Source organism: Carassius gibelio, chromosome B25 (assembly GCF_023724105.1).
Source record: "Carassius gibelio isolate Cgi1373 ecotype wild population from Czech Republic chromosome B25, carGib1.2-hapl.c, whole genome shotgun sequence".
NCBI classification, from domain to species: Eukaryota; Metazoa; Chordata; class Actinopteri; order Cypriniformes; family Cyprinidae; genus Carassius; species Carassius gibelio.
In genome coordinates this window covers 11,920,204-11,992,292 of record NC_068420.1, presented here as the reverse complement: position 1 = coordinate 11,992,292, position 72,089 = coordinate 11,920,204, and the positions used below count along the sequence as shown (strand labels likewise).

At 36.9% G+C, this 72,089-nt stretch overlaps 2 protein-coding genes and 1 long non-coding RNA gene across 5 annotated transcripts in view; 2 read left to right on the top strand and 1 right to left on the bottom strand.

Moving 5' to 3' along the window:
• The first annotated feature begins 27,207 nt into the window (after positions 1 to 27,207).
• Positions 27,208 to 41,807, top strand: LOC128014701 (kit ligand). Its single transcript, XM_052598406.1, has 10 exons — positions 27,208 to 27,551; positions 34,668 to 34,775; positions 35,354 to 35,410; positions 35,503 to 35,658; positions 36,299 to 36,509; positions 37,073 to 37,108; positions 38,016 to 38,107; positions 38,203 to 38,315; positions 39,005 to 39,061; positions 39,170 to 41,807. Exons 1-9 carry the CDS (start codon positions 27,537 to 27,539, stop codon positions 39,033 to 39,035), a joined length of 819 nt encoding a protein of 272 aa, XP_052454366.1. The 5' UTR covers positions 27,208 to 27,536; the 3' UTR covers positions 39,036 to 39,061; positions 39,170 to 41,807.
• Positions 41,808 to 49,418: 7,611 nt separating this feature from the next.
• On the top strand, positions 49,419 to 55,714 carry LOC128014086 (uncharacterized). The gene is made up of 3 exons (XR_008183480.1): positions 49,419 to 49,454; positions 53,381 to 53,451; positions 55,080 to 55,714. It is a non-coding gene; the product is annotated as an uncharacterized LOC128014086 (long non-coding RNA).
• Positions 55,715 to 67,919: 12,205 nt separating this feature from the next.
• The window catches only part of LOC128014164 (protein O-mannosyl-transferase TMTC3), a 47,936-nt gene continuing 43,766 nt past the window's right edge, over positions 67,920 to 72,089 (bottom strand). For all 3 annotated transcript variants that reach the window (XM_052597507.1, XM_052597508.1, XM_052597509.1), the window contains one exon: positions 67,920 to 71,039. In XM_052597507.1, coding sequence (XP_052453467.1) covers positions 70,174 to 71,039 — 866 coding nt within the window. In that variant the 3' untranslated portion in view covers positions 67,920 to 70,173. The remainder of the gene's footprint in view (positions 71,040 to 72,089) is intronic.

Sequence of the window (72,089 nt, the reverse complement as noted above, 5' to 3'; positions counted from 1 at the left end):
TGAGGTTAGGGCGACTTATCTGCCAATCCTCTTTACAAGTCTCCGTTTGACTCTGCTGTAATCTCCTCCTTTTACTCCACTGCGACCCTCTCACGTAAAAACCAATAGACCTCCTTTGACCTCCAGGCTAGCGCAACCTTTGGATGAACTTTGTCCTAATCTTTTCCCAAGTTTTCTGTTAACACTGTTTAAAACGAGGGGGCTTTTCCATGCTTTATCAGGGGCTCTTTTAAGCAGTTAATTGACAGGCTTTCAGGAATTTCTGTTTTAAGCTGACACATTGAACTCCTGACCAACGCTTGCTGTGTGGGGTTCCTCAGATTGATGTTAATTGGCCCTAGAACATTCACCCTCTTAAGACATAATCATAAAATATCTTATACCAAGAGTTTTTACGCCCACCCGTTGCCGTATATCTGTATGCATGCATTGGACATCTGTCACTGTCTGCCCAGTTCTTTGTGATCTGAATGGTTTTGTATCTGTCAACAGGCATAAAGAGCTGGATCAGCTCATAATGATTCTCTTCACCACCCACATGTTCATTGGGGGATTCTTTCAGTTTGTTTTAGACAACAAAATACCAGGTAAATCAAAAATGCATGACTGTTTGGCATGTTAATCTGCAGGGTTAATCCGTCATGAAAAGTGCTCCACACAGATCTATGCTTTTTGTACTGTAAGAAAAATATCCATATTTAAAACTTTATAAACCGTAATTTTTAGCTTCTGCTAACTTTCATAATTGAGAGAGTGGTGTTACTGTTTATTTAAAAGTGCATATTATTGACTGAAATGTTTTTCAGTGAATCCATTTGATGGTCGCAAGATTTAAATATCTGCTTTGTCTTCTAGTTATGTATAGTTAATAAAAATCATGTTTTTACCGGGGAAACAGTTATATTTCTACTAAACGCTCCACCTGCTGGCAGAGAATGAATGAGCATTTTCGATACAACTGTTGTTTTGTTCTGAGTTCAGAACAATGCGAAAATTGACCCATGTTTTTACCCTGCAAACACACAGAGCTTTAAATGTGAACTGGTGGATCGATAAAAAAGGCAATGCATTAGAAACATCTAAACATAGGGGTGTGCAATACTGCATGTATGGTCTGCGATAATATTGTAATTGTATTTTTAAGGATGTGCGATTTGATATTATGACTTTATCGCGAAAAGCAAACACAAAACACTCCTACTAGAGTGCACGCATACATTAAGTGATGAAGTCTAGTAGGTTAGACTAGTGCGTGTTCGTGCATTTCATTCACTGCATGCATTAATCAGTCTATTGAAATGCATTTAGAATGATCACATAATTTAAGATGAGTGAAAATTTATATTTATGTAATTTCATATGGTTAATATCACATGAAGTGTACCGTTTTTTTCCCCCCAAAAGCAAGCATGATTACAAATGTGACATTTATTTTATACAACTGTTAAATAAACAAGTTAATATTAAGAGACTTACGTTTTAGACACCATATTTCTTGTTTTTGCTCGATTTCTCCAACAAAAAAATTCAGCTGTTTTGCATCTCTGAGCAACAGGATGCTGTTTTGTTCCCGAATGAACTAACCGTTTAAATGATTTGGTTCAATCGTAATGACTCACTAAACAGTGACTTACTGCCACCTTCTTAAGGTATCTTTTCATTTTTTTTTATAATTTCAAACATCAGTTTTCAGTATTTTATGATTAAAATATCAAAAGATTATTTATGCATTTGTAACTGCAGGTGAAGGCATTCCATGTCCCATGTCCCTAGCTGCATTAAACCGTGTGTAAATGCATTTAAATGACACTTCTAATGCAGCTTCTGTGTTTCCTCTGCACTGCATTAATTTTCTTGGTAACAACCCGAATGCAAGAATCTGACTTAAAAGATGGTGCACACTTTTAGAAAAAAATTACTTAAAGGTAAAAATGCCCATAAAACTTGATGGAAATTATTAATTTTTATTACTGCTGTGAACTGACCACACAGAATATGAAGAATATAAAAAAAAATTCAGGAGTCAGCGGTCCACGGTAGTGCTTAAGATATCAGCAAAATATAATCTAATTATCGTTATTGAATATTTTTTAGATCTTTATTTTCTTTATCAATATCTCACAACCCTAATTTGTGTTATTTAATTCATATAATAATTTATTAATAATAATTGTTTAATTATTCATATATTAATGAATACTTCTGTCTTTAAAGGCTGAAATGGAAAGTTTATCATTTTATAAAGCTTAGCTTTTATGAAAACTTGTATCTGAACTGTAAATTATGCTTTTTATAGTAATTGTATGGTATTTTATGGTATTTTACATGGTGCGACAGACATTGCCCTACCCCGCTCATATGGTATTAATTTTATGTGTTCAGGTCTTAAAAAGTCTTCAAAGTCTTTGATCTTAAAAATCCTGCAAAAACTCTGTACATGACCTCAGCCAAGAAATATGGGTCTTATCTAGCAAAATTTATCTTATCTAGGTTTTTTACACTTGTTCCTCAAATAGGATTGTGTAGAGCTCTTTAAAGCTGCATTGAAACTGCAATTTGGACCTTCAACCCACTAGCCACCATTGAAGTCTACTATATGGAGAAAAATCATGGAATATTTTCCTCAAAAATGTTAATTTCTTTTTGAGTGAAGAAAGAAAAACATGAAAATCTTGGATGACATGGGGTTGAGATAATAACCAGGAATTTTTTATTCTTGAAGTTAACTAATCCTTTAATTTATCGACAAATACAATTGAAAACCCTTTGGTTTCCATTTTGGCAAATCTTGGCAGTTTGTGTAATTTGAGTTCTTGAGCATATAATCATGATGCCTGTACATCACTTTTCAGTGACATACAGAGTCCCACGCTAAGATTTAGATTTCAAAACGTTTATAATACTGATAATAAATCAAAATGAACCCTTTTGCGTGAGCGAAATCCAGTTGCGCTCATTATTTGTAGCAGGTAAAATAACATGTCACTTAGGGCATGCACACGTTTTATCCTGATTAATATTTACACGATTATAGCCATGTGAATCAATTTAGATGCATTTTATATTAGAGTTGTGATTTTGTGCACAATACTGAAGTAATATAAATAATTAAAAACATTTAAAAGTAGTTTAGTTTTTTATGATTAATGTAATATATTTTTACATGTCTGTGCATATAAACAGATCAATCACATTTCAGCAGGATTCATTTTATGCTACCTCTACAAAAATTGTAAAATTTAATTTAAACCCTTTCTAAAGAGAGGACTACGATGCTGTCCTCAAATGCAAATGTGTCTATTATTTTGCACACAGAACTGACAAAAACAGATTTCCTTTGAATCGTAATTTATTGATCAAAGACAAAAAAGCCTAAAAAACATCAATGTGTGTTCATTGTCCTTGAAACAGAGGATGTATTTTTACATGGGTACCCAAATAAATGACTTGTCTTCCAGTTAATTTTGTTTTATTAGTTATTTGTTCAAATGTTATTATGTTATTTGGATTTTTATTAATGTTTTTATTTGGCAAACTAATATTACTTCTTTGGAAAAATGCCTAAATTCAAATGCCTAAGTCCAATTAATATTGGTTTAGTTTTTGATATTATAATCTTTTGTGTTCTACACAGGTTTAGAATGACATAGGTGTGTGAATTAATAATAATGATTAATAATGTCATTTCAGTTGTGCCAAATGAAATCTTGCCACTGCCAGTTTTCATTCCATTTTCAAAATAATTTTTTCAACAACATTTGTGTAAAATGCCTATGGGAATCCATCCGGAGCTGTCTGAGGCCAATCTTGACTAAACAACTGAAACAACCGACAATTTAATTTTCAAAGTCACCCTCAGTTAATCACAAATATCTTATTTGCCATCTCTAAAATTGGATGTAATGAGTTTAGTTTTATGTAAGTTTGAGGGTTCTTGTTTTATTTTTTGTATAGCACAAGTTAGTTAAGCGTCATTTATAAGGCAAAAAAAAAAAACTTTGTCGTCTCTGAAACAACTATACCTTAAAGGCAGACGACATCCGGAGCCAATGTCTAATCAACATGTGTGTGCATGAATACAAATTTTGTTATAGTCAAATATTTAAATATTGCGTGCCATTCAGCTTACTGTTTCACGCACGTAAACACATTCTGCTGAAATTCTTATGAATAGCCTCCAGTCAAAAAATAAATAATTAATACATAAACGTAATAAAAAAAGTTTATATGGGACTTGGCTATAAAACTGACTTCTGCTCTTTCAGCCCGCTCACTCACTCATTCACGTGGTCTCTCAGCTGATTTCAGTTGGCCCGACTGTGGACGTCATCGGTTTACTGACTTGATCAAGATATGGGTCTTCTTGGAATAGATGTAGAGAAAAAGTTCAAATGAAAATCATATTAGCAATGGAATGCTTTCTCTTCATGAATCCAGCCGTTTCGTAGAGAATCCACCCTGTCACCCCGCCCACTCACAAAGAAATGAAGGGTCTGTCATTTTTAAGGTAGGTTTATGTTAATGGATAGAGACAGAATATCAACCACAATTTACAGTTGCTGTTTCTTTTAAATTGTTTGTCAAATTTGGCAAGTTCTGGGTGAAATTAGTTTCGTTTTGTTTGTTTTTCTGATCAGTTTAATATATTTTTAATAGTTTAACAATCCACCAACCACACCGACTCTATCCAACATTTAGGTCAACTAAAAACCACAGCTGTCTCAAGATGCATTTTCTGAAGTTTAAATATTTGATAAGTTAATCTACATCTGTAGTTCATGACACCTCTATTTGGAATGCAACAAGACTAAAGCGTGGAAAGCAGCATGACTAACCAGGTTACAACTGCTGTTCACACTTAAAGGGAAGCCAGTGCGGTAATATGACTCTCAGAAGTACTGGCATAAATCTAACAGCATTACAACTCATTTTCCTAATCTGAGTTGGATTGCTAGGATTGGATTACATTAACAGATGTATAGGCTGACTAAGCAACAAATCGCCTGCTAGGCCTTGAACATTGTGTATTAGTGAAAGTCTTTCCTGCACCTGCTGAAAGGTCTACAGGTCCAACAGAGGACTGGCACCGTTTCTTTGAATGTTTCACTTGAATAACTTGTTTAGGGATGGAGCAGCCAAAAATGAAATTTGTAATTTATTACTCACTCTAATTCCAAACCTACTGTACATGCCTTTTTAAGTTCTCTCAAACGTGAAAGGAGAAATTTTCCCCAGGCAAATAACAAACAGCTACATTGATGCGACTCTTGCCTTGTGCCTGTTCCAATAAGTCCCTTGATCCAGCTTTAGCCAAAGGTACATCATATTGAATTATCACCAGAGGACCAAACGGCCACCAGCTGGTGCTTGTGTCCTGAAATGGGGCAGTGCGTTTGGCACTCATTCAGCCAGTGAGGTGACACTACAGTTGCCCCATTCCAGCAGCTTTAAAAGACTCCTAGTGCATTGATTTTCAGCAGGGCTATCTAAGCAGCTTCCAGGGTGTACATGGAAAGATATTATGACTTAATTTCACTTATAATTATTGTCGTTGTTTGTTTTTTGCCAGGGTGTTAATACATACAGTGTCTGGATCAAGGTGCACACCTGTTGAACGGTATTTGTTTTACCGTGTTCTATTGGCTCAACCGAGGCCACTGTTTTATTTGGTGAGGGAAGAGCGTGTGTGTTCAGAATCTCTCAATTCAGTGTCATTTTGATTTAGTTAATCTTTCGTTTTGTGGCTTTGGGTGCTGGCAGAGTAGTACAGCGTAATAAAATCGTAAAAAAAATAATAATAAATCCATCACTTTTTATGAGATGTAATGTTTGTACATGACTCTAAGTCTAGAGTTGCATGATTTGAATTAAAACTACATTTTCTTTTCATTCTCTGAAGAAAATGCGAGCAGTGCTTGCATGCAAAGCTTGTTAGTGTGATTTGGGGTGTTGCTAGGGCATGGCTATATGGTTACTAAGGTGTTCTGAGTGATTTGTGTGATGATAAATGCTATTTTTTAATTTGTATGGCCTTTGTGTCATCGAATACTCATTTAAAGTCATTTAAAAAACAATTCTTGATATGATTATTTATACTAATAATACATTTAATAGCACTGTTAAATGTAAATCTTTAGACAATCAAAATATGCATTTTCCCTACTGTACATTTTCAGTGTTTATTGAAGTAATAACATAAAGCATAATATAATATAAAATAACTAATTACACATTCTTCTGTAGTTAATTGTGATTAATTGCATAATAATATATTTATATTTTCATAATTCTACATTGAATCCCCATATTAATGTATAGAAGCTGCATAAAGATGGTATATTTTAAATATGTGTTTAAGGACATATACGCTTTCCATTATATATGTAATTTAGTTTAACTTGATAATTAAAAGTAAAACTGAAATAAAATTAATAAAAATAAAAATGACAAAATTACTAACACTTCGACCAAAATATAAATAAAATGGAAAAATTTAAACAATTTAAAATATTTATAAAAACTGTAACACTATCAAGATAATATATATACAGTGGGGATCGAAAGTTTGGGCACCCCTTGCAGAATCTGTGAAAATATGAGTAATTTTAAAAAAATAAGAGAGAACATACTAAATGCATGTTATTTTTTATTTAGTACTGTCCTGAGTAAGATATTGTGCATAAAAGATATTAACATTTAGTCCACAAGACAAAAAAAATGCAAGTTTGGGAACCCTTGGTTCTTAATACTGTGTGCTGTTACCTGAAGATCCTCGACTTTCTTCTGTTTTGTGATGGTTGTGCATGAGTCCCTTGTTTGTTCTGAACAGTTAAACTGAGCAGCGTTCTTCAGAAAAATCTTTAAAGTCCTGCAGATTCTTCAGTTTTCCAGCAACTTTGCATATTTGAACCCTTTCCAGCAGTGACTTTATGATTTTGAGATACATCTTATCACACTGAGGACATTTGAGGGACTCAAACACAACTATTTAAAAAGATTCAAACATTCACTGATGCTCCAGAAGGAAACAAGATGCATTAAGAGCTGGGGGGTGAAAACTTTTGAACACGATGAAGATGGCCAAATTTGTCTTATTTTGTTGAAATATAATTTTTTTCCATTTAGTTCTGCCCTTCGTAAGCAACAGAAGATACTTGTATGTTTCCCGGTACACAAATTAAGTACAATTTACCTTGATCTTCAAATTCCAAAAGTTCCCTCAAATGTCCTCAGTGTGATAAGATGTATCTCAAAATCATACAGTCACTGCTGGAAAGGGTTCAAATATGCAAAGATGCTGGAAAACTGAAGAATCTGCAGGACTTTAAAGATTTTTCTGAAGAACGCTGCTCAGTTTAACTGTTCAGAACAAACAAGGGACTCATGCACAACCATCACAAAACAGAAAGACAGTCGAGGATCATCAGGTGACAGAGCACAGTACTAAGAACCAAGGGTTCCCAAACTTTTGAGTGGGGTTATTTTAATAATTTCAGCATTTTTTTGTCTTGTGGAATAAATGTTAAAATATTTTATGAACAATATCTTACTCAGGACAGTACTAAATAAAAAATAACATGCATTTAGTATGATCTCTCTTATTTTTTGAAAATTACTCATATTTTCACAGATTCTGCAAGGGGTGCCAAAACTTTCGATCCCCACTGTATATATATATATATATATATATATATATATATATATATATATATACACAAGTATGTATTTTTTGTTTTATATATTTTAGTTAAATAATAAATTAAATGTCGAAATTAATAAAAAAAAATAATATAACAAATAGTCAAAAAATTTTCATCTGTCAACATAAAAATAATTACCGTATTGGGGATATTGTATTAACGATATATCCCTGGTTTTATCTTACAATAAACAAAGTCCTATTGGTAAGAGTTAATTTATTATCTAAAACTTTTGAACACGATGAAGATGGCCAAATTTGTCTTATTTTGTTGAAATATAATTTTTTTCCATTTAGTTCTGCCCTTCGTAAGCAACAGAAGATACTTGTATGTTTCCCGGTACACAAATTAAGTACAATTTACCTTGATCTTCAAATTCCAAAAGTTCCCTCAAATGTCCTCAGTGTGATAAGATGTATCTCAAAATCATACAGTCACTGCTGGAAAGGGTTCAAATATGCAAAGATGCTGGAAAACTGAAGAATCTGCAGGACTTTAAAGATTTTTCTGAAGAACGCTGCTCAGTTTAACTGTTCAGAACAAACAAGGGACTCATGCACAACCATCACAAAACAGAAAGACAGTCGAGGATCATCAGGTGACAGAGCACAGTACTAAGAACCAAGGGTTCCCAAACTTTTGAGTGGGGTTATTTTAATAATTTCAGCATTTTTTTGTCTTGTGGAATAAATGTTAAAATATTTTATGAACAATATCTTACTCAGGACAGTACTAAATAAAAAATAACATGCATTTAGTATGATCTCTCTTATTTTTTGAAAATTACTCATATTTTCACAGATTCTGCAAGGGGTGCCAAAACTTTCGATCCCCACTGTATATATATATATATATATATATATATATATATATATATATATACACAAGTATGTATTTTTTGTTTTATATATTTTAGTTAAATAATAAATTAAATGTCGAAATTAATAAAAAAAAATAATATAACAAATAGTCAAAAAATTTTCATCTGTCAACATAAAAATAATTACCGTATTGGGGATATTGTATTAACGATATATCCCTGGTTTTATCTTACAATAAACAAAGTCCTATTGGTAAGAGTTAATTTATTATCAATTTTACCTTTCATTATTGTAAGTGTTACTGATGTAGTTCAGCATTAATGATGGTTTTTAACAGTGCACAAACTTTATAGGTTGTAATGAATTTTTGATGGCACTTACTACAAAAAAAAAACATGTAGGTAAATTCTGATGCTCGCTTAACTAAACAATATCTCTAAGCCTGTAACAATACCCAATATATTAGCTGTACTAGAGTGTTTCATGTATTGCCGTCAAGCGTTACTTGTGTCTACACCATCCCAAATGTACTATCTGCTATAAGCCTATTCCTCTAGAGACAGAGTCATTAAAGTAGTTTATGATCAGTGGTTTATGCTGGTGCCATGCATTATGTGGATAAGGGAGGTCTTCACATAAATCAATTCGAGCGCTTGTGATTGCTTTTTTTCGATCATGCAAACCAAATTATACCAGCCGCACAACCAGTGTGTATGAAAATGTAAACAATGTAATAAACAATTTGACAAATTAAGGTACGACAATAAGCCGACAAGAACCAAGAAAAACTGTTGTTGTTTTTTTGGATTTGTATATTCAGTTTTATTGCAAAAAAAAAAAAAATGTTTGACTCGTTGTGACCTCATTTTCGAGGAAAGACGATGGGAATTATTCTTGGAGGTGACAGTGTTGCTGTTGTCTGTCTCTTATTTTGTATTTCTTGTCATGAATGAGGAGTGTTGTTCTGACGGTTTCTATATTTTATGCCTCAAATCGAAGAATTTCTGTTCTTGACCCAATATTTGAAGCAGAAACAGTGCACCTATTGACATGGCAAAGCCCCTGAGAGCAGACGGTCGGATATGGATTTTTATTTGGGTAAATTCCAGTCATGAACTTCTCATGAAATGTCTCATAGAAGGACAGGGAGCATATTATACCTTCTTGTGTTCTGTATCTGTCAGGTTTGGTTGTTCTGCTAGCCAGGATCAGTCTTAGCGGGTGGCTGGGGAGGCAGTACCCCCTGTCAACAAGTTTGGCCCCCGAACCCTTAAATTTGGAATAATATCATACCAAACAATTTGGGTGAAATGCGCAGTTTGTCCGGTAAACTTTATATTTAAAAAAAGAAAAACACCAGCTGCTAAATTCAAATCCACTTTCCCTGGCTGACACAGAACCAGAGACAAATGCATCCTTAAAGGTCCCATATTGTACTCTTTTTACTCTAAAGTTTTAATTTAGGTTTTGATGTCCTTATGAATATATATTTGCGGTATAATTACCAAAAATCATCTCATTATATTTTTACAGCTCCTTTCTCAAATTTTAGCCTGACTAATTAATATTCATATGCCTCTCTTCTGATTGGCCTGTTGTTTTCTGAGTGGCGCACGGCCAGGCCAACCACAAATAACTTAGCTGTAGGCAGCAAAAAAAGGGGAAACTGGAGGCGTCCCACTCAAACCAGCACAGATTCGGCTACGTAAGGATCTTAATATATCATCTTGTTTTGATGTTGGGTGCAACAATAGACATAATACGCCCTCAAATTAGAAATTTGATTGCATATCTGCTGTCACTGCCAAACAAACTGATTACAGTTATAAAATGAGCGGACTGGACAGAAAGGTTAATCAAAAATGCTCGTGTTTGCAGCGCACACTTATTGAAAAGTTTCAATAAAGTATTGTCTTTTGTTGTTATGGACGAGTCTACAGATTTCTTGCCATATGTTACGTGCATCTCACGATGTCGTGTATGAAAAAATGTCTGTGCATGTGTGTAAAACTACAAACATTTATATCATTTGTGATTGTATATACATTGTTGTGATTTATTGTGGCTAGAACAATAATGTAGCTGTAAAAATAGTACATCTTCAACATGACGCGAGTTTGTCTTTACTATACACGTTCCACCTCATAGTAACAATCCAGTCAGATCGTCCGTCCTTTGAGTGAGAGTTTAATGTTACAGGTCGGTCGATCTGGTTTTGTTGTTAAAGTTTACTTTTTCTAAATGTTCCAGTGCTGTTGTTGCTCAGTGATCAGCAATGGCATGGGTGCAATGTTGTCTGGGGGTTTGACAGAAGGAGAGTGGGACGGTGGGTGGTGCTCGGGGTGGTGACTGAAAGAGGTGACTGTGTGGTTCTGACGTCAACTTTTTACGGAAGTCATAACAGTTCATGAAAAATCACAACTACTTTAAGCTGGCTGTGTGCATTTTACTGTGGACTGACTGTTTTGAAATGTATATAGTAGTTAAATAGGCCCTAGACCTCAGTTAACGAGAAAAAAAAATAGGAAATTTCAACTTTGACAATATGGGATCTTTAAAGCACTTCGCATTGTAACCAATCACATACGATTCTATTGAGCTTATGAATGCAAGGACCAATCAGAGGCGTTCAGATGAGTCACAGCTGAAAACACTGTGTCGCCACCATGTGCACTGGCTGACTGAATACTCTGGCTAATTCTCTCATCGGAAACAACAAAGTGAAGATATGTGAATGTTAGTAAGATAGTAATTTCACAGTGTAAACAGATTGAGACATTATTATGGGAGTTTTTGAGAATGTTTGAACTCACTGGAATGAAGTGAAAATGCTCTTTGATAATGTAAAGGTTATTTCCTCTCTTTTTGTACAATGAAAGTGTTACAGGGTAATTAGTAACTTACAATGTTTTTATTATCACATTAAAAAATATTTTATGGTATGACACCCATATCTACTGAGATCACCGCGGACAAGCGGATCACTCGTACCGACCGGAAGTTCTCGGCGTCGGCGTCGGCGTCGAGACCGTAAACAAAGACGGGGAAAGCGTGGAGGGCTGCGTGCTAAGCTAAGGCTAAATCCACATCGACCAGCTCTGCCCAGCATCTTCCTTGCCAATGTACGGTCTCTGATGAACAAGATGGATGAACTAAAGATCTGGACCCTCACACAGAAATGGCTTATGGACTGTAATGTTATGTTTTTCACTGAAACATGGTTCTGCAACAATGTCCCAAGCAGCGTGGTACATATGGATGGACGCTCTTTCTTCAGGGCTGACAGAGTAGCAGCAACCTCTGGTAAAAACAAAGGTGGTGGAGTATGCATTTATGTTAACAAATCATGGTGTAAAGACTCTGTCATTGTTGATACCTACTGCTCTGCTGATCTGGAGTTCCTGATTATCAAGTGCAGGCCATTCTATCTACCACGTGAGTTTACTTGCATTGTTGCAGCTGCAGTTTATGTACCTCCGGACGCTAATGCTAACGTGGCTATGAAAGAACTTTGTGCTGCTATTAGCAAATTACAAACCCTGCACCCGGATGGAGCCTTTATTGTTGCTGGGGACTTCAGTCACTGCACGTTAAGATGTGTTCTCCCTAAATTTCATCAAAATGTCTCCTGCACTACAAGGGGACATAAAACACTGGACCACGTTTATACTAATGTGACTGATGCCTACAAAGTCACACCCCTCCCCCATCTGGGTCAGTCAGACCACCTCTCTTTGTTCCTGCTCCCCAAGTATACCCCGGTCATCAAATGTGAGAAACCTACAATAAGGACTGTTAAAATCTGGCTGGAAGGTGCAGACTCCACTCTTCAACATCAGTTCCAGCACACAGACTGGAGTGAGTTTGCTGCCCAGGCCACCACAAACTCTCAGATTAACATTGACACTTACACAAACTCTGTCCTGGAGCACATCAACAGATGTGTAAGCAGAGTGACAACACTCAAAAAAATAGGTTTTTTGAGGAAGGGTATCTGCCAGGCCAAACTCACACATAAACAGAGGATTGAAGAACACTTCAATTCTTCAGACCCCCGGCGTATGTGGCAAGGTATACAATCTATCATAGACTACAAACCACCTAACTCTGTGCCCCCCTCCAGCTCTGCCTCCCTCCCAGACGAGCTCAATCACTTTTATGCTCGCTTTGATAAAAATAATAAGGAGATCTCACTCAAAGCTGAGCATCAACCCAGTGAACTGCCTCTCTCACTCTCCACATCAGATGTTTACTCCACTCTGCGTAAAGTGAATGGACGGAAAGCAGCTGGCCCTGACGGAATACCTGGTCGTGTGCTTAAAGCCTGTGCGGAGCAGCTGGCTGAGGTCTTCACAGACATTTTCAATCTGTCCCTGGCCCAAACAACTGTCCCCACTTGCTTCAAAACCTCCACCATCGTGCCTGTACCGAAGCACTCCACTGCCTCGGTCCCTAACGACTTCCGTCCTGTTGCACTCACCCCCCTCATTGCAAAGTGCTTTGAGAAACTGGTCGCATCCCACTTAAATTCCTGTCTCCCTGCTACATTAGACCCATTCCAATTTGCCTATCGCAACAATAGGTCAACTGAGGACGCCATCTCAACGGCACTTCACTCTGCCCTCACCCACCTGGACAGTCAGAACACACATGTGAGATTGCTGTTCATAGATTTCAGTTCTGCATTTAATACGGTAATCCCCTCCAAGCTGATCTCCAAACTCGGCCATCTTGGAATCAGCACACCCATCTGCAACTGGATTCTAGATTTTCTGACTAACAGACCTCAGTCTGTTAAGTTAGATAACCTTTCCTCCTCCATCATAACCCTGAAAACTGGAGTGCCACAAGGCTGCGTACTGCGTACTGCGTACTGCGTACTCTGACCGCAAAGCACTCCAGCGGGTGGTGAAAACTGCTCAACGGATCACCGGCACCCAGTTAACATCCATCGAGAACATTTATCAGAAGCGCTGTCTGGGCAGGGCAAGAAACATCATCAAGGATGCCTCTCACCCTAACCATGGACTTTTCACCCTCCTTCCATCCGGCAGGCATTACAGGAGCCTACGCTCTCGAACTAGTAGGCTCAGGAAGAGCTTCTTTCCTGAGGCTGTGACACTCCTGAACGCCACACCACCAATCTAACCTGCACCTGCTCTTTTACTGCACTGGTCACAGTACTTTACATACATGTATTGCACTACTCATATTTTGCACAGACTGCACATGGTTAAATCCATTACACTATAAACTGTCTAAAGCTGTTACTGTACAAAAAATATAATTGCACTACTGTTATTTTGCATATAATTGTTAAACAATACTTTTGCACACTCATTCAACTGTATTTATTATTACTGTTCTCAAGTTCCTGCTATTCATAATGTATATATAATCCTTCTTTGCTCTGTTCATAATGTACATACAATCCCTACATTACATTCATATTTATATTCTGTATATACTCTGATCAATATTGTATATAGCAACTCCACTGTACATTCTGTATATCATAAGCTTTACTTACTCTGCACTTTTATGTATATATAACACTATATTCTTGCACTTCTGGTTACATGCTAACTGCATTTCATTAGCTCTGTACTTGTACTCTGCATAATGACAATAAAGTTGAATCTAATCTAATCTAATCTGATACTTAAGTAAAGGTGCCATAGAATGCATTGAATATATTTTTTTTTAATTCTGGTTTTATCTCAAAATACCCTAAAGATAATTTTTCATAGCTTTTTGAAATTGCCACTTTTTGGGTATGAGCCAAAACACCCTGTTTTTATGTTTGTCCCCTTTAAATGAAAATGAACTGGTGCTCCCGCCTCCCTTTCCGGAAGAGTGCAGAGCTTCAAGAGCTCATGCTCGCAGCAGACCGGTGTTACAGTTTAACTGGTGACCATGTTACTGATCTCACATTGCTTCCAAACGCAATTTTTAACTACCACATTCCTATTCACGATTATTCTGGTAGAACATGAAGGCAGCATTAGTGAAAACAGGCAGAGACAATGGTAGCTTTAGTAACATTAGCCTTACAGAGAGCCAAGAAGCAAGAAGAATACTGGGACTTTTAATAGAAACTGTAATGGACCATGTTGGTCTCCTCTGGTAATTGCTTGCCTTCTATTGGTGGCTTGTTAAAACCAATAAATCCTAATGGAATATATCCCAAAACACAGAAAAACATTTTAAATGGTTCTAATGAAGATTTTCTGTGGATTTTTTTTCTTTTATTTTCAGTAGGGACATAAGCCAGTAGTTATACAGGGGTATTGGGGCTGCTGTGTCATGACAAGAATGAATGAGAGCACCCCCCCCCCCCCCTTCACTTGTACCCCCTCAAAAATAATGAATGCATGCCCCTGAAACTACAATTCTAATTTATTTGTCAAATAAATGAAACCCAATGAAACATTAATTTTAGTTGAAAATGTTAGATTAAGTCTAGAGATTGCAGTGATACATGACATGGTGAAAAATGACTGATTGAATAATACTTAAAGTAGGTTAAGATTAATTTTAAAATTGTGCCCTCTAAAAGCACAAGTGGCCGCTGTCTTGCCCTCTCTCCTCTTCGGGATCACCCTGCTCCAGCCCTCCCGACATGTGGTATTGCTTATAGCGGTAAATTCTGATGTATTACTGGGAACATGCAGTAGCTTAAGAGAGGCTTTAGTCGCATAAAATAGGGCCAGCATCTTCAAAAGTACTTTCTTCTTCTTTTTTTTCCAAGTAAAAAAAAAAGAAAGAAAATCAATTCTCTGGCAGAAAGAACAGTTCATTCAATAAGTATAGTCTGTAATCACTTATTGGCAAGTGTAAAACGGTCGGACGAGGACGGCAATCAGTTTTTGGCAGATGATAAATTTTCTGCACGACACCTGTCCTGCCAAGCGAGTGCGAGGTCTCTTTCCCAGCGCGCGCACACACAGTATATATAAGTATACAGACTATACTTATCTGCATCTGCATTGTTCAGCGAGCGGTAGAGAGCAGCAGCGCTTTTAGTTAAAACAGATATTATGTTACTTCTCTAATTTTAAATCCAAGTATAGCCGATATCACAGCACAGCTATTGTCTTTATCTTATGTGTTGCCTATTTGATTTCATCAGACAACTGCAGATTAACATCTTGGAAGGGAGAGTTAGGGAAGGGATAGTTAAATCTTAATGGGTCGCGTTTCAGTCACTATTTCATATTAATTCCATTGTCTGACAACAGAAACAGTATTATATATAAATTATATAAACATATAAATGAAAACTGTTTTATTGAGAATTTAGCTGCATCAAATACAGTATGTGGGCACAGAGAGTCAAACAAATGTCATGATAAATAATAAATGCTCATTTTGCATGTTCAGAAGTGAGCTGCCCTGTCCTGCGCAAATGTAAACAGGCTTGTGTAAGTACATTGCTCAGTGCAAAGAAAGAGAAGTAATTGGAACCTGGTGTTTGTACTTTTTTCCCATGTTCATAGACATGAAAAAGTTCTTTGAAAAACATCTGACCTCTGAAACACTCTTCATGCTGTATGTTGAGTTTGGTTTCACTAATAATAAACATACATTTGCATTAGCCATCCATATGTGTCCATGCCTTTGTTGATTAAAGTATAAAAAATTTGAAATGTATGAAATTTATTTTACATTATAACACAAAAAAATTTGCAATTAAGTTAACAAAAATGCCAAACAAACAACAAAATAACTAAATTTAAAAAAGAATGTAAAAACTTAACAGTGCTTAATTAAACAGGCACTTTAAAATCGATGCCATTCTCATTTGTTATCATTTTCTGCATCTTTTTTGTGACCCTACAACAAACGAACATGTCCTCCTAATCACTGAAAAATTTCCTACACATGTTCTAGAGGCTCAGCGAGTGCTAGTGGGAACCATAAATTACTAGACAGACAGTCATCAGGGCCTAGAGGTCTAAAAGATGTCTCTCAAGAGTCTGGAAGGCCCTGTGTTTTCTCAGAAATGCGCTTCCTCGAGAGGGACAAATTATAAAGTGATGCATTTAGAGTGTTGTGGGAAGTGAAAGTGCAAGATTTCAGCAGCTTTATTAAATTAGTGTTTGTCATGGACCTTCTGTCTGATCCTCTCACGTTACACCAATATCAAGAAAATAAAAGCAGGTTAAGTTATCCCTCCTACACATACAGATACTAGTGCGCGTGAGGAGAGAGAAACCTGTGACAGACTGGTGAGAGCAGGAGAAAGAGGAAAAAGCTGTAATAATAGATGAAATCATTATCAGAGAGGTATGACAGTGCATTAGTTCACAGAGCAAAGATCACATTTAAACAACAATCCCTTAGGAGAAAGAGTGCAAGGGTTTGGTCTAAAGTCGACACTGAACACTGTTCTGTAAAAAATAAAACATAAACAAAACCAGGGAGACTTTCATTCTGCAGTAGAGAAGAGTGGAGTAAGATGTGCCAGTTTCTGAGAGAAAATCAAGAACTTTGGATACTAAAAGAAAAGAGGAAGTCAATTAGAACTATAACAAAAACAAAGGCCATGGAGAAATCAAGAGTTTGGAAACCACCGACGACATCAGCAACCAACAATGACTTGATCAGCTGAGAAAAACTACAGTATTGATGAAAGACAAATCATAAAAACTGAAAAAGAAACCTAACATAAATGTCTGTAAAAATCACTGACAACTTCCAGAAAGCTGGGGTGATGCTCTGTCTATCTACTGTCTGCAGGAGACTTTGACACAGAATTACAGAAGTTACACCGGAAGATGCAAACAAACCTCTGATCAGCACCAGAAAGAGAAAGGCAAGATCAGAGCATGCAAAAAAAAGCACATAGGTGAGCCAGTAGAGTTTTGGACAAGAACTCATGGACAGATGAGACAAAGATTAACCTTTATCTAAGTGATGATGGGGTGGCAAAAGTGTGGAGAAAAAGGTGAACTGCAAATGATCCTGTAAGCATACAAACTCATCTGTAAAACAGATACAACCTCATCTGTGAAACAGGAGCTCTCAATTTGAATAATTACTTAATGTGTGATGGCAGTAGCAGAATGAATTTGGAAGAGTACAAAACCATCTTGGTTATAATATTTAAGAACATGACACCAGGCTTACCAGGAAGTGCTTCATAATGCATCGGGACAATGACCCAAAACACCCTGCCAGTTCAGTCAAGGACTTTATTAGGGCAAAGAAATGTAAAGTCTTAGATTACCCAAATGAATCTCCAGATTTAAATCCAATTGAACATTAATTTCACCAGTTGAAGAGGATACTAAAGACAGAAACTCCCCCAAACAATTAAGCAATGGCTGGAATTGGCTGCATTAAAGGCTGGGAAAAGCATTTCAAAGGATAAGACCAAGAGTCTGGTGATGTCCATTGGTCGCAGACCCACTGCTGTGATTGCATGCAAGGGATCTGCAAAGAAATAATAGTTTCTTACGCTTTCCTCCCCTTTTAAGTAGTGCTAAATGTTTCATTTATTCATTCACGCTGAATTTTTTTTTGTCTTATTTCAAGAACAAATATCTAAAAATTTGTATGCTAAGATGCAATTTCTATAAATGAAAAACAATTCCATTTAAGTGCATTTTATGTAAAACATGTAAAATTGTCCGCCATATTATTTACCCCTCTGGCAGATAAATAGCTAAAAAAGAAACCAGACTATATGTAGAAAGATAACTATAAAGATGTAGCATTTTTTCTCCTCATCTCAATAAATAGTGTCCACACGAAACCCGTAATCAACAAAAAACAATGTAGTACGCCAGACCAGTAATTCTGCCACAGAGATAGACAAAAAATATCGGTTTCAATCTCCTAAAATGCCTGATCCGTGTTGACGAACCGCTTATACGATACAAAATGTATGCCCATACAGCTAAGTGCGTCTCCGTGTGGACGGGGCCTAATGTATTTTTTATGTAAAAAATGCATCTTGATTTAATAATATTTTTATATTTTGACTGGAAATAAGTAGACTAAAATTAGAAGTAGAATTTTTTTTTTTTGCAGTGCAGTTATTCATTCAATGCGCATATTTTCATAATGCAGTCAAAGTGACATATTTTGGTAGAATTTTAAATGGAAGTTTTTTAAAAAAAAAACATTGAAGATGCATAGCACATTAGTAAGGCCACTGTATAGCCAAATCTAGACTGATAAGGAAAGTGTTTGCGCTCTCAAGTTCTTTCAGATAATTTGTTATTCGTGGGCACAAATCCATCAAAGATGAGTTTTACTGGAATGTAGGTCAGTATGGTAGAAATCTTTTAAATTAGGCTAATATGATAAATGATATTCACTTGATAACATCTTGCTGCAACCTCTGGAAGTAACCCAATAATTCGAATTTCCTTCGGGATTTCCAATGTGGTTGGATGAATTGATGACACGCATATTAATACGCATACAATCCAACGCTTTCCATTGACATTCTATTGTAATTTCTTAAAGACTTAAAGGGGTCATATGATGCTTTTTTTAAAGATCATTTTTTGTTCATATGCTTTAATGTTCAAAAAACACATTATTTTTCAAATACTCTACATTATTGTAGAGTATTTATCTCTCAAACACAGACAAGTGTAGTCTGCTCTGATTGGCCAGCTGACCCAGTGCATTGTGATTGGCCGAACACCTCAAGCATTTGTGGGAAATATAACGACTTTCCAGAAACGCGAGCTTCATCTTTCAAAATAAATGTAAAGACAGTTAATAATGTCCTTAGTTTTACCCTCAGTTCAAGCCTAAAAGGTGAACACAGTCGCATGACAGACACAGTGATGAAGCTCGTATGTGTTTCAGTCGAGCGTCAACCTCCCACTCCCTCTGGTGAAGCAATCAAGGAAATGACTAAAACTGCAATTCATTGACTGGCTGCTTGAGGCTGGCTGCAAAAGGGAGTCAATCCTATAGACTCCCCATGTTAAAATGCCCAAGTTTATAGTGGAAAAAAATTTTTTTTTACAGCATAGTTCAAAAAATGATTTTGGTCTATATAGCTAATTTTGCCCTTCATGACAACTGTGTGGGGGGTGAATTTTTTAACTCATCCGTTTAAATTATATTAAGGGCGTGGCCACTTGAGTGACAAGTGGATTGCCGCTGCTGACACTGCCGTCGAACTAGATGGCCGTGGCTTCAACAACCAGCTCCCACCTTTTTGCCCATTTTCGATTGTCCGGCATAGTCGCATGGTGACACGCTGCCAAGATAGCGACGGCCAGCTCTGCACACTTTAAGCTTCAAAGACACTCTTCAGGAGTCTACAGGTGACGTTACGGACACTATCTATATCTATTTATACAGTCTATGGTTTCAGTACACAAAACACTGACGGTTAAGACTGCGCAAAACTCTGCATTTTAACAGTGAATAGCAAATACTTAAACTAATAACAAAACATACTTACAGTAGTAAATACAGAAGAACCAGATTGTCGCAGCAAATTCTCCTAGGTTCACGAAACTGTCGTCCATAAAATGCATTCCTGTTCTGTTGTAAGTAATCTTAAAGATTCCAAAATGCATCTACTTTCGGATTTACAAATAAAGTGCTTTTGCTTTCGCTTAAAAAACACACAGCATCTCCCTGACATGAGTGCTTCAACAATAACTGCGGTTACTGAAACCACGCCTTCTTTCTTTGTGTGAACATTAGAGAGGCATTATGCAAATATTCCCACATCATGACATAGACATGTTTTAATTAGCCATTTTAGGGGGCGTGGCAGTGTATTAACTTTGATAAAGAATATCTCTTTGGGAATAACTCTAAGGTGTTTTTATAAATGCTTTTTAAAATATCCTAATTTAACTAAGGCCTTGTCCTGGCTTAAGCTGAGCCGTGTCTGTGAAGCTCTGTCTCCATGTTCAAAGTCATACATGGAAGTTATACAAGAACGGGACAATGCCCTTTTTCACATCAGGCATGTTCAAGCATGTAAATCACTTTATGCACAAAAATTTACATTAATGCCACCTTCACAGCAAAACTCCATGTCAGTTGTATGTAATGTGAGTTAACTGAGACATGTTCTGAGGATGATCACTTTATTGACTGGCACACTGCACAATTAAAAGTAAACCCTTATAGCCCCTTTCACACTGCCATTCCTGCAAATACACAGGTAAAGTGTTCCTGCAATTGTTCCCAGGTCACTAGATTTTGCACTTTCACACTGCCAGTGATGACCCGGTATATGTGCGTGCTTTCACACACAACCCTTGAAGATCCCGTAACGACACGTGACATCAGCGCGTGACATGTAATGTACGAGTCGAAAATGCTAGGCACGTTATACTTTCACTGAAGCAAGCAAACGGTCTCGGCATCAGCACGGAAAGTGAGGAACTAACTGATCTCTGCTTCATTACAGTTTGCACATATATTTTCGTCGGGAACGTTGATCTTCCTTCAAAACAGCCGGTAAAAGAGTCGCGCGATAACGCGCGTCATCTCTTCGACACGGAATTAGATCTGGCTTTTGTTCACACAGCGCTCGTCCCTGGTCAAACCCCGCAATGTTACTAGGTCCCCGACCTGGGTTCAATGCGGTAATCAATCCCGGGACGTGGTTGCTTTCACACAGAAGGCGACCCGGCAATGTTCTGGCAATATTGCGGGTCCGACGTGCAGTGTGAAAGGGGCTTATGTCAGATGCCCTTATAAAGACTGTGATGTTTGCTCTTTACATAAAAGTTGTCAATGACAAGCCTGACATCACTCCCAATGGTATTTTTTCAGTTAACCATGTACATACAGTATAAGTGCATTCATACTTGACTGCTGCAGATTAATTTAGGTGTTGATAGTTTGGCAATCGAAACACACAGTTCCTGGTCCAAAGACATGAAAAGCTCCAAGTAGAACATGGTGTGAACACAGCATATGATCTTGAATATTTGACAGCAACACTATCTAACTGACTTGATGATGTCTTTGTCACTCCATTTCTTCCTCTTCCACACCTCAACCCATCTAGATTGGGAATCATTTTGGAAGAACATTTTGTAATGTATAAACTGACCGTTCTTCTGTATGTCTATATTTCCTGGACTAAGTGTTTAAAAAGCACTTTATATTTTATTCAGCAGGTAATGCTCAACCTCGGAAAAGTTAAGTTAGCACCTAAAATTCAGTACTGCCAAAACTGTGAACTCAAGAGTGGAATAAAGCCATATAGTTTTGATGCCATCTGAGATAAAAATGTGTTAGTTTGTTAAACTAATTTTTTCATGTTTTATGGGGAAATATTTTAAGATTAAAATTAATGGTTTGGTATGTTTTTAAATTAACGTTGGAATTTAATTAAAGAGGTCATATGACGTTGCTAAAAAATAACCTTATATGTTGTGTATTTGGTGTAATGCAATGTGTTTATGCAGTTTAAGTTTCAAAAAACATTTTATTTTCCACATACTGGACATTGCTCCTGTATGCCCCACCTTTCTGAAACATGTATTTTTTTTTACAAAGCTCATCAGCCTGAAAAGCAAGGTTTATGCTGATTCGCCAACTATTCAGTGCATTGTGATTGACCTAATACCTTGAGTGTGTGACGGAAATGTTACGACTCTTAACATACTGTAATGCGGTGTGTCCCGGCATGACCAGACAAAACAAATAAAACCCATTACAAACAAGGCATTTGTTGCATCCAGTGGGAGCATAATTACTGATTAAAATGACTTGTACTGTTTTTTTTTATTAGGCATTGCACATCGCACCACTTAAACATAAAATCATGTCTGCATTTGTGATCGTAGAATCGAAATACAACAAGCTGTACTTAAGCTGTGCTTTAAACTTGCGTTTGAATCATCAGTGTCAAATTCTTTAAATATGAAAACATACAGGTTGTGAGTCAGAAGCTAGGACTGTCCTTGCAAAATTGGAACTGCCCCACTTTATAGAAACAACCTTTGTGTGTAGAGGGCATTGTAGGCTACTGGTTCAGGAAACAGTCCTCAATAAATGCATTTGACACATCTGAATATTTGGGTTGAAATGTCCTGGAACAGTGTTGTAAATACAACTTAACAACGGATTTCTAGTTGTGTCCTCTTTTGGAAGGCCAAACAAATTATTTTTGCTTTCACAACATGGTGGCAGTAACAATAGTACAGCGAGAATCAAAGTTACGCCTTCTTTCTTTGCGTGAACATTGAGTGGCATTATGTTAATCTTCCCACATCCTGTCATAGATATTGAGAGGCATTTTAGGAGGGTGTGGTTGGCTCTTAACTTTTATAAAGAATATCTATTTGGGTTTTAGACTTTAGTCTTTGCAACTTTAGGAATCTTATCTGTTCACAAACAGCTTGTAACACTCCAAGGAGAAAGGAAAACTTTATCATATGACCCCTTTAAGCCTTCATTTGTTCACTACCGACGCAACTATAAACAAGCACCGGGAGAACACGTCATTCATCTTCTTCATCTTCACTGACTGTTCTGTTTGAAGCGTGCATCTGAAAGAACCGCTAAGAGAGATATTTCTCTGTTTATCATGGCGACAACTAGCAAGCGTTTAGACAATGTGTGCTTCCATTTCTGCATTGTTTGAAACCCGATGACACACGTGATCTTTGCGACATTTGTTTAGGTGAAGAGCACGCACGTGATATCTTTGAGGAGGCAATCTGTGTGTATTGTGAGCGTTTTTTCAATGGAAAAAGCTCCGCTCTCGTTCGTCTCTCTTCTGATAGATAAAGGGGAGATAAAAAAGGCAGCCAGCTGCTTACCACGGTTAAGGACCTGTCGCTGCTGAGGCACGGAGGAGAATAAGCTCGTGAGAATACAGGAGGATCTGTCTAAATGGTTTAAAGAGGGACTTTCCCTTTCGCGCTCGTAATGGAGGATGCCTCTGGAGGATGATGTTATATCTTTAACACTTTCTGATACTGAGGTTGGTGCTCTGCTGGGTTTTTACCCAGGAAAAGCAGGAGATATTTGAGGATGGTGAAGAAGCTGAGGCTAAGCCTTCTCAGTTCTCCTGCCCTGCATATGTAGAGCTGTTGGAGGTTATTGAGCGTTATCTTTTTGACCATAGCCCTCCAGCTCAGATGAGCCTTCCATTTCTGCATGATCTCCATACAGAGATCAAAAAGAAATGAAAGATGTAATTTTCTTCTCGCATCCATCGGTTTTGGGATGAAGGTAATCTGCCGACATCTAGTTGAATGCGCGAAAACGGCTATGAGGGGATGCCCCCTGTAGAAAAAAAAAATTCTTTCTGCAGGGGAAACATCCTCTCTTATCCTTAAACATCCATCTCCCTCCTTGCCATCTAAGCCCCTTCAGAAAATCATTTTGCTTAAATGGTAAGGCATACGCAGTAGCAGGTCAGGCTGTGGCTTTATTACACACAATGCTGGTGCTTCAAGCATATCAGACTGATCTGCTAAGAGACCTGGATAGAGGCAGGGGCCTTTTTTCTGATCAGGTAGCTGAGCTGCGCCGCACCACGGATCTCTCTCCATGCTACCAAGCAGGCCGCCTCCGCCAGCTGCGGGACTATGGCAGCCATGATGGCAGCGAAGAGACATCTGTGGATGAACCTGGCAGACATCGGGAGGAAAGAAAAGAGTTTCTTCTCGATGCTCAGTTTTCGCCTTCTGAACTTTTTTGGTATTTCCGTTGAGATGGGGATTTGAGAAGTTCAGGGGAGACGTAGGCGCGCTCTACTGCTTTCAGATCCTTCGTACCACGAATGTCCAGTTCTGAGCCCGAAAAACGTAGGGGTTCTGGCCTGTCTTGATCTGAGGATCAAGGACGGGCACAGAAGGCTAGTGTCGCAACTCGCGCTCCTCCCCCACCTGCGGGCAGAGGTTAGAGGAATCGTGGGTCACGAGGAGGTAAGCAGAACCTAAGAGGTGTGATCTAGACAAGGCAGCATTCTCGTCCGAATCAGAGTGATACCGAGGTATCTACTCATTCCCTTTGGGGGAATTTGGGGGATTCTGAGGGAGCCTTCTTGATCATCAGGCCTGGCACAGCACTGCAGGGAATTTCATGGATGTCCAGCCAGGTCACCCTGAGGGGTCTCCTGGCCACTTAGTGGTGCTGTTGCATCCAGCGGGAAGTGGAAGTCGCAGTTACAGAAGTCTTCTTGTATATGCTGTCTCAGGTGATGCTCCCCTCGTCCGAGTTTTGTAAAATTTTAGCTTGCCTCTCCCGTGCCATTCAGCGCCTCTGCGATGCGTAGGAACTTTTACGTTCACACGATAAGCTTTGTGTGCTTTCTCAAAACCACATGGTGGTTAGTGTGCACATGAACACTTTGCGCACTTTCTAAAATCCACATAAGTGGTAAGTGTGCACGCAAGACTCTGCACATTTTCTGAAATTCTGTATGGTAAAGGTTACGCGCTCCGCTTCGTTCCCTTTCTTGAGATGATTAGACCTTGGTTCCTTGGGCTTCATTCAGCCAGTGTGTATTTTGTTATACACCTCAAGCATCGATTCCCTCAAAATGAGGGGCTATTTGGGTGATATTCGTGGTAGTTTAGCAGTGCTCCCCTTTTTCCAAAAAAGGGTCACCTATGAGTGCGCTACTCTGAGCTCGGAGTTCTCCTCTCATATGAGACTGAATTCTCAGTTTTTCACAGTATTGTTTCCATAGATCGAGTTGATGACTCTCAATCATACTGTTTTGAGATGCACCATTCCATCTATGAGCTGCTCTATCAGAGTGCCACGAGAGCCCCTCCTTAGAACAGTATTTGAAAATCCATGCTATGGTAAGTGTGCACGTGAAGTCTTTGCACACTTTCTGAAATCCACACTGTGGTAAATTCGCACACTAGTATTCTGCGTTCTTTCTAAAATCCTATATGGTGAGGGCTTTGCGTGGTAGCTTCGTGCCCTTTCTTGAGTTGGTAAAAGCCCCGTTCAACTTGGGCGCCACTCAACCTACATATGTATCCTCGGATAACTATCTAAACAGAGTGTTGCTACTAGAGAACTGTTAAGACAGCTTTTTCAGCAAGCTTATGCGTAAGCTAGCGGTAGCCCCTGTGTGACAGGCAAGACTTGGTAGAAAATGCTAGGTTCTTCACCATATCCCTTTAAATTAATCTTTCCTGATTCCAAGCCTTCAGCTCTACCCTGGGCCGAGGCCCTAATAATTAAGTTAGGTATGTAGCTTAGGCCTTTTGGCCGTAAGGGGTACTGTCACAGACAGCCGTCTAAACGTCCCAGGGGCAACTCCCATGGAAATGGCACTTAGTGTTCGGCATGATTCTGTCCTGCACTCCCCTCAGCATGGTGGCGTGGGTATACTGTTCCCCATAGCAGCCCCTAGAGAACGCAGTTCAAAGTTCCCTTGAAAGGGAACATCTCAGGTTATGAATGTAACCATAGTTCCCTGAGTAGGGAACGAGACACTGCGTCCTCTAGCTCCCTGCCATATTTCAGACGCAAGCTTCGAAGTGTGTTTTTTCAATGTATGCTTCAGACACGGGTCACGACGAGGTGTTCCCCATAGCGGCCCCAAGAGGACGCAGTGTCTAGTTCCCTACTCAGGGAACTATGGTTACTGTACATTTGTAACCTGAGACCTTTTCTAAAGCGTTTTTAAAGAATTGCGTACCCTACCTTTAAAGAATGTCCCATATATAGATTGATTAATATAAAATTATAATATATGTAGGGTTTTCAAAAGACCAAACATTATATTATATGATATTATATTATATTGGCGTTCACATTGATTAACATTCTTATTAAACTTTTAAAAGAATGTTTAAACATTTCATTTTTTCATACATTCTGTACTTTTAATTTTCCACATTGAGTCTTGAGTGTGATGTAATATTGAAAAAGGAACCACAAGCTGCCTGTGAGAGATGCAAATGAAAAATGTGTTTAATTCCAATTAAATATTCTGAATATTAAAGCTGTCCTGTGACTCCTGTCTGCAGCAAAATGTGAATTTTGTAAAAGAGCATTACTTTTTCTTAATTTTTATCTCACATTTTATTTGAAATGTCCTATTGCTTATTGGTTTTGCCTCCATCTAATTTCTACTTTCCTAGAGGGTAACATTTTTAACAGTTTTCCGCAGTCTCCCTTATTGTAGGCTATTGTAGCCTACTACTGCTGTAGATGTCACTGTTTACCTCAGTGTTCTCGCACTTCTGTCACATTCGACCACAGATGAAACAGAAAAGTCAAACACGTGGGATTCGAACACATTTGATTCGCATATTTGATAAAATATCAAGTATGTGCAATATGAAACCACCAAAGAGCCTTCGCGTGAAGATGATACAGCGGCTGCTGGTTTTCACTAAATTTTCCGTTCGAGAGACTTTGAATTGTCAGCTGCGCCTCATTTCTTATGTTTCCATAATAACAAAATTAAATTAAGCCAAACCAAAGCATGTTTCGGTCTTCGTCATAGTTAAGCAGTTTTGATGTATAGTTAGACGAAGATAAGATGGATTAAACATGCACGATACCAACAAACGCTAAGCATTTCTTCAACGTCTCGAGAAAAAAAAAAAAAAACAGTCCAGCGCCAGAGATCTTTTCTCTGCAAAACAAACTATTATACAGTCGAGACGATCCGTAAACAAGAGGTTCCATCCTGCGAAAATTAGTAGAAAAACATTGTCATCATATGAATCTCAGTTGGACGATTGGATAGTGATTGTGAAATCGACTGAGTGAGACCCAAGGGCTGCAGACGAACGAGAGAAACTGGGGTGGGCGGGAGTCACACGATAAAAAGGCTTTGCTCTTGGGAAAAAAACTCTTGATTCTTTCCGCAGCCTTCCGTTCACCATCGTGCGGTATGAAGCGTCTACCTGGATACTTACCGTCATTACGCTCATTTAGGTGACTTTCTTTCCCTCCCGACTTGGATTCTACTTTATGATGATTTTGGATATGTACCTTTGGGATGAAAAGAACCCTTTCCCTGCCCGCCGAAGTAAGATAAAATAGGGTTTCGCTGACATTGGAGTTACTCCTCTCGTTCCATATGAAGAAGTCAAACGTAAGTGAACGGATTTTGCTTTGACGCGTGTAATTTAACTTGAATCATATGTGATTTGCTTTAGTTTTTTTGCTACGTGCGCTTGCAAAAATGCACTGTCTGCAGAGCGTAACTGAGGGAAATGTTAATAAACACAATAGCGTGTTTTATATTACAACATATTGATGCGACAGTCTGAAAAGACTTTCTCGCATCGTTGAGCTTTTAAGTATTTTAAGACGCTAAATGCGCGCACTTAATTAGTAGGTGGGGGTGTGGAAGGACTAGTTACAGTAATAGTTTATTATTTAAAATAACTTTCGCTGAGGTGAACATTATTAAACTGTTCCAGCGTGTTTGTTTCCATCCATTTAACTTGTCACATCCGTTTTTCGTCAATATATCTACTCAGTTTGCATTGTCTGAGTTTAAAAAAAAAGAAGTGCAACTTGCAACTTTAAAAGACATAATAATAATAAGCTTAAGTGTTCGATTTTAGTTGGCTCTAGTGTTTTACGATGTGGTGAGACGTCCATAATTCGATCTGGTCAAAATCAGCTTTCGTTGTCGTTTAACAAAGATAATATTTGGGCTTCGATGATCTGTGTGCTCTCGATGATATATGTGAACAATATGACCATTAAAACATGATCGATAAATATGAAGTCCTCGAAAAGGCAGATAAGAGTGATTTAAAACTGATAAATCGACATGACCTTTGGACGTTTACGCAAGTGGTTAACGCGAAACATTTACATGCATATATTTTATACGAACTAGATGTTCTTGGTACATTACTCACAGTCTTGGAAACGTTGTAAAACAGGAAATAAGCCAGGAGAAATGGTTTTCATTAACTGTGGGGATACTTAGAATGCACCAGGGTTTATAACAGACAGCATCACTAATGCTTCTTTTGCTTTAAAGTGAACTAGGCGAGGCTCTGCGCTTGCTTTTGGGTATTGTAAATTATGAACATTTGCCATGTTGTAAATATACTAAAATTTCAATAATGCATAGTTAATATTGATGTATGAAGAGTCAGAAGTCATTTACCTTGCACCTTCTTAGCCCTGATGGGAATTTGCATCAACTCTACGATGATAAATTAGCGTGTTCTGCTCACCAACACATATGTTTTTTAAATACTTGATTTATTTGTGGTGCATTTCTGCTATTTTATTGATAGATAGTAATAGAGAAGCAGTAAATGAAGAGAGAGGCCAAATTATAGACCAGGATGGGGAAACGGCTGAGGCTTGATTTGAACTCTGGTCTTCCACAAGCATATCACCTCAAAATGTTAGTGCATTCTAATGATGCTTCAATAAAACACTTTATTATTAAGCACATATTATTTATGTCAAACTTTGGTGGTTTTGAAAGTACATTTACTGGTTTGACACACCTGCCAATGTATTCAAATCTCAGAGCTTTTAACCTTGTCTTACAACCTTAAGTTAAATAAAGTTAATCATTTGCAAACATAAACTCAGGGAAGCTAGCTCATACACGTGACAGTTTTGATTTCTGAGTCATTTGATTTGTGTGGTTAATCTACTGGAGATAATTTAATGTATGATGAAAGTGTTGTGTGAATGCCTTCAGTTCAGTGTACAGTATTCTGCGGTTAAGAAACCAAACCTAGTACGTGAATAATCATTGAACCAATTGTACAGCTCTTTATCATCACACGTGACATATATGGACCCCTTTGCCAAAACTGAGGCTCGATTATGTGAAACATTTAGCATGAAAGCAAAACGCCTTCAATCATATGCCAAGCCCAAAGGCAAAAATAAGTTAGTGACAGTTTGCAGATTGACAATGAGGAAGTGTTATGCATCAAAACCTAGCAATCTTTAAGTAGCTGAAAACTTGGTATTTTGCTGGTTTTCCTCTTCAGGGGTCATACCCAATTTCTGTCTGGTAATTTCTCAATAAGCGCATAGTTCAACACAGTTAATACAGTGCAGCTATATAATCAGTTGACATTTTTGCGCACGGCCTGAATTAAACGTATAAATGTGATTAGCATGTTTAGCCTATGAAATTAGACATGGAAAAGTGAAGACATTTATATTAGCTCTTAAGCTGTGAAGTCACAGTAAATTAAATGAGCTACAGATGCAACTTAAACAGTAATCCTATTCACAGTCTTCAAAACTGGTTTTAGGGACAACATAAATCTTTCAAGACTGCTAGAACAAACTACAAGGTTGTGAAACAATGGCATATGCTTGTGTGTAAGCTGGAAATTTAATTTCAACTTTATAAAAAAATTTGATAATAGTCATAAATTGTCTGTCATTAATATTTCATGGATAAATCTTGACCGTATGGTCAAAGGTAATTAGTAACACCATTTTCTGGATTTTACTAGGAATGGTTTTGTTATGTAATTCTTTTTTTGTTTCCTGTTTGGACTGATATGCAGCAGTGTGTTGTTGTGTCTAAGTGTGACAATGTTTAGAATCAATAGATCTGATGATCATGTGCTGTAAAGATAACTTGTGGAGTTTAGAGCTTTACACCAAGGAAAGCAATAAGAAGAAGTCCACTACATATTAAATCGATTACCAGGTAATCCAAACACAGTTGGAACATTAATAAGTTAATACATAAATAAGTGGTTTGAAATAAGTCTAGCAAGCCTTTCCGGAGATAAAAGACCAGAAAGAGGAATGCAGGTTTAAACCATAATTTAACTGAACATTATCAACAACACCATTCCATTAGGCCTTTTGACCTGTTTACTTAGTTTCCGTATCCTTTTAGTCCTTACATGGCATTTGACACACACCTGGCTTTGACACTGTTAAGCCTAGTCCAAATAAAAAGGTTTTCAGTAACGGATGGCCATTCACAAAAAAGAATAAAACTTCATCCATGTTTGGAAAGAGCTTAATTGTATAATGGAATCCCTATAGTGAATTGAACCCAATGATAAAAAAATGAAATCATTGGAGCGGCAAATAAATCTCTTGCTTTCACTGGCGCCCTCTTTAAATTGAATATGTCAATAAAAGTAAACTCCTAACGTATAATATGATTCTCATTGGTTTTCTATTGGTTCTCTATTATGTGTTCCATTAGTCTGTTGTTTTATTGCAGAAATTGGTTTACCTCGAGTAGCTTTTCATTGCCTGGTTCAATTAGTGATTGAAAATGAATCATTTTGCAATAATATCTTTGCGTTTCTTTTCTCTCAGAAATAATGTTCTCAGCGTTTTCTTTTAAAAGCATTGGGTGGGTTCCATTAGCATATCTACTTTTCTTGGTTATTTCCTGAACAAGGCCTCCATCCAGCACAGGCTATTGTAATTGTTGTTCCCACCCAGTCTATAGACTCCCTTAAATTAGCTATAAAATCGCCAGATCACATTTCATTGGACTCCTGTGGACTGTTGTCCTCTATTCAAACACTCATCAGCTAGTATAAATCCGCTATGTCTTTTCCTGTTGTTTCATTTGGTTTGAGATGTTTAGCAGCACCCAATGATTTTGACTTTGCTGACTAACCCCATTGAAGAAATAATCAATACGATCAACAGAAGAGTAGAGTCATGGCTGCCGTGGAAGAATTTGACATTCTTGGCAACGTGAGAAAGCATATTGTTTGGGACATTTGATAGCATCTTTAGCTAGTGTTTATTCGGTTAGCCAGAGGTTTGTAAAGTGCACATGAATGGACACGGGCAGACAGAGGGCAATTTCCGGAAGCAAATTTAATTTAAGTGGTTTATGAGTGGATACTGGTCGCTGGCTATTCAACTAAGTCTGAAATGATTATTCTAGTTTTCTGGCTGCTGATATTTGTCCTCTTACTACTATGACCTACGTAAGTAGATCACATTGATTTACAAAACTAGAGACAACATTGCTTTTCCCACACCACACGTTAGCAGGTAGTGTTAGCATTTGTCTTACAGGCTAGCTAATATCAGTCATTGAGATTCTGCCTGTTTTTTGAAGTGTTAGACTGAAATACACCATGGGATATCGTGACATAGACTGTGAAAAGATGAAAAGAAGGATGATAGATGACTAGACATATTTTTTGGCACCATGTGCTCTGTTCTCGCTAATAGTATTATGTAGTGAATGGTACATTGTTCAGAATGAGCTTGTATGTCCGTCTGGGGAGCTTGCAAAGTTAATAAACCCTAGCGATCAAAGTGTCTGGTCAACATGACTGGCAATGATCTCTAGTCGAGAGAGCTCCTGTTAACATGATGTTCAAAAGGGAGGGTTGAGTTGTTGCTCTTTTTTTCACTCTGCCGGTGGTCAGTCCAGCTCATGGTCAGCCATAATGAGATCTTGTTCTGCTTCACATCTCCTTTGTCTGGCTAAATGAAAGTGACCTCTAATTTGACATGTTGTAGCAAGCTAACACTTTCAAGATTTTTTTTGTGGTTGTAATACAACAGTCTGTTCAATGTCCTATTAAAGCCTGGCAAAATTGATGTCTCTTTGTGTCTTTATATCTTCAGTGTGACTTTATAATTGTGAGAAACAAAGCTGCAATTGTGAAATATAAAGTCGCTGTTACGAGGGAAAAAAGTTGCATTTGCGCTTCATAGAGGCAAAGTCACATTGTGAAATAAAAAGTTCACAATTAAGAGAAGCAGTCGCATTTGTGAGCTATAAAGTCACACTGTAGGATATAAAGTCGCAGTTAAGTGGGACAAAAAGCTAGTGATGCAGGATATGCAGTTGTAATTATGAGGGGAAAATGTGGTTTGCAGAGTAACGATGAGAAACAAAGTTGTATTTGTGATTTATGGGGTAGTAATTACTTTTTTTGTATTAACTTGATAAATGAGTTATACACAAAGCACATTTTAGTGCATTCTGGGATAGGGTATAATAATATGAAGCTATATACTCTACAATTGACCACATATTGTAGGAGTATTTAGGAGACGCCTACACTTTCACACACACACCTATAATGACTTAAACGCTCCTGCGTTAGTCAGCTCTTGCCAGTGATTTGGGAGTAACATGTTGTTCAGTTGATCAGATGAGTGGTTGGCTTTTCTTACAGTCTATTGATTTATGGCAGTCAGAGCGGAATTTGAGCACAAGTGAGTTTGAATTGTTGACATTTAAATAGGAGACAGGCAGACGTTTGTTGTTGTGTCCGAAGTACTTGCTGAAATCATAGTTCTTGGCTATGAAGGGACTTTAAAGTCTTGGAGGAAGTCAAATTATGGATAATATAACCAATGAAACATCTGGGCTTCCATGTGTTGTTTCTTTTATCAAATTTCAACAAATCCTCATCTGGTTCACAACACGCAAGGGATCTCTACAGTCCCTGGTGATGCTGTCTGAAATACTCAATGCAATATATTTACTGCCAGTTTGAGTGCATACTAAATTTCAGATGCTGTCATGTGTACAAGTATAGTTCGCTTTGAATTATATATTGCAGTCCATTAATTCAAAACAAGATCTAAGCATTTACATGAGGCCAGTCTTATTTATAGTTAGATGCAAATAAACATTCCCTGTTTAACCAGGAAGAACATTTTTAGAAGAGATGGTTGGAAAGATGCATTTTGGAAACTCGTAATGGGGAAATCAAAACTATATATATTATAAATGTATAGATATGCTTTAAAATCTTATGACCTCCCTAGCTTTAACTTTTGTACTGTTTTTATTCAGTCTGTAAATTCATCACCTTTAAGGCACCCCTACTCCAATCATTCATAATTAGGTGAAATATGTTTGGTATATTAAGTTGTACCATACATTTTTCTTGAATATCTTGTCACTAGCTTTGCATTTTATAATGTCTTTGACTTTTCAAGTCAAAGTAAATTGTGGTTCGCAATATATTTTACTTAGTGTGACACTCTGGGAGAATCAGGATTACCACTATTGAGAAAAAGAATAGTGTGTGATTTTATTTTGTTTGATTTTGAACAATGAAAAGTGGACATTATGTACCAGCATGGAGATAAAAGCTAGTTTGTTAAAACAACAGTTAAACAGAATGCTAATTTGAAAAAACAGCAGGTAAATAGAGCGCTAGCTTACTAAAACAATGACTAAATATTTTGTTAAAACAGCAGGTAAATAGAATGCTGGTTTGCTCAAACAAATGAAACGCTAGTTTGATAAAATAATGGCTACATAAAATGTTATTTTGCTAAAATAACAGCTAAATAGAATACTATTTTATTAAAACATGGTTAAATAGTATGCTAGTTTGCTAAAACAACAGCAAAATAGAATGCTAGTTTGCTAAAGGAATAAATAAAGTGCTAATATATTAAAACAATAGCTAAACAGAATGCAAGTTTGTTAAAACAATGGCAAAATAGAATGCTAGTTTGCTAAAGAATAAAGTGCTACTAAAACAATAGCTAAACAGAATGCGAGTTTGCTAAAACAACAGTATTGTTACATTTTAATGAAAAAACTGAACTTTGGGATAGCATACACCGATTAATCTTATACAGTAAGACCAGAAATATACATTATTCATGAAAAGTTTAATTCATGATCAGTTTAAAAATGAGACTTTAAAAACATTATATTGTAGCTGCTTTTGAATGTAAATGCCTCACGAGAAATGCATCCAATCATGATCACGTGATCCCAAAACCAGCCTAATTTCTGAAAATATGTAATGCAGAGCATCAATTTTGTAATTTTTCACTCTCACAGCTAAACAGCCTGTCCTCAGATGAGTCTGCTCTTCACCTCTGCTCCACTCCCCCTCTCTTTCAATCACTGCCCCATTTCTCCCGACAAGGCTCATGCATTGTTTGTCTGGGATCACCCTTGTAAGCAGGGTTAAGAGCAAATCTGCCTCATGTTATGCAACAAGCTCAAATAGCAGGTCTGGGAAGAGGGGAGCAAAAGCTTTAAGCTCTAAGCCACCATGGGACAACAAGCTTTATAGCGGCGGATGGGAAGGAGACTTTGCTAGACAAAAACGCTCATTTATTATATCAAAACTGACCCGGTTGCTCTCAAAATAGCAGTGAAAACATTTTCCGTTTTACCTAATACTCCTCCAAATAATGAGTTTAGAAATTAGGACACAAGCAGATCTGTGTTATTACAAGATTTTTGATACAATCAATTAGACTGATCTTCTGACCTCTTGTTTTTCAGATTTGGATATGCACCTGTGTCCATTTATTGCTGTACTTGACAGTTGCTGCCTATTCCAGTGAAATAGGAAATCCCATTACAGATGACATCAAGAAAATTTCTTTGTTGGTAAGAGCTCGGACATTCTTATCTCTCCGGTGCTGCTTTTTCCCCAGCCTATTTTGTGAAAGACAACAGCGAGGGCTGATTTACCGATGCTCTGGGGGGAAAGAGCTGAAATTTATTTCATGTGTGTTGGAATGAAAGCCCTAGACATATGGTTCAAAGTATGATAATAGAGTCATATACATAAAACAAATGCTTCGCTGCAGACGGTCTTTTTAGGATCATCAAAAATCATCAGCCTGAAAGGATTATTGGGTTTATCGCTTTGTTGGAACATGCGAGTTGTTTAATGGCATTTGCTTTTCTTTAGCAAAATATTTACAGAGTATGATGCCAAATCACTGTGCGTGCCATATGCTGAAATGTTAATAACCAGTCATTAAAATCTTTTGAAGTACATATGTTTGCGGCTTCCATATCTAAACCTAAGCCAAGGTTATAAAGCAAATTAGAGTAATTCCATGTTTACATTGTGACTACATACTTGTAAAGTAAAATTTTTGAATCTTTATCGATGATAAAATGACCATCTTCATTGTAGTTTTTGGCACTTAGAACTGGCTTTTCTTCTCTCCTATTAGAAACAGAATATTCCAAAAGACTACAAGATTACATTACGTTATATACCTAAAGAAGTGGTGAGTTGTTATTATTCGGTTTCATTGAATCGTTCAGGGTAATAAAAGCAAACATGGTGATAATGTAGTATTGTCTTTTGTTTTTCTTCAAGAGTGATATGTGCTGGGTGAAGCTAAATGTATTTCACTTGGAGGTGAGCTTAAAAGGCCTGGCGCAGAAGTTTGGGAACATATCCTCCAATAAAGATAATATAGGCACTTTTGTTCAAATACTGCAAGAGATGCGGTATCACATAGGACATGGCTTGGTAAGTTACCTCAACAAAGTGATTACAATAAGAAGTTTGTTTCATGCAGAAATCTTAATATATCTAGTATGTTTTGTTTTTGTGTTACAAGTTTGGCTTGTCAATTATAAAAATCAATTCTATAAATAACACAGTAAATGATGAACTTTTGTTAAACGATTTAGAAAAAAACAGTACAATTAGTAGAAATTAGTTTTTATTTATTAAAGGTATCGTTTATTAAGGTTTTATTGATTTCTTTTTTAATCAAATTTTAAAAAAAATCTATAAAATGAATATTCTTTATTGAAATGTATATGTTTATCTTTATCTTTTATTCAATCTATTTTTAAAACTATTTATTTTTCTTATTTTTAAGTAAAAAAAAATTGCAGCCAATGGCCAAGGTTTGTAAAACCACTTGGAAAAATAATTCCGTTGATCATTCATTTGTAAAGCAGTGCAAAACCTGGTATGTTTTATTAAGGTTTTATGCTTTAAGAATAGTTTAAATATTTTTTTAAATGAATATTTATTATAACAATTAATTTTTTTCTAATAAATTTTTCTGTTTATTTAAATGTCTATTGAAAATTATAAATAAATCATCACAACATATGATCCACTTGTAAATGGAAACCATTTTTTTCTGTTTCTTCAGGAGGATTCAATGCTAGAATTCGATTGTCACTACATAGATGAGATGTGGCTTACGGCAAAGTATTTTGAATTTGTGGAGGACTTCTTCAACACTGCCAATTCGTCGAGAGATGCCGAGGATTGCGAGCCCCCGCCATGCCCCACATCTACAGAAACAACAGTAACGACAGCTGCCACAGCGTCGTCAACGTCAGTGCAACATAGTACAAATGGTGAGGTGCATGTCCGACACAATCAGTCTTAAAGGCCTTGCGAAGGCATGGTCTACACATTGTGGAGTGTTGTCTGTTTCCTTTTCAATGAAGCTTTTGAGAAACCATAGAATGTCGTTTGTGGAGGGCCGCCCATTTGCAACTGAGGTTTTAGATGTTAACACCCGCTTTTAAATCATATCTCTTGTGGCAGCTTTGGTTGCAATTTTGCACATGTTGTGTGTGTGTTCCACGCCTTTTCAAACGAAGCCGCTGGACAAAACAAGAGAGGCAACATGTTTTTGTCAGTGCTATTATGACAGAGTCTCAGCTGAGTTTCAAAACCAAGAGGCGCTAGTGAACAGCATGAAAGGGAGAGCAGAATCGAAGTCCAATTGTCACCATGTTGATTACAGAGCAATCTTCAGATCTTCCCAAGCGCAAGCTCTTTCTTTCTAAAAGCGAACAGATCAGATCATTCATGGGGCGGAGAGAAAAGGAGATTGTGTCGGACTTTTTAAGCATGTAACAATGAACGGTTTCTATCTGAGACTTAATGCTTCTCTGTTTCTGTCTTTCTCTAGAGAAACATAACGGTTTGCCTGATGACCCCGAAAAAGGTGAGTTATCACATAAATGTCTTCAGTCATCACTTCTTTATGCATACGAGAGATAGTAGGTCCAAAAAGGAAAAACAAAACCAAATAAATCATTTACCTGCCCTCATGTTGTTCCAAACCTTCGTGACTTTATCCTTTATCCATCTTATGATGGAAATTCATAAGGAATAAGGCTTTCAAGGTCCAAAAATCAAAGAGATTTGTGTTGCATAAACAGAAAATATCCACTGAAAGTAAAGACATTTCATGGCAGGCTGGCAGACAAGTATTGGGCCACTTTGTTCTTTTTTTTGTTGTTCAGACGCCATTCACCTTCATTGTAATGGAAAATCCTTGCGAACATGTTCAGAATTCCTCATTTTATGTTTTATAGAGGAATTGAGAAACAGCATGAAGTAAATGATGGCAGATTTTATTTTATTATTTTATTTTTACATTTTATTCATTTGAAAATCGCTTTCCAGCTAGCCAAAGAAATAAGAAATGATGTTGAATAAATGTTGACAGAAATGCATTTAGTTTAGTTTATAATTTTATTGTAAATTTATTATACATTTATCATTTTTTTATTTTATTTTGTAACATTTATTTGAAGATGGCTATCCCACAAGCCAAACACTATCCATAGAGGAAACATTAAATGTTAACTGAAGTTTAATTTAATTTAATCTAATTTTGAGTAATTTATTCCTTTACCAATTATTTGAGGAACACTATCCAACTTTTTTTTCCGTTTTTTTCCGAATTTATTTCAAGGGAATTATCCAGTTATGCAGGTCAGATTTTTGATTTAGTTCAACTGATGTACTATGATATATCTGAAAGGTTGAAAGTTAATCTTGCTGTCTGTGCCAGTTCAACAAAAGCACCTTTGCAACCTGATAAATCTATTCTTATTTTTCTGTAGGGGCATTCCTTCCGACAGTTGTGCAGAGCAGTCTTATGTCGCTGCTCGCCATCCCGCTCATCGCAGTGGTGGTGTTTCTCATGGTCTGGAAGGTACGTGTGGTGGTGTGCTCAGCTGAGCCTTCAGCATCACAGCTTTTTCAATTTTAATCCTGATTGGTATTTTTCTTTTTCCTTTTGTAATGCAGATGAAATCTAGAAGAAATGCTTCACAAACTGAAAGGAGTCCAGAAGAAGGTCCCGCCCTTTTCTCAGGAGAGGAAGCCAATATACCCCCGTTAGATGTGGAGATATCTGAAAAGTAAATATTCAAGTCTCCATAGTGTGATGTGTTTTCCATTGAGTCCTAAAATATTTGAAAACTTCAAAAAATGAAATGCATATTAAAGGGATAGTTCACCCAAAAATCTGTCATGAATTACTCACCCTCATGTCGTTCCAAACCCATAAGACCTCCGTTCATCTTCAGAACTCAAATAAAAATATTTTTATGAATTCTGAGAGCTCTCTAACCCTCCCATAGACAGCATTGTTACAAAAATTGTTACAAAAAAACACACAGATAACGTTTTCTACATTGTTTACACTTTGATTTGAATGAAAACAACGTATCCATGTGGCGCAGCTGACACAGAACAGCATACGCTGCTTACGTTCAGTGGATACTCTCATAAATGGAGACACGGAGGAGACGAACTGTTGAATAAAGTCATTATTTTTGTTCTCATGGGTTTGGAATGACATGAGGGTGAGTAATCAATGACAGAATTTTCATTTTTGTGTGAACTATTCCTTTAAATAAATCATATTTAACAAAAGTTTTATGATCTGAAACCTAACTAATTTAAATTTGGGAAATGTTTTGCATTTCTTTTCTTTTTTTCACCTTTTGCTTAGGTGTCCAAATATTTTTGGGGTCTATTTTTGTCCTACCTATTAAGCTGTTTCAAACACACCAGTTAACACCAACTTACTGTTTTCCTTTTCCAGAAACAGATTAAATATTATCATTGCAGTGTAAATCCAGCCCCAGCTTAACCAAAGCAGGTAAATAATGTTCTTATTCTAAATAAAGTATCAACTTAACCTACTTTACAGCATCGTTTTTAAAGAGGCCGCAGCCATAAACTTTGTTTCTCATTAATAACATTTTAGTCACTCCTTCAGACGGCACAACGGACAGGAACAAACAAGCACCACCTCCGAAAGATTCTCTTACCGAACTTCTAGAAGGAAGGATGTATACTGGCCTGAGATGCAACAAACTGCTCTTTGAGAACTGATGCCCTCTCTTATCAACCACTGCTGAGCCCTTCGGGGTAGATACAGTTGCTTCTTCTGAGAACTTCTGAGAGTCGCTCTTCATGCTCTTTAAAGCTTCCTTCTCCTCTTGGAGACTGCAAGGAGACTGTGCAGCAGGAATTCGATGAAAAACAGAACAAAAGCAACACGGCATTGGATTCAGCTGGAGGCATCAAATACCCAAGCGCAGTTTTTGGAGCGCAGGAGTCGCAGTTCAGAAGGAGGGCAGCCATATTGTTGCTTGAGAGCAGATGGCTATCTAAAAGGAGTTAAAGCAGAATTGACTACCTCCAGCTGCACTGGTCAACCTCCTTATTTCTTTCTTCATCCTTGTTCTCTCTCTTTCTTTTGGTCTGGGTGTCCAGATAGACGCCTTTTCAGTTTTTTGAGTGCTTGAATCAGTAAAATCGTTCTCAGATTGTATCATCTGATTTGTGAATTGTTTTTATTGTCACAATAGGCTGGTGGTGTGGACTTAATTTATTTATTTTCTGAATATGACATGACAGCTGCATGGCATCAAATATCGATTGAGATGACGAATCCCCGATTGTCTCAACCTTAAAACATATCCAGCAATCCTTAATCGCTTGTGTATTTCGACAATAAACCCTACGTCCATTCTAGCCGCGACCTTCTAAGTACCATTATAGCTCCTCACAGACGCCCTTAAGCGTTGTTAAAGCTATATATCAGTACACCCATGATTTATGCAGTTAGTTTTACACTACGGCTTTTTATGAAGTCAGCTTCAGTGTTTTTGACGTCATTTAGTATATGGAAATTTCTGGTGGCTGCTAATTTTATAGACCATTCAGCTTTTGTCAACAGTCATTAGAGTTTTATAGCTTGTAGAAAAAAAAAACGGCCATACTAGAGTGAAATGCATCAGTCAGACTTTAAATATGGGTCAAAACTAACTCAAGTAGTATTACGTCAAACAAAACGGTACCTCACACCACAAAACGCGACTTTTTTGGAATACAGGATGCCATCGTAAGATCTCGCTAGAAGTAATAGAAAACCTACATATATGCTTCTACTTGTATTTTCGTGCCTTTTCATAGCATGGCTCTCCCTGTAAAGATTCTTTTTGGATAACCAGCCATATATTTATTACGGAGAAAAAAATAATATAATAATGATATTGCACTAGTTATATTCAAGAAAATTCCTTTAGGACATTTCAGATGATTTTTCCAAGAAAAGCATAACATGCTCCGGTTCCGACTTCGGTCTCCTGCTGAGTACGAATCAATTTATGCATGTTCACATCTGACGTCTTACATGGCTTGCGCTTAATCTGTACATACTGATTTATGATAGCTACAACTCATATAGACAAGTGCTAATGATTTTGAGACGAAACTCAGAGGAGATCAGATTTGATATGATTTGATATGATTGATTTGATTTGGTACCCTGCTTTCTCCAACTGGTTGTAATGATCTATATCCTGTGTTGTGGGGAATAACCTGTTGTCTGCCCAGTCTTTGTTTTCTTAGTGCACAACAGTTTTTTTTTTTTTTTTTTTTTTTTTTAAAGATACAGCATGTAAAGTGAAGTTGACGTTTGGTGAGTAATATCTTGTCCTGGTTAAGGTGGTTGTTTACAAAAACTCGTATTAACATAGGCAGCAATGGAAAGGTCTCATTGTAGTGTTTTCATGCAGTTAATCCAAGTCATTTTGAAGCTCTCGATGGGGCGTGTCCGTGTAAGTATTTGCTTTTTTCCATCAAAGTAAACCACTTCAGACCATCTCAGAGTAGCTTGGGACAGTGCTGGTAATGTAACAGCATGAGGTCACAGTTTATAAACATGCAAAATTCATTTTTACACGCAATTTGGGAACCTCACTGAACCAGAGTTTTCAGTCTGTCTAGAAGGTGATGAAGCTTCCTTTGGCGTATTTGTTTGCCCTGATAAGGTTCCATGTAAAGAGTCAATACGTTTGCGAAAGATAAGCTGCACCATAGGAATCTTCAAATGTGGGAACATCCCTACATGTTGTAGGCGTTTTATGTGTAAAAAACCTTGAAAATGGGAGTTAAGACCCCCCAAAACACAAACCACAGACCATATTGAGCTAGCCAGTGAAATTCCCACCACTGCCCTGAAACTACTGGGAATGTTGGCGAAGTGTCAGAAGACACTGTTGCTCTGTTTTATGATGCTGAGATGAGAGGGACGTACAAGGGAACTGTACAAGGATTTTTTCAGATTTGGCACGTCCCAACTGCCGCAATTGGAGCCTGCATCATATTTGTAAGACTGCAGAACACAGCAAGTCAGGAAGCCAGTCAGGGTGCCAAAAGTAAACAAGGAATTGTGGCCCAGTCATTGTCTGGGTGACAGTCTACTGTATTCTGTATTTTATATGAATATATGCAAATATATGTATGAGATGTGAATAAAGTACATTTATCCACCATTGCTGAGGCCTGGATGGGCTTTACTTCTCATTATGACTAATAAAACCATGATAATTACAGTTGAGCATTCTGGGATTGACTTTTTTTTTAAACTTCCTTTTAAAATGTACTGATGCATTTAAAAGGACAGTTTACTCACGTACTCACCCTCATCCAAACCCAGATTACTTTCTTTTTGCAGAAGGAAGTATCAACTGAATGCCTTTGACTTCCATTATGGCGCATGAGAGAAGTTTTTTTTTTTTTTCAGTGAATTGGTTAATCCTGAATGATTCATTCTGAAGGAGTCAAGTTCAAGCCCACTCAATCAGTGATCCGTTTGCAATGTTTTATGAGACTAATTATTTCTCACACAAAACTATTGTATGACTTCAAAAGACTTTGAAGGTACTGATACATATGGGCCAGTTTTATGTTGCCTTGTATTACTCCTCAATAACAAATCATTCACTTTTTATTACACTTTTATTATACAGAAAGTGACCACGTGTGACCTTTTTGTGTCTCACAGAAGAAAATAAATAATAATGTGAGTTTGTAAGCACATGCGGGTGGGAAAATAATAAGAGAATGTTTATTTTTGAGCAAATAGTTGCTTTAAGATTGTGTGGTTATTTGATGGGTTCAAAAAGCTTTTCTTTCCATTTACTAGGAAATAACACGCCACAATCACACGAATCACGTGATTCCATTGAATCATTTCAAAGGAGTAGGCTGGTTAGGGTTCAAATTTCCTTTAATTCCAGTAAGTGAGTAAACATTAATTTTTAGCCAAATTATCCCTTTAAGTGCTTCTACTTGTGTAGTATTTTAATCCCCCAACTGGTTAGAGGCTGTTTATGGGATCAATAGAAAAAACCTGTGGAGTGAAAATGCACTACACTTAAAGCTACTGATCAAATACCATCAGGGAGCTGTTGTAAAAGTTAGGCCCAACTCTGAGCTAACAAGAAGTTCAGCCTCCTTGCTGCTTGCCGTGGCGTATTTGGCACTACCTGAAAGTAAATCTGCTGTGCAGAAATCCTCCAGGCCATTTAAACACCCCTGCAGGGTAATATTTTCTTGTTAACTCTGTTACATTGCTCACTAAAAAACTATTACAGAAGAAACAAGCATTGTTAGGCATAATTTAAGGGTTTAGGAAGAAGTAGTGCCAAAACTTGTTTATATGTGCAAGTTAGGAATATATGGACAGTCATTTCTCCCTGCCGTGCTTGTGTGGGCAGCGGCTTCCCGCTGCGCAAATATGCAGGCGCTTCGGCACACTACAATAAACTCTGCTGTCTCTTGAATTTTGAACCCATATTGCAGAATGCATAATAAAGATAAAAATGGAAGCATTTTTGCATAACAGTCTACGGCTCGCTCGCCTCTGCCCTTCTGCGGCCCCCTTCGCATCGCATTAGCGCCATTTGTGTGGGTTGGTACGCTGGTTGAGAGCCCAGGCAGATGACACTATAAGCCTGTCCCCCTGAATGCCAGCCTCTCCTGTGACAGTTTGTACATTAACAAAAAAAGGGCTTTTGAATGTGCGACAAAGGTCTTTATGAATTTAAATTGTGTGCGTTTTTTCTCTGCGGTGGGAATCGGCACAGGACCTTAGTCACAGGTCATGTGGTTTAGGGTTACTAAAAGCCTCTACCAGTAGAGTTGTGTTGTGTGCTTTTTGGCCTTTTACAAAGCTCTTTCTGCAGCCGCGAGAGAAAGCGCTCGCCCCCAGGTGGGTAGCGGAGACGGACGAGTCGGGTCCCTGGAGGCCGTAACCAGAGGCTTATCAGAGCCCGACGCTGTTCTGTAATACTCCTGTGAAAGGCCTTCTCCGCCGCCTCCCAATAGCTGCGTTTCTGGGCAGGAGGTTGTAATGGAGATCTCCGTGGCCTCTCGGTAAGCAACGAAGGAACGAAAAAGGGGGGTTTCTCTCAGGACGAGGCCAAAGCTGAGCTGGGATGGAGGGAGAGATGACACTGTTGTGTAGGCGTGACAGAAGAGAGGAGAGGTCTAATGAGTCAGAGGGGAAAGGCTCGGGTTCTCCTCAGGGGTCCCCCACCGTGAAGCGTCACCTCACGGGGTGCAGGTGGACACGCCCGGCTTTCGGACACCACCGCATTTCTCACAGGCTCCCCAAGGAGCGCTTGTGTCGTGGCTCAAAAGGATTTGATAAAGACCAGGCAGGTTTACACCAGTTCAATGACATTCAGCTTAAAACCGAGGATGAGTAACCTGAGATTGGCTGATATGACTAAGGCGAACACGCAGTAGGATGAAGATAAATGTCGCGCTGCGGTGTGAATCATGTCACGATGATCGGTTGCTGTCTTCTTGGCTGCTATGCTGATTGAAATACAAAAGGTTGTTTTGCTAGAAATTTTGCCAGCTGATATAACTGGCGGCATACCATGGTGGCCTGAAAGGCTTCCAGAGAAAAATTTCAAGTGAAACTGGGGCACCTCAAAGGGTGTTGAAACTGATTTCAGGACAGGCCTGGATGAAACATTTATCACACAGAAGCTCTGAATAAAAATCTTATGTCAAAGCATTTAGCATTCACTTTTAAAAAGTAGTAATTTGTCCTTCTTTGCAGAAAAAAATATATAATGCATTTCCAGTTTTTAATATATCATTACTATGTGTAGCTTTAAAAAAAAATTCCAGTGCGCCACAATAATGTAAAATGTATTCTGTGCTTCAAAAAACTTTCAACAGAATTCATTATATAACCCCACGCATCACTCTGATTCCCAGAAGGTTAAAGGGTGTTTAAAAGGAGGTGTTTTCTTTTATCAAAAGGAGCACTTCTGGGTGTTCATATTGTTTCCTGGTCTTTAAAAATGCTGATTAATTTCACACTATTCCATTGAATCATTTCAAAAGAGTAACTTGATAACCTTGAGGGTTTGGCTGCACGTCTAAAATATGTTAGACACCTCTACCTGGAGGTTTTCAGAAATAACATGAAAATCATCTGTTTCATATGTGGGTTACAGCGAGTGCAATATTGTAGGCTAATTTGAGAACAGGGCCCAAATTATTGTTGTGTCTTCCTATCAGATTTATCTTGATATTTCAATGATGTTGATGTTTTTTTTTTTTTTTTTTTGTATTATATAGCTATGCAGAAGTATTCATATCAGACTCTTACCCAAAAGAACAAATGGCCTTTATAAATATAATCTGAAACAATTGTGTAATAGTTCAACATTTGTGCATTAAATCTGTTTTCACATATTAATCATCAACGATTTCATCAATACCGTTGCACTAAATATTTAATGCTGCAATCAGTTATATAAAGGCTAAATATTTTACATTAAATTATATTTATAGTTTATAATTTTACTTTATTAGAATTCAGAATTAATTTGATATAAATGAGAAATTTAAAAAACTGTAGCGTGTAGTTCGTCAATGACAAACTGAATTAGTTATTAAAAGTTTAAATTAGTTGCCCTGTAACTGTTTATCCTGCTGCGCATGCTCAGTTGAGTGAGCACGAGCCAGCCGCCCTTATATGGACATGGTTTGAGCGCGTTTTATGCAAATTAATTATTGGCAGTTATTGGTAGATTTGAATGTACAAACAACCGGATTCAGCGTTTTTACAACGAAGGTAAGAACATTGTTTTGTGTTAACTCACCTGATGAATACTGCGTGAGAACGTTTCTACACTGAAAGCAGATGTTACCAAAGAGCACAGATTTTTACTCTTAAAAAATTAGAATAAACGTTGAATGTTAATTCGCACGTTGAAACATGACGTCTGACGTGTACTGCATTCCTAATCCCCTGCATTCGTTCTCATTAATCATTTCATCGGTACCTACACGGTATTTTCACGGACGGGACAATTATTTATAATTATTAACAGGTCCTATATGTATCCGGTTAACTTCAACATAACTGCTTTTAATTCTCAAGGGTTATTTCATGCCAGAGCATTGCTCTTTGGCACAAGTTAGTCTACTTAAAGAAAAAGATTTGAAAGTTCACCTGAACTTTTCCATCATTAATGCTTGGCCAGCTGCCAAGTACTCTCAATTCTATAAAGTAATTTATGTCCACAGTCAATGTGACATATAGAGGATGATAAATTAAGTGCATGACTAGAGGTTAAGCGTTTAATTAAATATGGAGAAACTCAGTGAACATGGCTCTCTTAAAGTTTATCTAAACACAGAACCTCTGCCAGACTGTCGAAGCATTCCAAGTGGAACATTCATTTCATGTATGAGGAAACAACAGATGAGTAGGCCTAATGATAAGAATCACGAAAATGGACATTAATGTCATGGTTTCACCCTGATGCTTCCTTTATCAACCTTCTCTTAATTCAGTTGGTATATCAAATGTGCAGCCAGGTTAAGGCTTATGGATTGGATAGAATTCACAGATATGTTACTGCTTTTTTTGTGATTCCCACAACTCCGTTGATGCTCTGTAAAAATAAACTCCATCCACCGGTCCCTTAATGCTGTTTTTTTTTTTGGTAATCTGTGCAGGGTTGTCTTGCCCTGGCAACCAAAAACACACTTCTTTTGTGACTTTTCGCGACGCTCTCGCTCTGATCAGTGTATCGCTCTGATCAGTGAAATGTTTGTGCTGCTCAGCCTCACTATACGGGAGCGCGCACTCTTCCGGCAGAAGTGCGTCAGGACCCATATAAGGAAATTCCGCTCCATCTAACGTCACACAGAGCCATACTCAAAAAAAACTTTCCGAAACTTGTGACAAACCGGAAGGAGTATTTTGGGAACAAAAATACTCCTTCAAATGTACAACTTAATTTTTGAAACTTTGTCCATGTTTAGCATGGGAATCCAACTCTTTAACAGTGTAAAAAACTCAGTATGCATGAAATAGCATTTCACCCCCCCTTTAAGGTCTAAATGAAAAGTCTGTAACATAGTTTAAAAATTTCTCAATGGTAGTGTAAAAAAGACTTTTTTTTACCTTGTCAAAAGCAGCTCTTTTCAGAGCACACCGTTTTGTTGCATTTTCCTTCAAATGTTAATGAGCTCTGTTGACCACGCCCCTCTCTTCCGAGTTGCTCTCTGAGGTTCTGATTGCTTTTTCTGATTACGTACATCATGGAACTTGCTAATTTTAGCACATTATTGGGAAAGAGATTTGCAAAGAATCATTAAAAAGCCTTGCACTGTCTTCTTCTGTAGGTGAAGTTGCATCATGAATGATTCAAGCTAACAAAGATGCATATAGGTAGATCGGGGGCACATTCACTTCAAAAACAATTGTACTCCATTGCGTCTTCAGTGGTTCAGATGTTGGGATAAATGACAACTGCTATGTTCAATATTACATCCAACAACAAAACACCTTAGTCGCTTAGGAGACATTCTTGTCTAAATCTGCTCAGGGTTTGAAACAATGGCGAACTGAGGACAGCTCATTCAGGGCAGGTCTAAGGTAAGACACCAGTCCAGTCTGTGCTGAAATACCAATGTCAATCAAACTATTATGGGAGGGACCTGTTTTTGTGATGTCACACAGACAGGCATCTGAGATCGGCTTGATTTGAGAAAGGGGTAAAGATTTTAGCAGATAAAAAAAACACTGGGTGGATTTTTATCTTTTAAGGGTGGTTGCCAACAAACATTTCAGTTCAAACAATTTGTAAAAGTGCATGTAGCATCATATGACTCCTTTAACATGTAGCATCATAGGACCCCTGTGCCTCAGTGGTAAAGCATTGCATTAGCAGCGCAAAAGTTTGTGGGTTCAACTCCTAGGGAACAGACATACTGATAAAAAATAAAGTATAGCCTGAATGCACTGTAAAATCCCTTTGGATAAAAGCGTCTTACAAATTCATAAATGTAAATGTTAACAACAAACATCTGAAACGTTATGCCCTGCATTTAATGGTCCAGTCATTAGATTCCATATGAGGTCTTTGTAAGAAAAGTTCCACTTAAACCACATATTTTAAGGATGAGGCTCCATTGAAATGCAGTGCTAAAGTTCCTGATGTAGAAAAAAGCCTTAAACTTTTTACTTTGAAACAAACCACTACAAATTACTTCCTAAGCGAAGAACGACAGTATCCATGTGCTTCAAATTTTAAATCGTTTTTGAGGTGTGGATTTGCCAAAGTGGGCATTTAATGCCAGCTCATATTTGTGATACAGATACTCTGCATAACCCCTGAGAAAGAAACATTTCTAATTAAATTTAATAACAGAGCGGCTCATAGACCCAATTGCCATGCCTAATCTTTCATGATAAAAAGAGGAAAACAGCTCTGAGCAAAGCTGAAACACTTACAAAAAGGCATGTCAACAAAGTTCTCCCAGGCTGTTGCACCTATATTTAAAACTTGATTGTCAATATTTGTATTGCCAAGTAAAAGTAATACATTACACTCTTGATTGGCATTTAGTGGGCTTGTTAAATCCTTTCTTTCTCTTTCTGCCGCACCCTAACACATGCACTTGCAAGTATCAAATCTTCCTATCTTTTCCTATCTTCTTCTTTCATGTTTGATTAAGTTTAAACTATTTGCCATAAGCAGAATGTGACAGATTGGTGGGAATGTATTAAATCATCCTCCTATAATGAGCATTTCTAAGCCGTCATAAAAATATATTTAAAAAAAAAACTTTTATTGTGCAAAAAGTATGCTGTCTGCATTGTATTTTATGTATCCTAAATTTATTCTTAACTGTTAGTTTAATACATTTTAAATCAATGTTTTAATCATTTAAATGTTTTACTCTTTCCCTATTTTTGTGATTGTTTTTATGGGTATGGTTTAACTCACTTTTGTGTAAAAAATGTTGAAGTATACCATTGTGCTTGAAATGTGCTTTATAAATAAACGTAACAAATAAATAAATAAAACCAAATATTTTCATATTATATTTGAAAGAGCCTTGTAAGTAAGCTGTTTTGTACATTGATAATGCTGTCACGATTCACACGGGCACGAACGGGCGAGGAGACTAAGAGTCAAGTAAATACCTTAAAAAGACTTTAATGATCTCAAAGCGGGAACACAGGAAAATCTCAGAGAACACAAAAGTTAACACCGGATGGGCAACGAGGGGCAGAAAATACTTTAAATGCACAGCAACTAATGGGACACACCTGGGATCAAATGATCTAAACAGGGAAGACCTGGAACAAATTAACATAAGGACAGGAACGGGAAAAAACAAATAGGGCATAAACATCAAACTGGAGCATGTGGGGCAGGAAAACACAACACGAGACATGAAACAGAGTCTGACAAATGTAAGAAATTAGTAGGCCTGTATGACTTCTAAAGGATCATGTGACACTAAAGACTGGGGTATTGACTGCTGAAAATTCACCTTTGTCATCACAGAAATAAATGACATTTTAGCATATATTAAAATATATTAAAACCGTTCCTTTAAATTGTAATAAAATTAATATGTTACTGTTTTTACTCTATTTGAGTATAAGATAACTCTTTCAAATTATTTTTTTAATTCTGATTCAATTTAATATTTGTATATTTAATTTACTATTATTACATATTTAAATTATTTATATATGTGATTTTTTTTAAAGTCTGGAATTGTATAACAATATTCAACAAAAATGTCAGGTTGACAGCAATTGATCATGCTTTTTAGCAGAATGAAAAAAAACTTAATTGTTTGATGATCCTCCTTTTTGTATTTAACAGGGAAATGTCATCAAAACAGTTTGCTGAAACATGAAGGTGAGTAGAATTCAAGCAAACAATTGTGGAATTAAATTATCAGTTGTGGTATCTTAAGCATGGTTTTCATGGAAATTGGAGTAACCACACACAATGCCCATGTTACATTTATCTGCGTTTTAAAAGTTTTTTTATTAGTATTAGAGAAACAAAAAAAAGCGTATAAACCCTGATCGTCAAATGCCACCCATGGATAGGATAACTGCCATTTCTCTTTAATGAACATGACTCATGTATCATATCCCCTAGGCAGTCTTCGTTTCTTATGTTAAGCCTATACTGAAACATTTAAAATATTTACAGGTTTGGCAATACTTCATCTTTGAACTAAGTCATTCGATTACACATAAATGTTTCTAATAGGGTGAATTTCAGCACAGAAAGAATAACTGCAAAATTGGAATTCCCTTTCAGCACCTCAGTAAAGTAACCATAAAATATGACAGGTTCAGTGATCTTTGTCACACACGTAATGATGTAGCAACGTCGCACCAGCTGGACTGCATGCCTGATAAACTTTAACAATGGCATGCAAACAAACTTCAAAGATTTTGTGGCCTACAAGCAATAACTAGTTTACAGCCCTTCATGTGGAGTCAACTGTCTTTTTGATCTTTAAACTAATGATCACATCTGAAAGAAAATTGACTTAAGCCGCTTTTCCACTATCAGACCAAACGGTTCTAAGAACTGTGAGGTACGGTTCCAGTTGTATTTCTACTTGAGCCTGGTACGGCGCAGCATGATTACAAACCGTGCTGTTAGAGAGTGTGTGCATGAAGTTGCCACTCTGTTGCCTTGCTACCATTTTCTCCATATCTGGCTGAGTGGAAGTGTGCTCTTTGATCACACAGCCAAGTAAACAGCTATGCTATGTTCAATATAAATCAATAAATAAATAGATAAAAGGAGTCCCAAAAACAGAAATATCTGAGCATCGTCTATATCACTGTTTATATTACACTTGCATTACGAAGGCAACGACTGACGCATTTGTATTGATAGCTTTCAGTCACATGACCGGCTCGAAGACCTGGGGGGTATTCCAAAAAGCAGGTTATGTGACATACCTGCGTATGTTTGTGGATAAGCGAGTGTATAACCTCAGCTTTTGGTTCCAAAATCTGAGGTTACTTTCAGGGTATGTAAGTAACTATAGTAACTTGCTCTCTGAAGATAACCTGGTAGGTTATGCAGGTTATGTTCCCTTCAGCACACGTTTGATCTACTGACGAGCCTTTAGTGGCCTTCATTATATAATATAATGTAAAATAGCCTATTTTATATATATATATATATATATATACATATGTATGATATGTTAATGGTGAAGCGTTACTATAAGAGATAATACATATCTGATATGACTTAATATATAAATAGCATCAAACAAACAATATAATTCATATTCTCAAGGATTAAATATTGAAAGGAAATAAAAATGTTTGCACAACCATCAATTAGGTGGCGATATGCACTTAACATGTAAATGACCATTGAACAAAAGAAGAAGAAAGAAAGAGCATGGCGCGCTTTTATCTTAGCTTCTGTTTCCATAGTTTCTCGTTGATTTATCACTCAGTTGAGAATGTTATGAGTCTTAACCAGGAACAAACTCTGAGTTGAATGAACTTACTCCTGGATGCGTTTTTGGAACCACATACCTCGAGTAAGTAAGGTTTGGAGGTTAATCAACCAAAAGTTCAGGGTTTAGGTGATGGTAAGTTAACCACGTGCTTTCTGAAATACACACCTGGAGGGTAAAACATCCATAGAACTACAGCACAAGCCTATTAGTTTTCCATCTGTTTCACAGAGGCAAATATTTAGATCACCTCAAAAAAGAATAAAACAAAGGTATGTGAACAAAATGCATACATATTAAGCACCCGCTGCAATAATTAAGTCATTGAACAGTAGGGTTGGGAATCATTAGAAATTTTCTGGTTCTGCCTAATGGTTCCGGCTCCATTAAAATCATTAAACTATTAAAAAATAGTGGTAAGGAAAAATGCACAATACTCCACTACTCAATGCTCAATACTGTCTATTACTTACTGTCAACTTAATTTAAAGGTTGGTAATGAAAAAAAATCAACATATATTACAGTATACAGATCTTCATAAGTAGGGTTGGGTATAGTTAGAAATTTTCAGGTTCCTATTCTGGTTCCATTTAAATGAACTATTATGGTGTTTTTTTTTTTCTATTTTACCTTCATTGAATCTAGCGTTGCTGGAAGGTAGTAAGTAATGTTGTTAATGCTAGTCCATCAATCAGCATGTGCTTAAAAGTTGATGTTTTTTACACTATCAATAACATTTTGATTATCAAGTAGGAAAAAGCTGGTTGGCCATATAGTCCCTTGAGGGCTAAGACATTTGTTCATTTCCCTAAATTAATGAAATATTAACTGTTATACAACCATGTATACACACTCCATAAAGCCCCTATTTTACAAATAATAATGCAGTCAGGAGACAGTGTAATACAATGAGTCGTTTCCACATTTTTCCACCTGTACACTAATTAATCTAACCCTCATACTTACATAACAATAGCATTCTATTTATTTAGTGGTCCATGTTAGTATGTATAGTAATGCCGGTACATGTACAGTCAGACAAAATGACATTCAGTTATCAAAGGTGCAAGTGCGCATACAGTCCTGGAAAACTATGTGTTCGGAAGTTAAAGATGCGACGCATCATTGGAAACAATGTGCTCAGTAATTAAAGAGGCAGGGCAGCATTTATGTTATTTGGTTTATGGCATTCTTTACAGGAAATGCAGATCCAAGGCTGCTCGCAGTGCTTGGTCACATGTCGCACCAGAACCATTTTCGGAACCAAAACGTAGAAATTGCTCAAGTTTCCGATTCTTTTCAGAACAGAACCATTTCTGAATAAGAACAGGTTTTTGGTCCCCAACCAAATTAAACAGTGCGACAAATGTTGCCTTAATATATTTAAAACAGTAATACTAAAAGATCAAATTAAGTAATCACTATATTAATGATGCATAATTTAGGCAAGCAGATAAGGTCTGAATATTAAGGCAATCCGCTTAATGGTTCAGTGTTTTCCTTATTGTATTTTTCTATGGAAAACCATTTAACGTGAAACTTTTCACATTGTGTTTATATTCTGGATTTATATGCTTGCCTGTACAAAATATCATAATAAGGTGTTTACTGAATTTTACCTTTTAATATCTGTGTTTTACTACATTATACTTAATGCAAACTGTGTAAAAATAACTGGTGGTCAGTGGAGCAAAGCTTGGTTTTGCCCTCCAGGTGGGCGTTCCTATGAGTAGATGACATCACGTGAAAACTATCAATTGCATTCCAAAGAGCTCCGTTATCAGTACCACAGAGGAAAATGGAACCGGATCTATGCTGACTGGCCCAGATCGGCACGGAATGGAACGGTTAAGCAAAGAGAATCGTTTGACCCAATAGTGAAAAAGTGGCTTTTGTTTCTAATGTTAGTGCTTTTAAAACTTGGCTCTTATGAGATAACAACAACATGTGGGAGCTGAAGCCTCAGGCTAGTCACTCTATAGGATTTTAACTTGCTTGAACTCAACATGCATCCAGTTGCATTTGCTGTTAGATATTAAGCAGTGCTTACCCACATTACAGCATCTCGGGCAGCAAAATAATAATAAAAAATAATAATAATAAAAAAAGAAATAAAACAAATCAGATCCCTTTTAGATCTCAGTTGTGTCAAACAGCAATGACATGAAATTGAGACTATTGTCTGCTCTCAAATGTTAATCTACAAAAGAGATATCTTGAAATGAATTGTCTGAGCTTTGCCATTCACATCTTTATTCTTTGTGTAGCCTGTATCAACAACGGTCTAATTTGTTTCTAATTCTCATTTCTGAAGATAGCATTTTTATTTCTTTAATTTAGAAGAAGCATCTGCAATAAAATTGATGCATTAAGCTTCAAACTTCTGAGATCTGGGGAAACATCAGCACCAGGTAAGACCAGAGAGTATTGTGACTGATTAGAAAGGAGCCACAAGGTGAAATGAATATACATAAATTATTTGTAAATTATTCATAATCCAAATCCAAACATATTCTGGTTAAAATCAGATTTTTTTTTTGTGCCTAGACCCTAAAAATTATGCAATTGTGAGACTGATTAGCATGGAAACTTTCACACAGTGATTACATTGTAAGTATTTGATCAGATGTTATTTGTCATTTTGTATCACTGGAAGGGCTTAAAATGAAACAGTTTTTGGATTAGGTGAAGGGAGGAATGGATTTTTGGCATAAAAATAGTTTAGAAACAGTAAATATGATTAACACAACAAATCATGCACAAAATTGAAACTGATGTCCATGTTGTCCATGTTAGCAGTGGGTAGGTAGTGAGAGTGGCATCTTTTTACTTTTTAGTTTTTGGGTAAGTAGTACATTTAATAAAAACAACAACTATTGCAGAGACACATAACACATATAAACAGCATGTTAACACTCCCCAGTTTCTTTTATACTGAACAACTCCTGCAAACCCCTCACCAATTAGTGATCTTCAAAGAACATGTTTATAGAATTACCTATAACTAATAACTGTTAAATTTTATTAACTCAGCATGACAGAAATAATACTATCCATTTGTAGCAGTACTACTGAGTAAATAATAAGACTCTCAAAACCTCTCCTGCCTGCCAGACAATAGTTAAGTAAATTGAAATGTCAACGAGAGAACTTTCATAAATGCCTTCTGTCCACTCTTTTCGGTGCCTGCTTGTCTGTGGAATGAAATCACATGAAGCCGATATCAAGTGCAAATCATTCGTGGAAAACCAATTTATTTATTTTTGCCCAGCCACCAAGCGGTTGCAGTCTTAATAGAGTACAATAAGTTCTGAAGATGCCAGCTAAGGCATTTGGTTGTTTTTTATTTTATTATTTTTTTGAATCAGTGCAGGACAGAAAATCATAAAGTTAATTTATCTTCCATATGTGTTGAAAATAGTGAGACTTATAATAAATATAATCATATATTGGGTGGATTCAGACGTACATATGTTAGCCAGTTGACCATGAGTTATCTAGGACTTTCTCTATTAGAAAGTGCGTAGCAGCAGTTTAATAATAACCATCGCAACAAACCTTTGTGTTGTTTTTGCAACGGTTTATTTGGGCACTCCTTTACGGTCTTGGCACATAAATAAAAATGGGTACTTAAAAGGACACTTAATCCACAAATGAAAATTCTGTCAACAATTACTCACTTCCGCTGTTCTTGTCATGGAGCACAAAAACAGATGTTTAGCAGTGTGTTCATGCAGCTTCGAACATAACTCTTTTTCAGTTCCACACCAGTGGAACAATGTTGGAAAAACTATTTTTACTCAGAAATTAATAGCAAGTTTTACAATTAATTTATGAAGAAATGTCAAGTAAACCTCAAATTAAACATAAAAAAATTTAAGTATTTTCTTGTAAAACATACTCCAGTAATCTTCAAATCCAACTTCAAATTTTTTTTATATACTGCAAGTTCTATGGTCTTTATGTCACTCTTCTTTTTCCTATTGTTCAGCATCTGAGAGTAAAGCAGGCCACTTTTCTGTCACCCATCTGTCTGCAGGACCTTTTTAACATCTTCAAACTGACAGTGGCTTTTGGCTGGCTAATCACCCCTGACCCCTTTGACGACACCTGACTGCATCTTATTTTAGAAATCGCAAGCTTATGTTAAACTGTTCCCGTCTTATTCAGGAGATTCAGGAATGCACAGTTTTCACAGGTATAAAGCTTGTTATTTTTCTTAATTTCTCTCTCAAAGTGAGAGTGAGCTGGGGCTAATTGCTTCAAGGAAATTTACACTGAGGTCTGTATTATAAAAGGCAAACTAGATAAAGTTTGTCCAGACGTGAAAAAAGTTTTTAATTAAGATAGGATGTAGCATAATTTAACACATAGTTAGAATGTTTAGCATGTTTTAACATGTTTTTCACATTGCTAACATGTTTCTGGCATAATTGGCATGTTGCTAGCAAGTCATTAGCATGCTTAGCATGTTGTTAGCATGTTTTAACATTATTAGCATGATGTTAACATGTTTTAACATGATTAGCATGATGGTAGCGTGTTGCTGACATGTTTCTAGAATGATTAGCATGTTAAGATATTTAGCAGGCTGTTGTTAGCATGCCATTAACATGTTGGTATCATGTTGTTACCATGATTAGCATGTTGATAGCATGTTTGTAGCATTATTAAAGTGGCTATTATGATTATTTGTTTTCTCTAGCAGTGGTTTTATATGTTGGTTTCAAATATCTAGTTCAAAACAGTCTTAGATTTTTAAATAGCTGTTTGGTAACAAGAGAACACAATAAAACTGCACTGGCATACAAGCAAGAATCAAGTATATAATGAAGGCCGATTTTAGCCTAAGTTAATTCCAGGTGGATTTAGCTGGATCAAAAAAGAAAAAAGAAAATGCACACCAGAATAATATTTTAAACAGTTCAGGACATGGAAATGTTGGCCAAAACAGTGGTTTTATATTTTTATCATTTAAATTTCTGCAGTTTCATAATTTTTGTACTGCTTAGTTATATCTGAAATGCCTATAATAAGCCCATAATCCACATAATCAGGTTTCTTGTATGACAACTTACCCTATTAACTAGTGTAACTATTCATTATGAAATCAAAATGAACCCAATGTATGTGTATCTTTGTGCATGCAATTAAGCTAAAAATACTAATAGTAACAGTTAAGAATGAGTTCGATATGTCAAGGCACTGGCGTCAGCCTAATCAGATTTCATAATGATATGATCAACTGAGATTGATATTAACACATTGTTAAACTAACAATGTATTATAAGGCCATTTAGAATTAAACCATGTGAACAAAACAGATGTTTGGGAGGATATGGTTATTGAACCATAAGCCCCACATTTAAATTTGATTCAATCAGAACAGTCCCAAGTACATTAGCAATAGGATGAACACTGACTGAAGTTTTATAAATACACTATTAAATGATGCTCATTTGCTTGGACTGGTTGCATTTAGAAGGCTCTTAAGAGTATCAAAGAGTACACAGCTCACAAGTCATAAGATTGTATGAGCATGGGGTGTGTCCTTGTTCACTGAAGACACACCCCAAACTTGTTTACCCCACATGACCTTTTTTTCCCCCAACACAGTCTGTCCCAATGAAAAATGTTCCCAGATTCTTGGGTAAATCAGGTCCTCATGGGAAAATAATACTTTGCAGAGTTTGACTAGGCCCTCACATCTTTGCATTTTCACACTATGAACGTGAGAGAGGTCATTTAGTCCACATGCTAACCAATTTGTATGGTTTGACAGTCACATGTGCATTCAGTTCAGCAACAATAAGATACTCGTTAACTTTAATGAAGTGCCTCTTGTTTAAAATGAATTAATGAATTTGCTTTTTAAGTAACACACAAATCTGCATTATGAAACAACAATATACAAACATTAAATAGAAAGTAATACATGATGTAACGGTTATAAATTTTAAAGGATGTTCAAGGCAAGTTCAAAAGCCCCAAAGAAAATCATTGCGACTCTTGCTTCAGTTTGTGAAAACAAATAAAAAATGCATTCACAATAAGACACTTACTAAAAAGGTCTATGGGGAATGGCTTAGCATTGGAATAGAGGTCAAAATACTGAAATACCCACCGTTATAAAGCCTAACCATATAGAAAAACTCTTGTTTTAAAAAATATTTCCCTAACACTTCCCCATCAGGTCACTGGCCCTGTTTAGACCTGGTACAAAGATGTGTTTTGGTTGATCACTAGTGGATGAGGGAGACATTCCTGTTCACACGTGGTGTTTTAATTCTTCTCTTCTGTCCACTTTCATCCACTTCTGCTCTGATTTCTTATGAGAGGGGGGTCTGTTGGCCAATATATGTGCTTTTTCTGATCTTTCGATCTAATTTGTGAAATAATCTTGCAACTATTTACACTTGAGCAAACGTATTTTAAATGTAGTAAAGCGCTGAGAGAGAGTGAGAAAAAAATAGACAGAGCTGTAGAGCGCTGACAAGCTACGCAATATCGCGTTCATTATCGCAGATGAATCGCCTTCAATAATGAACGCGATCTACGGCTCTGTCTATTAAATGCCACTCCAATTATAAGCAGGTGATGGCGATTTTAGCGGTGATCACGGAAGCAGCTTTACTGATTAGATGCGCATGATCATATCGTTAGATATATCGCCCAGCCCTATTTGGCACGATCACGGATGTTGTTCTTATCACAACGGAAATTTTTTTAATGTTCTGTATTTTTTAGTCATAAAGATAGCAGTAAGAAGCTATTTACTTTTATTTATGTATAATCACAATCAGGGCCTGAATGGGACGCTGTTTCAGACTGGGAAATCTCACACTCATCCAGGCCACACAGGGAAAAAAGCGGCCAAAATTGCACCTTTTGGGGTACAACAGCTTGACACTGTAGCAGTACTCTTAAAATGACATCTTTGTACATTTTTACCCCTAATAGGAACATATTAGTACCTTGGCGTAGTAATTAATACCCTTAAAAGGTTACTCCACTCCAAAATGAAAATGTTGTCATAAAAAACTTACACCCATGTCGTTCCAAACCCGTAAAAGCTCTGTTCGTCTTTGGCATGAAATTTAAGATATTTTGGATGAAAACCTGGAGGCTTGAGACTGTCCCATAGACTGCTAAGTAAATAACAGTGTCAAGGTCCAGAAAAGGTATGAAAAGCCTTCATCAGAATACTCCATCTGATCTCTCAAGTGCAATCTGGGTTATATAAAGCGACAGGAACACTTTTTGTAAGCGAAGAAAACAAAATAACGACCTTATTCAATAAATCCTTTGTCAACGGTCTCCTCTGTTTCACTCCATATCACCGTGCTGCGTGTGCTCTTCTGTGTCCTCCGCGCCACAAGGACGCACTGTTTCTATGTGTATTTAGCTTTGATTTGAAATAATACAATAACCCTTTAAGGTACTGATGTGAATGCCTACCTATTAGGGGTAAAAAAAGGAACAAATATCTCCTTTTAAGAGTACTGCTATAGTGACAAGCTGTTGTACAACAAAAGGTGAAATTTTGGCCCCTTTTTTCCAGACAACTCTATTATTTGTATGGCCATCACATAAAAAGTTCTAAACCCTTTGTCTAAGACCGTGGAAAATAATGAAAAGTTTGCACTTCCCTTTTCTTCATTTTGCCCAATATATCTGATCTCAAAATTCATCCTTTAAAACTTATTTTAAAATCAGACATTGCATTACCATGTAAATGGTACATCAATATCATGTTACAAAATGTTTTCATTCATGAATAATATTTTTTTTATTATCATTACCGCAGACGCCAGTGTCACATGATCCTTCAGAAATCATTCTAATCTGCTGATTTGGTGTTCAAAAAACATATTTTTTGTTATTATTATTATTATTAATAATAATAATAATATTAACAGTTGAGTACATCAGGATTCTTTGATGAATATAAAGATCCAAAGATCAGCATTCATCTGAAATAAAAAGCTTGGGTACATTGAGAACGCATAAATATAAGATATTAATAATAATAATAATCACAAAAATAATAATTATTATTTTTATTATTATACAAATTCTACTAATAAGAACAATATAAAAATGCACCAAAGTGCATTCGCTTGAGCATCAGCCAATGCGCTTGCCGATTGCACATTCGTTCCACCTACTACAGGAAAACCTGGTAGTTCTTAAAGGGGGGGTGAAATGCTATTTCATGCATACTGAGTTTTTTACACTGTTAAAGAGTTGGATTCCCATGCTAAACATGGACAAAGTTTCAAAAATTAAGTTGTACGTTTGGAGTATTTCTGTTCCAAAAATACTCCTTCCGGTTTGTCACAAGTTTCGGAAAGTTTTTTTCACATGCGGTGAGTAAAACTGCTTCAAATATCTCTGTGTTGTTAACTTAGATATCGGTGTGTAAGCACATCAAGTAAACAACATGCGATGTTGTCATCAAACTGCACTTTCCACATGTACAGCTTAAAAAAAAAAAAAAGACAACAAAGTGGAACTTAGTCATTTTCCAAAACCGCTAAGCAAATATATACAGTTTAAGTACATACCACATAGAGACGTCGTTGCTGAGGCTGCTCTTGTTAAATTTCAGCCTCTGCATCTGATTCTGGATCATAAATATACGCTGAATCTGACTGTTAGCCATGGTTTGTTTTGGTTGTTTTTTTTCCTCAGCTTCCAAACGCTCTCAACGCAATTCTTTAGCTCCGCCTACACGTCACGCCTCCAGCCGGTCATTTTTTTCTGGGAAAAATCGGTACAGACTATCTTTCTCTTATGAATATAATAAAACCAAAGACTTTTTGGAGTTATGAAGGATGCAGTACTACTCTATAGGTACTCAAGATTAACAGGATATTGAGTGAAAACGAGCATTTCACCCCCCCTTTAAAAGCTGTAAAATTCCAAAGGAACTGCATTATTTTGACAGGAAAATACAACATAAAATATTGTTTATAAGTAGTGCATCAATTCTGCGTGTTATGATATGAAGGACTCTCTCATTCGCTTGCTCGCTCACTCTCACTTGTGCATGTGAGAGAAAGCCACGGCGAGTCATGCGCCTTTACACTAGAGTTTATGGTACACCAAATACAAAAAACACAGGTGGGCTGTGCATCCATTCAGATGAACTGAAAAAGAGCACAGATAGCTTGATGGAGAGTGAAACTCTGAAGCACTCATTCGGAGTATTCGGCGAGTGAAAATATATCTGAGCTAAACTTATGCTCAGCCTCCAACTCACATGCTGTTGAGTAAAATCTGATAATTTATTAGCCATTGGCTAATATTAGACATCATTTAGGCACCCAGAGAGAAGATTTAGCTGCATATGCGAGTAATTTACTCGCAATGTAGAGGGCTGTCTAACATGCAGGAGAAATTTTGGGCATAGCTGCTGCTCCTCAGCGTCGAAAGGAGCCAGTTGAAGTGGTTTGGGTATCTACTCAAGATGTCACCTGTCTCCTGGTGGAGGTATTTCGGGCATGTCCAACTGGGAAGACACCCAAAAGTAGAACTAGGACATGCTTGAGGCATTATGGGGGAAAAGAATGTATGGGTGGTCCTATTTAACCTGATGCTAAAGCAATCTGGTCCCAGATAAGTGCTAGGAGAATGGATGGACCTCACAATATTACAGTTTTTACCATATTTGGTGAGCACAGCAGACTTTTAGCAATGTATTAATAATACATTGGTATATTAAAGGGAAAGTTCACCTAAAAATTAAAATTTTGTCATTAATTACTACTCACATGACATAATAAGAGAATAAACTGTTGAATAAAGACAAGTATTCTTGTATCTTCATAACATTACAGTTGAACCACTGATGTCACGTGAACTATTTTAACACTGTCTTTACTACTTTTCTGAGATATGAGAAAGAATGGATTATACAAAAAATGGATACGAGGACATTTTTTAAGTTAAAAAATTACACACAGTATGCACAAGGAAACCAGAAAGAGAGTTGAAATGGAACAAACTCTACTTTAGACCATTTTACAACATTTCTGTACAGAGAAATGTATATAAGTGCTTAAAAATATTCTTATGTTATAAGCTTTTAGGTATTGCATGGCCCCATAGATTTCAACTGTAAGTACATTAATGTAAATGCATTTTACTTGCTTTCACAAACAGATGTACAGATCCAACTTATTATTTATTTTTTTTGTCATAATTGCAAGTTACAGCAAGTCATAAATGCCTTCCATAGAACTTAAGTTAACCCAAAGTATTTCTTCAAGTATGCTTCACATTTCTCTGCTGTTTGTATCTCAGATTCATCACAAACTCATGACATTCCAGGGATTTATAAAAAATAAAAACATCAGTTAACACGCTATATATAGCAAGTACCGGTCTGTGAAATCGCTTAAGCCGGGTCATTTGGGATTTTTGACTTTCTGCTTAAACAAAAGAGAAGCTTACATAGCAAAACAGGGCACAGAGCACAGCAACAGCAAGTTGAACAGCGTGTAAAACAAGTGTAATTTATTTTAATGTTAAAATACTTTTAAGGCTGTGTATGTGTAAATACAGACAACTACAATTTTTAGGCAGATTTAGGCCCTCAAAATATGTAAAAAAAATAGTGTCAAAACATTACAGATTGTTTGAATATCCAGATCTGTCTGAAAACAGTTGGCTCAACCAATGTGGAGGTTATAATATGACAAAACTTATTAAATTTGTATTGTGTAAATTTGAATTATTGACATTTTAGGTAGGTTAGCATTCTCCGCATGTGAAACATTTGCCTAAGCCACTGGTTCTCAACCTTTTTTACTCCAAGGCCCCCATCCTCTCCAAATCAATACATACTTTGCAGAAATGTCACTGCAGATATTCTTTACAACTTAAAAGTAGCTACTTAAAAGTACATAAACCATAATTATACAGTTACTTATTAAAGCACAAGTCAACGTGGCATACCAAACAAGACCACAGGTCTTTAATGCCATAAGAATATTCAGTTGTGTCAAATTTCAAATGTTTGATATTCAAGTTAAAAAAACTTATTCAGAACTGTTAAATGCAACATAATTTTTAGTTTTGGTAAATGACACTTGTCAATAATTCAAATGAACACAATACAAATTCAATTAGTTTTGTCATATTATAAGTTAGTTAGTTCATTTATAAAACACATATAAAAACAACCACCAAGGTTGACCAAAGTGCTGTACATTAGAAACAATAAATAAAAAGAGAACTTCAAACAGCAAGGTAAAATACACACAGTAAAATGTATTCGTTGTTAAACGCCATAGATAAAAAAAAATTAAACACAGAAAGAGATGATACTGTTTGAATTGACATTGGTAAGCTGTTCCCTAGTTTGGGTCCAACACTTGCAAAGGCTATGCCCCCTCTGTTTTTTATCTTAGTCCTACACACAGAGAGTAATCCAAGATCCCCAGACCTAAGTGACCTAGCTGGGTTATGGGGGATACCAAAAACAGAAAGGTAGCCTGGAACTAAGCCATGTAAACATTTGTAAATTAAGACTAATAATATGCTCCATAAACCAATGGTGTGAGTTTGGGGTGGGGCCATCTGTTTAACTGACCAGTGGAAGACAGAGGAAGCACTCAGGGAGACGTGTTTGACAACAGCCAGTACGTTGCGTGTATCTTATACATTTCATTATTCAACATCTCTTTTGTTGTTGTTGTTGTTTATTTACAGTGAAGTCTTAAAATGTGATAAAACTGGGTAGCTTAGTCTCGTCTATTATTTAAAATTTATCTAAAAGTTCCAAGGCAGTTGATCCAGACTCTGATATATCTTTAAGATTACACAATCTAGAACTATCACATGGTAGGATTTCCCTGGAAGCCTGGGAGTAGAGAGTTATCTTCAAGTGGAAAAAGATGCAGAGGTACTAGCATGATCATCTGTAAAACTCCATATGCAAGCAAGTGAGAGTTGATGGATCATGAGTGCTCAAGGCTTTAATGCTTAATCTGAGGTCAGAGTCGACTTCAACACTTTAGCACCTCGACTTCAGTAGCCACCATACGGCTTCCTGTTGCTGATTGCTCATGTCCAGATGTTCTACATCTGAGAAGCTAAACCCAGCAGGAGAGCTCTATGAGCCAAGACTGTCTGCATATAACCTGGGAATTCCCACAATTGTTCTGGCTGAGGACTCTGCATCACAGTTTTTATGAGAGGGCCAGTGACCACTTGGTCCTAAAAAAGCCACTGACAGATCAAATGCAGGAAATAGCCATCGTGGTTCCTCAGCACGTGACATTAACTTTAGCAAGACAATGGCTGCACGATTACGCCGTCAACATCATTTGTTAGTTGTTTTTCAATGATTTAAAGCAGTGGTTCCCAATCCTGGTCCAGGAGAACCCCCAACACTGCCCATTTTAGATGTCTCCCTATTCTAACACACCTGATTCAACTCATCATCTTATTTGTGAAGACTCCAAGATCTCAAATGTATGTGTCAGATAAGAGAGACACCAAAAATGTGCAGTGTTGGGGGTTCTCCAGGACTAGGATTTCACTTAATTTTTTTTCATTTAGCTGACACTTTTATCCAAAGCAACTAACAATTGCTTTATATGTCAGAGGTCACATGCCTCTGGAGCAACTAGGGGTTAAGTGTCTTGCTTAAGGACACATTGATGTCTCACAGTGGATTCAAACCTGGGTCTCTCACACCAAAGGCATGTGTCTTATGCACTGCGCCAACACCACCTCCAGTATTGGGAACCACTGCTCTAAAGGACATGTTTCCTGTTTTCTGTAGCTTACAGCACAGTTAAAAAAAAAAAAAAAAAAGTTTAGCTTGGGGTCTGTCTGATTTTTGTTTTTTTTGTGATTTATAAATTTGTCTCTTATGCTCTCCAAGGCTGCATTTGATTGATTAAAATACATTAATATTGTAGGATATTATTACAACTATTTTCCATTTCTGTATATTCTAAAAATATAATTTATTCATGTGATGCAAAGATGAATTATCAGCAGTCATTACTCCAGCGGCTCACATGAGCCTTCACATTTCACAAATCATTCTGTTAAGCTCATTTGCTGCACACAAAAAACATGTACAATTAGTTATTTAGCAGATGCTTTAATTCAAACTGAATGGCTTCAGAAGACTTCAAAAAATATATATTGTTTTATATATCCAAAAGGTCAACTTAATAACGACAGAATGTTCATATTACTTTAACGTCTGCACATAAAAACCACATGACCCAAGCCTAATTGCATGATTAAAAACAGATCTGAAAGTTCCCATGAAACCAAATGGAATGTAGTGCATATGGGTTCATATCATTCCTACATATATTAAAATGACACATTTTTAAAACATGCCTTCATTTGAAGACAATAGTGGTACTTGTTTCATATATAATAATTTTCTATCTTTAACTGTTTTAATTTCATTTTAAATAAATTAAATCATTTTAAATGTTTTTAAATTCCTTGTTTTACTGTTGTGATTTATTTATTTATTTTTTATTATTTAACTTCCTTTTATGTAAATCACTTTGAATTACCATTGTGTATGAAATGTGATAAACAAACATGCCTTGCCTTCTGTCCAAGGCAATAAATGTGTTCTCAGCAACTACAGCCATTAATTTATTATATTTGGTACAGAGACCATTTTGCTTAGCTAGTAAGCTAGTATTGTTTGTTATAACTTTCCCACAAAGTCTCAGCCAATTTAGTATTACAAAACTCATATTTAGATTTTACTGAAGTTGCATTCAAAAATCCATATAGTTCAGACCTGACACTTCTGCTGTAGATAAGGAAATGTCTTGTAATTTTAAAGGTATAATAAACCACAAAAATAAACTAATTCTATATAATAAGGGATAAAATTGGATAAATCAATTAATTATTATCTCATTCCTAGATATATTTTAAGTCAACAAATGTCTTGTATTTTTCATATAAAGCCCTCTTAAAGCATCCTTTCATAAAACATCTCTGTTTTGAAAAATACAGCCATTTAAACACAAACAGAAATGAATAATAGCAAGGTCTCACCAATCTGACCCAGACACATTTGTTCTCATTAAAAGCACACATATGGAAACCCCTGTAGATAACAATTTACATTTGTCATGTCTTGACTCACGTACACTCATTCCTCAGAGATGAGCAAGCATCGCTTTAAAAAAAACTTACCCTCACTTTCAAGATGTATTCTGCTTTCACGTCTTGTTTTTCATTTACTTGTTTTTCATTACCTAATGAAAATGTTTTTTTTTAATTCAGTTTAAACAATTCTTATTACAATTAGTATTAATCTAATAATAACTTTGTTAAACAACACAATTTTTCCTTAAATATTCAATCAGTGATTCTGAGTACTATACGATGTGCCTGGGGATCCTGATAAACCAGTGTTTGCCAGCATACTTCCTATTTGAAAAAGAAGAACGCTGCTCACCCATATCTAATTATTGTGAATACAAAGGCTGTGACTCATTTGAGCTGATGCATGTGTGAGGTATTTCATTTAACTGATTCATATGCACGCATTGTTAAACTGACATATGTGAGAAAATAAAAAACAGAACAAGATGACCCACGTTGCAAGAAACACATTAGAAAAAGTAATGCATGAAAACAAGTTGTGACTAAACGGGCTATGCAGTCGGACTGGTGTCATATATATATATATATATATATATATATATATATATATATATATATATATATATATATATATATATATATATATATATATATATATATATATATATATATATATATATATATAAATAAAACAGCATAATCACTCCAAACTTTGAGGAGATTGGTGCCCCTGGGGTAGGTAGGTGGTTCACAAAGATGACAAGCTCACAAACCATGTTCACACAATGCCTTTCTCATCCCAGGGAAGATTAATTTTTAAAGACAACTAATCTTCTATTGACAGTGACGAGATCCAGCCATTCAGTCTGCTTCAGTGCAAGTATTTTATACCTTTTTTTTTCTCAAGTGTACATGTATATCTATACTAATATAAAAAAAAGGAAAAATATAAATCTATAAAACTGATTTAACATTTTTTTATTTTATTGATTGTTAATAAATGTATAGTTATAAAAATGCATACATTCAATATCTTTTGATATGTTTATTAATTAGTTGCTTATTAGCATGCATACTGGCTGTTTATTAGTACTTATAAAGTATATATTAGTGCATTATTGTGCAATAAATATATTCTAGATCCCTTCATGTGTTTCCTAGTCTAATGTGATAACACCACTTTTGTCCTCAAAGTTATGTTAGAAGCAGGAAAAATGGGCAAGTATGAGGATTTGAGCGAGTTTGCGAGTTTGACAAGGGTCAGATTGTGATGGCCAGACTGGTGGGTCAGAACATCTCCAAAACTGCAGCTCTTGTTGGGTGTTCCCGGTCTGCAGTGGTCAGTATCTATCAAAAGTGGTCCAAGAAAGGAATAGTAGTGAACCGTCGACAGGATCATGGGCAGCCAAGGATCAATGATGCACATATGGGGAGTGAATGCTGACCCATGTGGTCAAAAAAGTAGAAGATGGCATGGTCTGATGAATCATGTTTTCTTTTACATCACATGGATGGCCGGGTGAGTGTGCGTTGCTTTCCTGGGGAATACATAGCAGCAGGATGCAGTATGGAAATCGGCAGAGGCAGTGTGATGCTTTTGGCAATGATGTAATGCTCCACTCTCAAGTTAGCGCAGCTGAACATGTCTACTGCTTCCTCTCACGTGACTTTCCCTTATTCAATTACCCCCTTCAAACTCATGTGCAGATCCACATTATCTTTTTTTTTTTTTTTTTTTACAACGGACCAAAATTTCGGAGGCAGTGCGTAAACGTGATTGACACAACATGAGGTTGTATTCATTTTTGTTTAATGTGTGAAAATCTCGACCTCATAAAAATGACCTCACATGGAGTCAATCACGTTTAGGCACTGCCTCCGAAACTTTCGTCCGCCATTAAAAAAAAAATTCTCGATTTTCTGCGTTTTTTGCATCCGTAACAAGCATTTTAATAGGAAAGGATGATGAATACATAAAAATAAAAAAAAGACCTTCAGCCTCACAATTTTCCATGATATAACACCTCTAACAGCTAATTTCCGTTCCCCTTACATAGGGCATGGACCAGTTCATGAATTCCCAAACCACAGACATAGCCATTTAAAATGTAATGAGGAATTACTGCTACAAAAGAGTCATTGAGCCTTTAATCCAATAATATAAATCGTGCTCTCACATGGACTAAAAGCATAATCATGTTAAACATCTTGTGTGATCAAATGTCAATGTGATGAAAATCTTGTTTCTTGAACTGGGAGCTCTGCAGACCATTTAAAGCTCAAGTGCCTGTGGTTTAGTCTCCTCGCCCTGCCAGAAACTGCGTATAATTACGTTTGCGAAGGATCTCACTGTTTTTCAACAAATCATAGTTATGGGCCCTTCCACTCTTGGCATAAGCCTATTTACACAAAAATCCGGTGGCTCTGGTTAATGGGTTACACAAAGATTTGTTAATTACCAAGATCAACATCATGCCAAATTGTTCAACAAATACAACAAAGTGCCACTTGTATGCAACGCGCTTCATTACGCACATATCACATTATAGCAAGCGCCATTGCAACACAAGCTCAAGGCTGAAACCTGAGGCCTTCACAAGAAAAATTACAGTTACAGCCTTTGAGCAACACGTGAGTCAAAGGCGTGGGTGAGTAATCTTGGACCATGTGGATTTTGCAAATCAAATATGTATAATTTCTCTCTGCTGGTGACTCAAAACTTGTTTGCAGCTGCCAGAATGCATAAAAAGTGGCATTTATGAGACATCCGTAATGCAAGTCATTTTTATTGGAAAACCGAAGCTCCCTCCACCACTCATAAGTCAAAACATTAGTCAAAATAAAAAGGTAAATACCATAAATTATGATGTAACAAACTGGATATGGGGTGAAAGCACAATATGAGTAAACATTAGATGAAAGAGTCCTAAAACATAATTCAGATTCGAGCTGAGCTGAGGGAAACTTGAAATATGACATCACATACAGCTGAATTAGAGTTGAGTATGATGATTTAGTGGGAAATTAACTCCCAACACTTTATATTTGAGGATTAATATGGTGCATCCATGTAAATCTGTCCTTATAGACTTATCAAACTGACAATAAAATGAAAACAAAAAAATTATTCAGATGCACAGATGTTGCAAACGTGTAGCAATTGAGGTCCTTGCTCAAGTTTTATGAGTGAACATCTCAATTGGCAAAACAGCCAATAGCGCTGTAAACTATAGAAGTCAGTTTTGCTACTTAAAATGGCTTTATTAGAAAATAACATATGTGACCCACATTGGTGTTAAAATCACTAGTGTTGTAGAATATATGTAAATGCACTCTCACATTCTTTGAGGACTCTGCCTTGACAGATCAGTGAGCTCTCAGGTACCTTTTTTCTGTTAAAATCTTCAGAAAGGTCAGAGAAGATATTTCAGGGCTTGCCTTCAAAGTAAACCGTAAAACGGAGACAGCATTCCAACAAGAACACATGGTTATTTCAGCTTCACAGGAAACAATATGCTCAACTCAACTCCAAGCGCAACATGAATATTTGAAGTTCATCTGCAACACATTAGAATACTGAAGTTACACACTGGCATGTAATCTTGGCTTAGAGAATGAATGATTGATTCTTTCCAAATAGAAAATCTAAAAAACAACAACAACAAAAAAAACCAGAAAAAATATGGTCTACGCCGGGGTATTCACCATATTAAATGGCCCAAAAATGACAATTCTGTCATCACTCACTCACCCCATGTCGCTTCAAAGACATTTTAAGAACTGTTCTGTTCATTCCTGTCAAAGCAATTGTAATGAATGTACATTAGAGTTTAAAAAAGCAACATTGTAATTTGTAGTTGTCTTCTTATGCCATTTGGCAACTTTGCACGAGAAAACACCGAAATGAAAGTCATTCATAGAAAATCTGCCTCTACAGCGAGCTGTTAAGTACTGCAACTGGACTGCAGAATCGGCGAATCATACCAATTCAAAAACATTATTCAAAAAACTAGCTTGACCAACTAAAATGAGATTCTGTTTGTTGAACAAAGCTATCATGCAGCACAGAAGTCACTCGACACTTTTGCATCTTGTATAACATGGGAATAAAAAATGTCTAATGTTTTACAGAAGTCTGTCAGTCATACAGGTTTTGAATGACATAAGGGTTAGTAAATGATGACAGATGTTTAGTTTTGGTTGAATTATTCCTTGAAGTTTTTTTTCCCGATTATAGCCTGATTATAATTTTACGGAAATGTCTTTGTGGGGAGAACAAAAAAAAAGCCACAAAAAAAAAAAAAAGTCTGCCTCTGCATGACCGATTTGTGAAATCAGTGAGAGCCCAAAAGGTATGCGAGCCATACAGATAAATCCCAGAAGCCTGCAAAAAGAGGGCTGAGGAAGGGAGGTGACCCTAATTCAGAATGAGATTATGTCAGAGGATATAATTAAACGCTGACACCATTGGGTGTCAAAAAAAACAACAACAACAGCAATAATGACATGAATAAACAGCAGCAGTGAATTGGAGGAAGTGCGGTGATGTCATGCAATGAGGGAAGGGGTCTGCTGAGCTAAATTACAACAGCCATGTGACGGACCACCCAGAGGCCCTGCTATGAAATGGGCTGACTGATATTACCAATACTTTATTTGTGATTATGAGTAATACTTGCCAGTGGATTGGTAAATTAAAACAAAAAAGTGACAAAAACTAATCCAGTGACTCGAATATAGACAATCATAAATAAACAATATAGTAATAAATGATTTTTTTTTTTGGTAGGGATTCTTTTTAAAAAGTACCAAATTTTGTGAGAGCACACCTGGTTTTTACCGGTTCAACCAAACAGCTTTATATAATTAAAGCTGTGGGAAAAGGAGGTATACCACAATATATAAAAGACACAAAACAATCTTACAAAAGTGCAACGAAACATGCATAATCAAGGTCTCAAAAACAAAAAAACAGAAGGGTCTCGCACTTTAAATAAAAATAGTGTGGTGGTTTATAAACAAGGTTAATCGCTGCTTAATATGCGTTCAATCTCCTCCAGTCTCTTCAAGGCAGCTGCCCTTTTCTTTTCTATATCTTTAATCTCTTTTGTGGATTTGCTCTTAGTCCGCTTGTCAGTTTGGCCTGCGTCCAGCTTCTTTGATTGGCCATGGCCCTCGCTGTTGACGCTTTCTTTGGGGGAGGATTTCCTCAAATTCTTCTCTTTCCTGGCCCCCTCCCCTGCTCCTGAGGCAACTCCCTGCCCTTCCTCCTCCTCCTGTTTGTCCTGTTGTTGTTGCTCTTGATGCTTGGCCGATTCACTACCACCCTCTGTTGGTGCAATAGTCTGTCCGGCAGTGCTCATATCAGCCATTTTGTTGCGTACGATGGCGAGGTGCCGTTGGATGTACTCTTCCTGCGGGGCCATAGCGAGTGTCTCCACCAGACAGCGCTCGGCTCGCTGGAGCTCCCGTTCTTCAAAGTACACCACGCAGAGGTTATGCTTGGCCTGCACGTTGCTGGGGTCCATGTTCAAGATGCGTTCGAAACAGGCCTTGGCACCAGGCGTATCCTTGCGGTGGTTCATGAGGATGTCTCCCTTGAGGATCAGGCCTTTGACGTGCTCCGGGTGGTACCGCAGCAGCTCCTCAAGCACCGGGAGAGCATCCAGTTCCCGTTGTGACTGAGAGTAGAGCAGGGCCAAGTTAAACAAAGCGCTACGGAAGCCGGGTTGCAGCCGAATGGCCTCCCACATCCAACGCTCTGCCTCTTCATTCACGTTAGCGTCCATTGCCAGCATTCCCAGGTTGAAGTAGCCATTAGCATCATCCGGCTCTTCTTTCACGTAGGTGAGAAAGCGACGGTTTGCCTCTGGGCGAAATTTTGCCTCGCCTGTCAACGAAGAACGTTAGAGATGCAACTATTACAATTAAATTAAAAAATAAACAAGTGATTAGTCAAATTGCTAAACAACTAAGGATAATACAGACTGTCCTCATTTAATGATGTTGATCCATCCCATGTAAGTCTCCTTTTTTTAAGTGGACCACCAAAGTTATTCATACCATATTGTAAAAATATGTCGACACAATGAAATTCAATGTGGGAAAGGATGTTTTGCAAGGATGTTAATTTTGGTATTGTAATAAAGCAAACTAAACCAAAAAACAAATGGTAAGAGAGTACTGTCCCCAGATGCCCTTGGTGCTATAAATCTGTTGAGCAACTGAAGTAAAATAAATGAAAATATGGAATATCCGAGAATGTAGATTATTTAGATGAAGTTAACTCACATGAATTAGTTTTATGCTTTATGTCTTTGTTTTGATTAAAGTGTCCAAAACCCCGACATGGCTATATCTAGTATTTTGGCTCGGTTATTTGGCTTTGTAACAAAGTCTACGTTGTTCACCATCCTATGTTGCAATGATGAGGTCAGAATGAGGGTAAGGAGGGTCGGCCAGCTTTTTAACACCCCCTTGAAGAGTGTTCAGAAGAACTACTGTAGGACAAAAATGGGGAAACCATGGAAAGCAGGTTAAATTTAAAACAAACTTGTTTTTATTTGAAAACCAATACAGATGGGCACAATTACAAAACTGAATGAAAAAAATAACAGTTTTGTAAAGCAGGCCTGTAAATTGATCGCAAAATGCTTCCTCAGTCACATGATTAAACAGTCTGTACAACAGGCCTAAAACCATGTGCAAATAGAGCCGTTGTATTCATAGTATTTACATTGCGGCAGCGTAGGTGTGCTAATCTCAGCTAATGCCTCACTTGCACTGCAAGAATCCATCAGTCTTTCCTGCTATTCAAAGCTAATAGTGAAAAAATGGCATAAAACTCAAAGTTAGGCTCAATGAGTCACAATTTAAATGTATTGCTTTTGGATCAAACGCTTACATTCTTAGACATGAGAACATGACCCGAATTAGGTGA

Bases quoted from the DNA above. Each gene is read 5' to 3' on its own strand.
- LOC128014701 (XM_052598406.1), top strand. The intron at 35,659-36,298 runs GTAAGTTACCTC...CTGTTTCTTCAG, and splicing joins ATCACATAGGACATGGCTTG to GAGGATTCAATGCTAGAATT. The intron at 38,316-39,004 runs GTAAATATTCAA...TTCCTTTTCCAG, and splicing joins GATGTGGAGATATCTGAAAA to AAACAGATTAAATATTATCA.